Below are 60,948 nucleotides of genomic sequence, written 5' to 3'. Positions count from 1 at the left end.
AATTATGGAATAATTGGAATATAATTTAATAATTTGAAAAACTTAAAATTAGTTTAAAAGCTGCAGATAAAAACAATCTAAAATTACGTTCTTAACATCCAATAACTACGACGCGCGAAAAAATCGTTGATCAGATACTTTTTCAGAAAAGAGAAGGGAAGACAAGAAAAGGAAAATCTTTAAATTTGTATTTTATTATGTAAAAAAGAAATAAAAAGGCCCAGAAAATGTTTTTTGAATTTTCTTTTTTTTTCTTTTAAAATTAGCATTATTTTAAAATAAAGTGTACACTAAACGAAAACGCGAAAAATAAATGAAAATTTTTACCTAAAAATATATTTTTTTTCCAGCACATTAGATAATTTAAGTCATCTATGCTGTGCTATAGAAAAGAACATATTTACCATGAATTATTTTCCCTAGATTTTAGGTTATTTTTTTCAATACAAAACTGTAGCAGTATTTAGCATGCAAAATGTTTCTTTATAGTTGGAGATTGTTTGTTCAAAAATATTATTTTCAACTATTGAAATTGATTGATTTTTGTAGAACACTTCTAAATGTTTCTATAAAATTGTCTATAAATTTCTAAAGAAAACTTTTCTAAAAGCTATTTCGAATATAAAATCTATAGATTTCTAGAAAACTCTATAGAGCTCTATAAAAACTTCAGTTCAAGCTACATTGCTGTGATACTCCCTAGCTCTCACATTGTGGGGACCACACGGACAATACTAATCTGGGAGCAGATATAACTAAATGTTTTATGAGATACTAGAAATCTTGTAATTCCGAAGCCGAGAGAAAAATCCTAAGGGTAATGCCGAAGAGAGGTATAGGTTAGGGCAAAGCAGGCAAAGAATTTCTGTATAGCATTCAAATTTGTTTATATATTTTTCGCTGAAAACGACAAAAAGACTATATAATATATTACAACATTTTAAATTAAAAGAAATAGAGTAAGTCCGGCGATCTTGCCCCGTCTGATAAATTGCCCCAGTAACTGTAATTCACGATTGTAACAACAGAGTGCGCCTGTGTCAACTTTTTCCAAGGGGATTTGTGTATAAAGAAGTTACACGCATATATTAAAGCCATTTTCAGCGATTTTTCAAAGGTCATTACAGCTTCAGAGCAAAGTGAAAGGTAAGAGTGACATTTTATAACGTTTGATCTAAGATTTTGCTTTTAAGAACTTTTGTTTAATTAACTAGCGTTCAAATATTATGTTCAATTATCGGTTTATACAGTAAAAGAGTATCATAAAGAAGGCTGTTACTATTAATTGCAGCCATATTGACTTGCTGTTTGAACAAGAGGTGGTGGGGCAATTAACCTTTCCAAAAAGGTAATATGCCCCACCTGAATGAAGACCTGAATGACGTCGACTGTAGATTGGATAAAATGTATAGACTGCTTAGGATGGTTGCATGAAACGTGCACAATGTATAATCAGAGATGTAATGGCTGTGGCAAGATTGAAAAGCAAAAGTTATTAAAAACCACAAGTAATGTGCTTATTATGTAAAATATTTTAACCTATATTTGCAGTTCAGAATTAAATTGATTTTGATTTTTCATTTAGTTGCCCACATTATAATTTGTATTTATTTCAACTAATTTAGTCAATTAATACACTTTCTTACTAATAGCAGCAAGTTTTGCAATGCTGGTCAAGTGGGGCATTTTACCTGGTATAGTGGGGCGAATTGTCTGACTGTCAAGGTACTATGCCCCAAAGCTGCAGTTTTTTTTTTCTTTTTTTTGCAATAAAAACTTTTATTCGTAGTTTTTGGCGACGATAAATTTTACACTGCATCTGGACCTACATTAAGAGAGGCGGGAGGTATTATCTTTTAATTTTTGTTAACATATTTTTTTTAAAAAAAGTTTCTGCTTAGGTGGGGCAAGATCGCCGGACTTACTCTATATCGCCATATGAATAAATACAGGTGACCACAGAGAAACATCTACATTCCAGCAAGTTCTATATGCATTTTCTTTTCCAGAAAAATTACTTGAAAATCGTGTGATTCGGAGGAAGGTATCTGTGTTCTTTGAAACTAGTGTTTCTCAAGTACCGTGTTGTTCTGGGGTCGCCTGTATTTCAGCGATGCCGTTCTTATATTCATCTTGAACCCAATCTGCATACTTTTTTTCTCAACACTGTCGTTATTTTTCATTTGACTGAAACATGATGCAAATAAACACAAGGGGAAAATGTTTATCCCAATTTCCAACCTAAACCAGGAAAAAACGTAGCTTTCACTTCAACATCAATATTTTGGGCGTTTTTCTCAACTTCGACGATTCCATTTGAATTTTTTGCATTATTGTTGCTATTTGGATGAATATGAGATTCGTTTCCCGCTTCATTAATACCATTAAGGTGAGTATGTGTTTCATTTCCAACTTTACAATTGCCGTTAGGCTGAATATGTGCTTCATTTCCTACTTTACAATTACCGTTAGGCTGAATATGTGATTCCGTCTTCGCTTCAATGATACCATTAAGATGAAAATGCGATTCTTTTCCCGCTTCATCAGTACCTTCAAGATGAATACAACGTCTTTTTTTAGACCCTTCATCCTCTTCATGTTTTACAATGACTTCAGAAATTTTTCCATTGTATTCGATTTCATCAGATGGTTTGTTGCCTTCAATTTTTACATCTTCAAGCTCGTGCTTTTCCACGCCACTACCATAGTCGTGGAAGTTGTTCTGAGCGATCAAATCACTCAATTTTATCTTCTTGTCTGTACTCTTATTTGCTATTACATCCTCAAGCTCGAGCTTCACGACGCTGCTACCATAGTCGCGGAAGTTGTTTTGAGCGATCAGATCACTCAATTTTATAGGCTTCTCTTTATTTCCTTTTGCATCCTCAAGCTCGTGCTTTTCAACGATACCACCATCGTCTTTGAAGTCGTTCTGAGCCATCAAATCACCCAGTTTAAACCTTCTCTCCTTATTTTCATTAATTCTGTTAGAAACTATGCCGTCTGATACCGGTTCATCTGCATAGATCTTCGAGGCGTCATGGTTGACAGTGGCGCCGTTGTCGACGCCCAATTTGACATCGCTGTAAGGACGCAAGCTCTGAATGGGGAATGATGTCACTTTCTCGGAAACATCACTCCGTTCGACTCCGGTTCCTCTTGAAAACATCATCTTGGTCAAGGATATGAAGGGAGCTTCTACTAGCATGCTTGCAGCGAACGACAAAATGAATGTGATGCAGAGGTGGCCGAAGAACAACCAAATCTGAAAAAAGAAAAGTTACCTTTATAAGGGTATTATCGAGAAATATGATAAATCACTTTACTTAAGATAAAATTAAATCTCTCTCTCTCTCTCTCTCTCTCTCTTTATATATATATATATATATATATATATATATATATATATATATATATATATATATATCTTGATATCAAAGCACAGCCAACACCGCTGAATCCTCAGACTTGAAATTTGGCAGGCATGTCCAAATGATTACGAAAGTATCCACTAAGAAAGGATTTTTCGAAATATCAATTAGTTCAGAAGTAATTCGCAACTCCAGAGCTCGAATGCCTTGCGGTGATTAACACGACTACTAAAAAAGGTTAAACAATCCATTCCACGTATTTTCTTTAGGGTAAATTACAGTCTTCAGGCAGTTTATGGTGTAATTTAATTTCAGAAGAATACAAAATAAAGCTCCCCACAAACACGATGAAAAATTACTATTATTCACTTAGCGTCAAAGCAAGTTATAAGTTACGGCATTTGTTTGTTTTACCTTTTTCTTCCGCCATTAGACAGCAGCTGCAGCATCCCTATAGTTTACTAGCATTCCCGTACCCGGCATTGCTCGGGTAATGGAATTAGCAGGGGTTAACAGTGCTTGGTGCGCCTAGTTTCGAAAATCCCCTATAATAATTACTTATTACCTATAATTTTTTTCTAATTTTGAGAGGATCCCGGGACTTCTGGACTCCATATATATATGCCCTTGTCCTTAACCGATCTTCAACTGTTATTAACGATTTTTTTTTATAAAGTATTGATTATCTTTGCAAACACAAGCCATCCACATTTTATTGTTATACCTATGTTTAAGCAAGAACTTCTTTGTATACAACATTTTTAGTTTTTTTTTTTTTTCCTGGTGCTAAACCTATTAAGCTGCTTGATGAACTGACGTTGGAGTAAGCTACATAACATTGGCCGTGTGAAAAAAGTCTTTTCATAATCGATCCCTGCTACTTTTAATGTCTGTCCTTGTGACTTAATAACGGTTATTGCAAAGCAAACTTTTACAGGAAACTGCACTCTTCTAAATTCAAAAGAATATGCCGCCTGTGATGATGATCTTAAAAACTTCGCTTCTAGTTTTGAAAAAATGAAAGCAAAAGACAGAAACATTATTATTTGACTTGAGAAAAGCCTCGAAGAATCACGTGAGAAACAAAAACAATATCAAATTTAAAATTCGCTTTCGACCAAAAGTTGAGATGAAGTACTGAATAATGATTTGAATGGAGGAAAGAGTCCGAAAATAAGGGATTTAAATTTCAATGACAGGTTTTAATTTCACAGAAATTAACGGGTTTTAATTAATTTCTCCTGAACTAATCGATGTTTCGAAAAAACCTTTCTTATTGGATACTTTCATAACCATGTGGACATGCCTGCCAAATTTCAAGTCTGAAGCTTTAGCAGTATTGGCTGTGCGTTGTTATATATATATATATATATATATATATATATATATATATATATATATATATATATATATATATATATATATATATATATATATATATATATATATATATATATATATATATATATATACGTTATCTCAAGACATTGATTTTTTTATATTAAGATTGGAGTTGTGAATTAATTAAAACCCCTTAATTTCTGTGAAATTAAAACCTGTAATTGAAATTTAAATTCCTTATTTTCGAAGGCTTTCCTCCATTCGAATCATTATTCAGTTCTTCATCTCAACTTTTGGCGAAAGCGAATTTTAAATTTGATATTGTTTTTATTTCTCACATGATTCTTCGAGGCTTTTCCCAAGTCAAATAATAATGTTTCTGCAATAAAATGTGGATGGCCTTCGTTTGTAAAGAAAACTATTACTTTAAAAGGATCGTTAATGACAGTTAAGGATCGGATAAGGACAAGGCACATAAATAAGGAGTCTAGGGGCCAGGGGATTCTCCCAAAAGTAGAAAAAAATTATAGGTAATAAGTAATTATTATAGGGGATTTTCGTAACAAGGTGCACCAAGCACTGTTATCCCCTGCTAATTACATTACCCGAGCAATGCTGGGTGCGGGAATGCTAGCACGGGAATGCTAATAAATCTGCAACATTTTATTGACGGAGATCCATACAATTCAGAGCTGAATACAAACACGTATTTCAGGAATTAACTTCAGATATAATACTTAATTACAAATATATGAAATAGGAGAAACGGTAGTTCTTGAAGTAATGAATACATTTCATCAGTAGTTTCATCATAGTCTAATTTCTCAGATCCTTGTCCAACCCCCTTGACAATAATGTGCACATTAGATAATTTTATTAGGTTTTTTTTAATTCATTAAGATTGTCCCTACGTTTACATGTTTGCTTACCACTGAACCTTTTCGTAGTCATTAGAAGTTTACACTTGGGAAATTAGACTATTGTCCTATCTACTTCCTGTTCCCATTAAAAAGATTTTTATTTGGAACTTTCTCCTTATTTGTTTGGATTATTCACTTAATCATTGCGGTCGTTTACTCATTAGAATTTTGTCCCTAGTGATTAAGAATTTCTTTCAGTCTCATACTTTTTTTTTGTTTTAATTATTGGCGGACATAATCTTAACCTTTCAGATTCTTTTCCTACTTAACCACTCAATTTTTCTTTTGTAACCACTAAGTTTTACTCGTCAATCAGAAAGATTTCAATTTTAATCATAAGAATTCCGCCCTTAGTCATAAAGAAGTTTTTCTTTATCATGGTGAGTTTGCAATTGAGTATTTTCTTCAGACTGCAGAATACTTCACCGAAGTTATGAGGCATTTTGTTTAGCACTGGGACTTTTAACGTGGTCATAAAGATTTTTCATTCGTGTTATCAATATTTTTTTAAAAAAATATTTTTATTAGTTTTGTTACTTTATATCAAGAGTTTTAACTTTGAAAGCTGGATTTATTCTCTTAGTCACAATGATTTTTACCAAAAGGAATGTCATCAGTTATGTTCAGTATTTTGTCATTTTTATTTTACGTGCTTATTTCACACTTTAACTGCCTTTAAATCACAGCTGCGTAGATTCTCGAAAGGTGTTTGGTTATTGCTCAGCAACGATCTAACAATAAAAACATTTTGACACATTGCAGTACGTTTAGTTTGACCATACTTACTGTAATGATGGAAAAAATTGTTGCCCTGAATGCATGATCATTTATTCAGGGTGTCTGCAAATTAGTTGGGCACATTCGTAAGTTAGAGTTTCCAAAATATTAAATTATATTAACCAGTTTGGAGTCAGATTAGTAGCTTAACTTCTTAAGTTCCATTAAATCTTATCTCAGTGCTAAGGTAATAGTTTGGCAAGAACTAAATTGCCCATGAAGTCAAATCGAACATTTGCTAAAATAGTGAACTTAAACTATTTCTTTGTCTCACAGTAACATGTACTTTCATTTTCATACTGCAAATTATATTCGGTAAATCATTTTTTTTGCCCAACTAATTTACAGAAACCTTTTACAGTCTAGTTAAATTAATTTTAGATGTAGGTTGACATAGAGGTTACCAGATAAAAATGTGAAGCCTGCTGCATTGTTTGTAAACACGATATATATATCAGGATTACAGCGGGATGCACAAGGTATGCCATGAATGACAGACGACCCAATGGAACAAATCCTTCCCAAGATAGAAAACGATTGACATGACCTGGGGAGAGAAAAAAAAAAAAAATTTTTAGCACAGTAACTCATTATTTATATCATAAATGTATGGGAAAGATTGAAAACCATCGCAGTTGAAAATGTGTTAAGTCACATTTTAATTTTATTTTCCGAGTTCTTATTCTTTTACGTTGTTTGAAAAAACGAAACTCTTTCGTTTTAATATCGGTTGCACCACCAAGTAAGATTCTTATACTTAGTTGGAAGCCAGACAAACACATGAAATTACGTATGTAATCAAGCGGCAATCGCTGAGAACACGAGATTAAGGATCACAGTCCTATTTTTTTCCGTGTTCACTTGCACCACCAAGTAAGATTCTTATACTTAGTTGGCAGCCAGACAAAAACATGTAATTAGGTATGTAATCAAGCGGCAATTGCTGAGAACACGAGATTAAGGACCACTGTCCTATGTACTTCCGTAATCACTTGCACCACCAAGTAAGATTCTTATACTTAGTTGGCAGCCAGACAAAAACATGAAATTAAGCATGTAATCAAGCGGCAATTGCTGACAACACGAGATTAAGGACCACTGTCTTATGTACTTCCGTGTTCACTTGCACCACCAAGTAAAATTCTTATACTTAGTTGGCAGCCAGACAATAACATGAAATTAGTAACGTAATCAAGCGGCAATTGCTGACAACACGAGATTAAGGCATGAAATTAGGTGTGTAATGAAGCGGCAATTGCTGACAACGCGAGATTAAGGGTTACAATCCTATTTACTTCCGTGTTCTTTTGCATCACCAAGTAAGATTCTTATACTAAGTTGGCATCCAGACAAAAACATGAAATTAGGTATGTAATCAAGCGGTAATTGCTGACAACATGAGACTAAGGACCACAGTCCTATGTACTTCCGTGTTCACTTGCACCACCAAGTAAGATTCTCATATTTAGTTGGCAGCCAGACAAAAACATGAAATTAGGTATGTAATCAAGCGGCAATTGCTGACAACACGAGATTAAGGACCACTGTCTTATGTACTTCCGTGTTCACTTGCACCACCAAGTAAAATTCTTATACTTAGTTGTCAGCCAGACAATAACATGAAATTAGTAACGTAATCAAGCGGCAATTGCTGACAACACGAGATTAAGGCATGAAATTAGGTGTGTAATCAAGCGGCAATTGCTGACAACGCGAGATTAAGGATTACTGTCCTATGTACTTCCGTGTTTACTTGCACTAGCAAGTAAGATTACACACACACATACACACACACATGAAATAAATTATACAAACAAACGGCAATTAAAATGCTGATTTTACCACATTAAGAAATACAATTCCATGTCGTACCTCCATATCCAGTTGCACAAGCAAAAATCACCCACGCCACAGACAGTGCCCAAGCGCTTTTGCTGAGAGAAGCGTAGAAAACAGTTTCTGCCACAGTGGGTTTTCTACCTCGGTTCCAATCAACCGATCCATAAATTATAGAGAAAGAGGACGTAAAAGCCAGAGCCCAGCATAAAACTTGAATTTTCTGAAATGAAATCGTATCAGCATTATTACAGCACTGAACGAAAACACTGTACTGAAAAACAAATGTAGGAAATCACAATTTATAATGTTTGCATGTTTCTCTCTTTCTCTCTCTCTCTTAATATGATATTAATACTTAGTATAATGGATTAAATTAGTTATACTCAAAATCAAAAATAAAAAAATAATGATAATGACATTAATTGTGCTTTAAATGAATTGTTTTTGAATACTGCAGCTGAACTATTCGCTGAAAGGCGGCTTGTTTTACGGCCTAATAACTGATTGGTGACTGCTTCAAAAAAAAAAAAAAAAAAAAAGGTTTGCTTCAGTATGTAATTGTATATTACATGTTTATAACAAGACTTGGCTGCCCGTACTGTGCTACAATTGGGTTGTTTCCCATTTTACAAAAAAAAAAAAAAAAATTCTAAAAGAGCATGGTCAAAAACTTGGGGTAAGTTGCTTTTTTTCTTAATTTTGACTCATTTTCGCTCTTTAAAAAATATTCTTAACGACATTCAACCGTTGTTTTCATTTTCGCTGTGACGTTTTCTGTGTCCATGTTATTTGTTTTGCTTATTTTACCAATTTCAGTGACAAAAAATAGTACTTTTGATTGAAGGAAACATCCCCATTGTAACCACTCACACAATTTTACCAGGCGGACTTTTTTTGAAATCGAGTAAACGGTACCTTCAGGCGTTATATTACAATTGTACAGTTTTTAGTTTTTTATTTGTCAGATATTTGAAAAGTCCGTCTATTTAAAATATAATTTCAACATTTTTTTTGTTTTTGTTTTTTGTGAAGATGTATATTTAGTTTTTGCTTACTTACCTTCGATAGTTTAAAGGTGGGTTTCACTGCCAAAATGTATCCCAATAGCAATCCTATAATATACGGTCCAATATGAGGGTAGGGTCTGAAGAAGTAATAATTAAAATATTCTCTTGTTTTCCTATAATGAGGAAAAGATATGTTGAGTAAAATGGCATAGTTGAGGAAAATAAAGTTACTTTCAATTTATGCTCCCAAGCACAAAAAGTGGGAAAATTTATGTTCCACACTAATATTTTTGTTCCGTTTAATATCGGTAAAAAACTTTCTTCTAGACATTTTTTCACCACTAAAAGTTCAATAATATAACTCTGTCAAAATGTTACTTTTTCCAAATGAAATAAAATTTTTCACTGAAATATCATTGGTATGTCCTGTCCCATGGCTGCACTTTTCATGTTCTAAAAAAATTGAGATAAAAACTTATTTTAACAAAATGAACGTAAAAAGTATGTTCTATCCTTAAATATAAAGCACTGTAGCCCTGTGTAAACACAATTGACATTGTGTTTATAGTAAATTCCGGGTTACCAAAAAAAAATTTGGCCGCTAGTATTTCTTTGCATAATATAAAAACTCAATACGTTTAAAAGCAAACTCAACATTTACATTCAACACTTCATTTTTCTTCCTAGCGGCTATCTGAGTTTTTCGAATGTCCACAATAATTTTCAAGTTTTAATTCAAAACGTTTTCCAAATAGTCGAAGTAGTAGTCATCAATATTTTCGCTTTTTCTACAAATACGTGTCACAATCAAAAGCTTTGCTATGTCCCTTACAGCACTTTCGGAAAAAAAAAACCGTCCGTATTTTACAAGATTTAAATAAGAAGCGACGTAAAAATTCCTCGTCAGTAACATAGTGCGATGCTAAGCCAAATGTAACGTGAAAATGCAGCATTTCCTCCTCAGGAAGGAGTGAGTGGAAGGAGGAGGTCAGACTCATCGCTCAAGGATCATAATAAGCAAGTTTTAAAGTTAAGCCGTTTTAATGTATAAAGTTTCCTTCCTTTTCACAGTTTTATTTTTAGGGAATTTTCTTCATGAATGCTGTCTTTCTATTCTCTCAGTAAACGGCATAGATGGTTAAAAACGAAATTGCAAATAATTACGTCACAAAAGAAGGCATTACGTGCACGAAAAATAAATTCAAACTACTCGAGCCTCTATTTGACGAAACTTGGATTAACAAAACGCAGACAATATGCGAGCACGCAGCAGTTTTAACTATCACGAAAAACTTTAAGATCGGACAGACTGTTTCATCCTCACAAGGACTTTCTCTCAAACTAAACAAATCCTATTTGCCTTGAGCACATCGTGTCAACTGAAGGCCACGTGTAATTTCCATGTGCTCACGGTGAATCCTTGCAGATGACCAAACATTCAAATTGAGTTTTAAACTTCGTAACAATATTTGAATCATGCTCTTAAAATATCTTATCTTATGTAATTCAAAACCGAGCGTATGTATGTATATGTATCTCTGTGTGTATATATCTATGTCCAAGTTAATTCTCCCGAACGACAGTGAATTGGGCCATCGAACCAGGCATCGATGAATTCGTCATCTTCCCATCTTTATGTTTGGCTATTTAACATATTCCTCCGATAATAATGAACGAAGATATCAATTAAAAACTATTAATTATGGGGCAGTTCTCAAAAGGTAGGAGCAAACACAGACCTCAACTTTGAAGCTTCAACACCAAATAACTTTCATTTTAATTAACTCAAAAATTTTTGAGTTAAATTATAATACTGTATAGAGACAAGAATTGACATAAATTATGAAAAAAATGCTCTTCAAATGCCTTAAAAAAATATTTTCTTTGCTAAAAGGTACAATTTTGGACATACCAAAACGTTAACTTAGCAAATGTACCATTAAATTTTTTTTTTTTTAATTATTTCCATACGTTTCAAAAAAAAAAAAAAAAAATGAAGGCCATGAATCTCAAACTGAATATATTTTTGATAATATTTTCAACAAATTAAAAATTTAAAGACAGAATATTTATGTTGTAAAAAATTTTAGAAAAAATGGAAGTTGGAAGTTTGATGTATGTCCAAAAGTTACGATCTTGACAATGCTATTATTTGAGAACTAAATATATGATTTATATGTTTTAAAGGTATTTTTCGATCCTCAGAATCAATTTGTAATTGTTTAAAAGTGTTTTTATAAGCTTTTATGCAGTATCTTAGAAAAAAAATAATTTTTCTTAAACATACATGTGAGATGTCAAATAGCATTACGATCTTGACGTCGATAGTTCTGACCGCTTAAGTAGGGTAATAAGGCCGGTTCTGCCCCAAGAGGCGGCTCTGCGGCTATGAGCCGCCTCCCAATCCCTCCGCTTCCCTGATGCCGCCTCCACCGCCTCCCAACTGACCTCCCCCACCGCCTCCCAACTGACCTCCCCCCCCTCCCCCAGCCGTTCCCTCCCTCGCCGCGTGAGTTGAGTTGTCCGTGAAAGATTACGAGGTTTCTGGTTGTCATGACAACCAGAGTTTTGGGATGGCAACACTTCGTAGAAGTTTTCGGATGGCAACACTTGTTTTTCGTAACCTTTTACGAGTTTTGGGATGGCAACACTCAACGTTTCGGATGTGAATATTTTTACGCGAACTTTGAAGATTTTATTTTTGCTGGCGCCATCTATTGAGAGGTTGATTTTTTATTTCCGAACTTTGAATAATTTCGACGAATGGTTGTCAAGACAACCAAAGTTTCGCGAATTTAATTATTTTTATTTTTTACAGAGTGTCGCGGTTGGGAATCGAACACGCGTCCACCAAAAAGCATTGACGCTTTAATTGACGCGCGCATGCCAATTAAGTCACCAATGCTTTCGAGCTAGAGGAAGTTAAAATGAAACTCAATATAATTTTCACATGAGGTAAATGTACATGGCGCCATCTATCGTGACTTTGAGTTTTTTTTTTTTTTTTCTGGACTTTGAATAATTTCGACGAATGGTTGTCAAGACAACCAAAGTTTCGCGAATTTAATTATTTTTATTTTTACAGAGTGAAATAGGATCTTTAAGATTGAAAATAAACTTTTGTTTTAAGTTGATGGTCCCACCAACCAGCCCGGTGTATCAAATACACCCCATCAACTTTTTTTTTTTTTTTTTTCATCAGCCGATGCATACCAATGCAGCTAATTTGGAATAAGTACCAAAATAAAATTTTGATTATTTTTTCGTGATTTCGATTTTTTTTTTTTAGTATATTTTAGAGTTTGATCATTTTCTCGCTTGTTTTTACTTTATCGTTTTTTTTTTTTTCCCCGATATTTTTAAACTTAGAAATTTTTCACAAGTAGTGACAGGAATCGAACCTTCAAATTTTTCAAAACGTTATCATGTCTTCAATTTTTGCAATCATGTCAAACTTGCAATCAATTTACTCGTAGTAGTAATTAACACTTATCATTAACAAATTTTCTCAGATTTTAAAAAAATCAACTTAATTAATTTTTTCCAGTAAGCAAATTGCGCACTCAAGTTACATTCCAACACTGCATATATGTTTCAAGAGTTTCATTGAATTTATCACATTCCATTTAATTAACTCTAATAATTACTTTTTCATTAATACTTAACTTAATCATTTTATCATACATTTATTCCAGTTACAAAATTATGCTTAAAAGTTATTTATTTTTCTTAGCACAAGAGATTTTAACATGTTCCTACTAAAATGCTTTTCACTCTAGTTTGAGTTTACTAAAATAGCAACTCATTTACGATTTAGATTCATTTAATCGTCTTTGATTCTTTTTTCATTGTTAATATTTTAAATTATCACATACGTTATTATTTTTATACATTTATCCATTTAATTTTCGAAAATCTACAATCAATTTACTTTTCGTATTAATTAACACTTATCACTATCAAATATTTTCATGAATTTTAAAAAATTATCTTCTTAAATAATTTTTTACTGTAACCAAATTTTCCACTCAAGTTATATTTTATCACTACATATGCTTTTCATGAGTTTCACTTAATTTATCGCATTTCATTTAATTAACTCTAATAATTATTTTTTATCATCGATATTTAAGTTAATCATATTTTCCTTTCTTTATTTTTTTTTTCATGCAAACACTCTTGATGGAATAAAACAAAATTTTCAACTTTCATGAATTAAATCCCCTCTGAATATTTTATTTTACTTTACCATACTTTACTATTTTACTTACTGCGTTTTACTATTTATCATTCATTACAGCTTTTCCAAAATATTACTTTACAACCAACCAATTTCATTAACAGAATTTTCATTACAATTTATAAATTTCACTTTTATTTAATTATTTTTACCTACGGTAAAATAAAACACATAACACAAAAATGTTAAACATCAATGAAGTACCCAAGAAATGTTAAAATTATAAGTCGAGTATCAAAACTTCATGTCAGCAAATTTTAAAAATAGACTTACCGAAAAATAACTTCTACTGAAATTCATTTCAAAACTTGGAATCAATTTACTCTTAGCATTAATAAACACTTATCATTAAGAAATTTTCATGGATTTTAAAAATCAACTTATTTAATTTTTTTTCCAGTAAGCAAATTTCGCACTCAAGTTACATTTCATCACTTTATATGCTTTTCAAGAGTTTCATTTAATTTATCACATTTTATTTAATCAACTCTATTAATTATTTTTTTTGATTAGTATTTAACTTAGTCATTTTATCGCATAGTGTTTTTACTTTATTATTTTTTTTTCATACAAGCACTCTTGTTAGAATAAAACAAAATTTTCAACCTTCATGAATTAGAATCACTTTGGCTATTTCATTTTCCCAATAATATTTTACTTTAACAACTAATTTCTTTAACAAAATCGATATCATTTATTTTAGTCTTTATCCTTTTCGAACGATACATTCAAATGGACAGCTATACGTTAAATTAAGAAACTTAATCTAAATTTTGACAAATTAAGTTATAGCTAAATACTGACTAAAATTAAGTACAAAAGACTAACCTTTTTGGGGTGAAATCCCTCAAGTACCAGCTATCGCGAAGTTATTTAAAAACAGTGAATGAAATTGTAATAAGTGGATTGTTAATTATAACTCAATCTCACAAAATTACAATTACATGCATGTTTTATTTGAAATCGCTGCATACGGCTGGCTGCCCATCGTCGATTTGCAGAACGCATGCCGTGATATCGCAAATCAACTCGGCTGTTGAAAGAAACTACCGTAATCCCACAGCACTTCGGATCGTCCACACACACACACATCGAGGCGAATTCAGAAAATGACTTTATCAATATTGCTATCTACCCCTTTACCGATAACAGATAACAAACCCCACGTGCTAGTATTATTCACCACCTGGCCTACGTCTTTCAAGTGATGTCACTGTTTCTGACCAATTAAAATTAGTTCACGTTTCTCAAATATCAAGCACATAGATCGGCAATAGCCTGATGTCAGGTTTTCCAAACAAAATTTTAGATTTTAATTCGTAGTTTCGAATTAATTTCTTTTTCATTTCAAACTTATAAAAAAAAAATTTCCAGCTTGTAAGAATATATCTTTCAAAAACAGATTTTTGATTCAAAACAGTATTTTTTCAAACTTGTAATATTTTTCTACTTAGAAAATGAAATCAAAAATTTTTGTTTTCTTTAATCATATAAAATGTTTTTAAGAAATAATTTCTCAAACTTGTAATATTTTTCCACTAATTAAAAAAAAAATCAATTTTTTTTTTCAATCATATAAAAATAAATTTTTAATCTTACAACAGTAAATTTTTCCGCAAAAATATTTTTTTTCAAATCAAAATAATAATAATATTTTTGTAACATATTGTTTTTTTTTCCTTTCAATCTTTTTTTTTTTTTCAAAAATTTTCAAACTTACAAAATAAAATTTTTTCAACTGAATCTTCAAACGAAATGCTTTAATTAAATTTAAAACTCAATATCACTTTACTCTTAGTATTAATAACCAATAGCACTTAACCATTTACTCTTTGCACTCTAAGTATTAATTAACACACACGCATTAGAAATAATAATAATAATGTTTAAGATACTTACAAATCATTTACTCAAGCTTTCAAATATCCATCTAGCATGTTATTGTTCATTCGTGTGAGGGAACTTGTAATAAAACTTTACTTATCAACCGAAATTATAAGCGAAAATATCGCATTTTTTAGCACTTAATATAATCCTACAATTAACAAATTGGTTTTAACTTTGAATTTAAGAAAAATAAAAACTATTACACACTTAGTAACATATCTATGCAAATTGACATGATCAATTACACGTGATTGATCATGTCATGCGTGAGATGCGAAAACGTCATCGGCATTCGATGTGATGTGAAAACCTGCTACCATCTTAAAATTACTCGTAGTAGGTCAGGATGAATTTGGAAGTCAAAGTGTTGGCATTTTCTAAAAATCTGAATACTGTGTAAAACAACTCAATTCTGCTCAAAAGTTCATGTGATATTCTATGACGTCAGTAGCAAGAGATTTATGTACACTTCTCATTGGTTAAAGTGAATATTCATTGGTTTATAGTGGATGTTTGGAGAATCATTTTCAGGGTGATTCTGAGCTTTGAAAGAGATCGTGAAATTTTATTCTATGTACTTAGGATTTTTCTTCACCAGCTAGTGTTAAAACCTAGTTTGATTTATTTTTTAAGTTCACAGGAAGTTGTTTTAGTATTGTGACTCCTAATCCTATGAGAGTTAAGAATGACTAACGCTGGTGAAAATCATTCTGAAACTTTGAAGCCTGAAGATGAACAGATGGGATGCAACGAACATGAAAATGAACATTGAGGCTTCTCCACAGCCTGATGATATGATACACTTGGGTGATTGTATTTTCACTTTAGGTGAATACTTTTCGGAAACGTACACGCGTGCATATTAGAAGATATACGTGTGGGAAAGATGGTATTTTTCGACCAACTATGGATGGTATTTCCTTAGAACCAGATGTGTGGAGATCACTTATTTCAAGCCTATGTAAAAATGTAAATCAAAAATTAATCGAAGACCGTGATTTCGCTTTTGTTATAAAAAAGGAGAGTCGAGTGCGAATGGTAACATCTGTGTTAGTGTGCAAAGATTGTTCAAACTGAAACGAGAAGTGTTCCAGTTGATGCCTGATAGAGTTCTACTTTTGGAAAGCCAGATTGACAAATTGTGCTACGCATCCCCTTGTATCTCACGTAGTGTCAAAGACAAACTTATGACTTATACTCTAAAAGAGTACATCCTTTCGGAAATTGAGAAAAAATATCCCTGTGATTGTCGATGTGATAAAATCAGCACATATACATCACAAGAAGTTCGTAAACTGGCTGATTCTCTACGTAAGTGACTATTTGATGAGCTCATATGCAACATAAACTACCTTTCTAAAAAAAGAATGTGTGGATTGTAAAAAATGGATTCATTTTTTACATGAGAGTGCATGAATGTGAATCATTAACAAGGGGTCGAAAGTTCGACACTTTTTTTCGAACGGGCTCTTTTTAATGTTAATTGGGAAAACTTGACTCGTGACTTCGTTACTTTGAATGTTGATAGTCCATGTTTAAAATGTCATGTGTCTGATTTATTTGATGCAATCGATGTTAAAAATACGCTTGAAAGTTTTGAAGAGTTTTACTTAAAGTTGAAAGTTTTTTTAATTGTCTTTTACTGTGTGTGTGAATAAATTGTGTTTATCATTTTAAAAGAGACTTGTGTTTTGATTGAGTTGTTGAATATGGTTGATGGATTATACTTTGAAATCACTCTTACATATATTTTTTATATGCACTTTATTGTAAGTAATCTTTATACTATCGGTGTTGTCTTCATCTTATTGTATGGTTTTGTAATTAAGACTGAATGAAAATATAATTTTTGTAATATTTCTATAGTTTAATGCATGCGAAGGACTTCAAATAATGCTAAGTGGAAAGTCAAAATTAGAACCGTAAAGCTTAAACATGACAATGGTTTGAAAACAATACACAGTTATATTCACATACACAAACTCGTACGTATCAATACACTTACATTAAAGAGAAATATTAAAGACTTATAAATTCTCATATGAGATAAGAACGCTCTTTCTTAACTTAGTTGGTCACATGATCGATAAAAGATCCTCACCTATTTGTGATTTGTCATGAAATAATATACATCGATAGATATGTTACTAAGTGTGTAATAGTTTTTATTTTTCTTAAATTCAAAGTTAAAACCAATTTGTTAATTGTAGGATTATATTAAGTGCTAAAAAATGCGATATTTTCGCTTATAATTTCGGTTGATAAGTAAAGTTTTATTACAAGTTCCCTCACACGAATGAACAATAACATGCTAGATGGATATTTGAAAGCTTGAGTAAATGATTTGTAAGTATCTTAAACATTATTATTATTATTTCTAATGCGTGTGTGTTAATTAATACTTAGAGTGCAAAGAGTAAATGGTTAAGTGCTATTGGTTATTAATACTAAGAGTAAAGTGATATTGAGTTTTAAATTTAATTAAAGCATTTCGTTTGAAGATTCAGTTGAAAAAATTTTATTTTGTAAGTTTGAAAATTTTTGAAAAAAAAAAAAGATTGAAAGGAAAAAAAAACAATATGTTACAAAAATATTATTATTATTTTGATTTGAAAAAAAATATTTTTGCGGAAAAATTTACTGTTGTAAGATTAAAAATTTATTTTTATATGATTGAAAAAAAAATTGATTTTTTTTTTAATTAGTGGAAAAATATTACAAGTTTGAGAAATTATTTCTTAAAAACATTTTATATGATTAAAGAAAACAAAAATTTTTGATTTCATTTTCTAAGTAGAAAAATATTACAAGTTTGAAAAAATACTGTTTTGAATCAAAAATCTGTTTTTGAAAGAAATATTCTTACAAGCTGGAAATTTTTTTTTTATAAGTTTGAAATGAAAAAGAAATTAATTCGAAACTACGAATTAAAATCTAAAATTTTGTTTGGAAAACCTGACATCAGGCTATTGCCGATCTATGTGCTTGATATTTGAGAAACGTGAACTAATTTTAATTGGTCAGAAACAGTGACATCACTTGAAAGACGTAGGCCAGGTGGTGAATAATACTAGCACGTGGGGTTTGTTATCTGTTATCGGTAAAGGGGTAGATAGCAATATTGATAAAGTCATTTTCTCAATTCGCCTCGATGTGTGTGTGTGTGGACGATCCGAAGTGCTGTGGGATTACGGTAGTTTCTTTCAACAGCCGAGTTGATTTGCGATATCACGGCATGCGTTCTGCAAATCGACGATGGGCAGCCAGCCGTATGCAGCGATTTCAAATAAAACATGCATGTAATTGTAATTTTGTGAGATTGAGTTATAATTAACAATCCACTTATTACAATTTCATTCACTGTTTTTAAATAACTTCGCGATAGCTGGTACTTGAGGGATTTCACCCCAAAAAGGTTAGTCTTTTGTACTTAATTTTAGTCAGTATTTAGCTATAACTTAATTTGTCAAAATTTAGATTAAGTTTCTTAATTTAACGTATAGCTGTCCATTTGAATGTATCGTTCGAAAAGGATAAAGACTAAAATAAATGATATCGATTTTGTTAAAGAAATTAGTTGTTAAAGTAAAATATTATTGTGAAAATGAAATAGCCAAAGTGATTCTAATTCATGAAGGTTGAAAATTTTGTTTTATTCTAACAAGAGTGCTTGTATGAAAAAAAAAATAATAAAGTAAAAACACTATGCGATAAAATGACTAAGTTAAATACTAATCAAAAAAATAATTAATAGAGTTGATTAAATAAAATGTGATAAATTAAATGAAACTCTTGAAAAGCATATAAAGTGATGAAATGTAACTTGAGTGCGAAATTTGGTTACTGGAAAAAAATTAAATAAGTTGATTTTTAAAATCCATGAAAATTTCTTAATGATAAGTGTTTATTAATGCTAAGAGTAAATTGATTCCAAGTTTTGAAATGAATTTCAGTAGAAGTTATTTTTCGGTAAGTCTATTTTTAAAATTTGCTGACATGAAGTTTTGATACTCGACTTATAATTTTAACATTTCTTGGGTACTTCATTGATGTTTAACATTTTTGTGGTTATGTGTTTTATTTTACCGTAGGTAAAAATAATTAAATAAAAGTGAAATTTATAAATTGTAATGAAAATTCTGTTAATGAAATTGGTTGGTTGTAAAGTAATATTTTGGAAAAGCTGTAATGAATGATAAATAGTAAAACGCAGTAAGTAAAATAGTAAAGTATGGTAAAGTAAAATAAAATATTCAGAGGGGATTTAATTCATGAAAGTTGAAAATTTTGTTTTATTCCATCAAGAGTGTTTGCATGAAAAAAAAAAATAAAGAAAGGAAAATATGATTAACTTAAATATCGATGATAAAAAATAATTATTAGAGTTAATTAAATGAAATGCGATAAATTAAGTGAAACTCATGAAAAGCATATGTAGTGATAAAATATAACTTGAGTGGGAAATTTGGTTACAGTGAAAAATTATTTAAGAAGATAATTTTTTAAAATTCATGAAAATATTTGATAGTGATAAGTGTTAATTAATACGAAAAGTAAATTGATTGTAGATTTTCGAAAATTAAATGGATAAATGTATAAAAATAATAACGTATGTGATAATTTAAAATATTAACAATGAAAAAAGAATCAAAGACGATTAAATGAATCTAAATCGTAAATGAGTTGCTATTTTAGTAAACTCAAACTAGAGTGAAAAGCATTTTAGTAGGAACATGTTAAAATCTCTTGTGCTAAGAAAAATAAATAACTTTTAAGCATAATTTTGTAACTGGAATAAATGTATGATAAAATGATTAAGTTAAGTATTAATGAAAAAGTAATTATTAGAGTTAATTAAATGGAATGTGATAAATTCAATGAAACTCTTGAAACATATATGCAGTGTTGGAATGTAACTTGAGTGCGCAATTTGCTTACTGGAAAAAATTAATTAAGTTGATTTTTTAAAATCTGAGAAAATTTGTTAATGATAAGTGTTAATTACTACTACGAGTAAATTGATTGCAAGTTTGACATGATTGCAAAAATTGAAGACATGATAACGTTTTGAAAAATTTGAAGGTTCGATTCCTGTCACTACTTGTGAAAAATTTCTAAGTTTAAAAATATCGGGGAAAAAAAAAACGATAAAGTAAAAACAAGCGAGAAAATGATCAAACTCTAAAATATACTAAAAAAAAAATCGAAATCACGAAAAAATAATCTAAGTCTGAAATGCTTGAAATTAGTTAAAGACTAAAAAGTTAAGAAAATAGTTAAAGACTGAAAATAATTGAAAAACGCTAAAATAGTGAAAAAAAAAAATCAAAGTGCTAAATGACAGGAAAAAACGTTAAAGTTCAAAAATGTGTGAAAGAATATTTAAGTTAATTATTTCTTTGAAAATTTAACAAGTAAGAAAAAATATTTTGTTGTATGAAAGTCAAAAAAAATTAGTTAAGAAAATTATTTCTTCGAAATTTTTACAAGTTAGAAAAAATATTTGTAAATTTGACAAAGAAAAATGAAATTAGTTAAGAAAATTTAACAAGTTAGAAAAAATAAAAATGATAAAGTTTGAAATGCATGAAAAAGAAAATCAAAGTTTAAAATATATTTCAAGTCCACAAAGCATTGAACCAAATCTAAAATCTCGAATGGGTTGTATTTAAATAAATCTTTACTTAAGTGAAAACTTTGTTATTATGAAAAATAATAATAATGATGATAGTTTCAATTATGAGCTGAAATTCAGTTAATGATATGCCATGATTAGTACTAAAGAGTAAATTAACTGATGGTTTTAAAATTAATTTAATTGTAATATTCGTTGTCATGGTACAGATTCACATTAAGACTGAAAGAGTAATGAAAAATATAGCATAGTGGTTAGCATACGTTTTTGCTAACTCAAAGTTTGGGTGTTCGATTCCCAACTTCAACACTCTGTAAAAATAAAAATAATTAAATTCGTAGAAATAAAAAAATAAAATAAAAATAAACCTCTCAATAGATGGCGCCATGAACGTTAAACACCGCATAAGTTAAAGCATAGCAACAGGTGTTGCCAACCGAAAACTAAAAACTCTGGTTGTCATAACAACCAAAACTTTGACGTTGCCATTCAAAAAGTGAAAAACCTCCTAGTCTTCTATGACTAGAAAAACGACAAAGTCCAAAAGCGCGGGAAAATATTCAAAAACGCGCGAAAACTATTCGTAACCTTTCGCGAGCGAAAACGAGGAAGGGCGAAAACGCGGTGGTCATCTTCTTCAAGATTCAGGCGCAACCCCAAGGTCGGAGGAAGTGGAGGAAGTGGGGAGGAAGTGGAGGAAGTGGGAGGAAGTGGGGAGGAAGTGGAGGGGCAATGGTCGGCAGGGGGTGGAGGGGCAATGCATTGCCCGATTGCCCCTCCTGACGTTGAACTGTCAATTTTTACCTACTTTTCGCATTATTTACACATTGACGTTTGAACGATAGATACAAAAAACTGAAGGTTGCAATATTGTGTTGTTCTTCTGCAGAGACAGCGAATACATTTATGCATTTAAAAAAATCATAGACGTAACTCTAATGCAGAAAAACCACGTTATAATTGGTTTGCTTATTTTGTTGAACAATTTTTTCTTTTTTTATGAAGAAACTAACTTTCATAATTTCTGTTTTAAAAAAGTATACGGTCCCCTAAAGTGGGAAAAAATAATTTTTAAGCATAGCGCGAAAACTACTGAATATTTTGAGCTCAAATTTTGGATTCCCTCATAAGAGCTCTTCTAGATTGTTTCTCTGTTAAAATTTAATATGGTTTCAGATCATATTTTTTTCAAAAAATATTACAATAATTCATAAAAAAATTTAATTTACATTTTTGTTGTTAAAAAGGATGTTTTTATTATTGGGTTGATTCATAGTTTGATATAAAAAAACGATCTTTGCCGTGCCTAATCTAGTTTTTGTGTTATGAGCAAAAATATCAAATTACGTTTTAATATTAGTAGAGGAATTTTTCAAAACTCGATTCTGAAGTAACGGCTGGATCGAATTGAACAAAATTTTGTATACAAAGTTAAAAAAGGATGCTGATCACAAACATGTGATAAAGAAGGGGGTTCTCATTGAAACATTTGAAGTTGATGTTCGTTTTAATATGAAGACGACCCCTTAACAACAATTTTTTAACATAATTATGTAGAACTCTTTATTCCTGAAACAACAACACCTTACACGTGTCTCTAGTGTCAATAGTCTTTGAATACGATCGAGTGTTTCGTTTTTTTTTCTATGACTGTACAAGAAAGCTGAAGTACAACCCATGACGAATTAAATAAAAACTTGCCGATACTGCTCTTATGTTCCCATTTCAGTAATATTGAACTCATTTTTTTTCTGTAGGAAAAGAAATAAAATATGATGATGTATGTGAACGAAAAGGTTCATGACGTATATGGTGTTACACTTTCTATCACCATGTTCAATATCCTAAGGAAAATTAAAATGAAGCATAAATTTTTACCAAAATTTAACAACAGTAAAAGTTGGATAGAACACGACATTAGTCTAAAATAATGAGAAAAGCCATTAAAAATACTTACTGTTTAATTTAGACTTAAAACAATCTACTAAATAAGTTAAATCCCATCAAAATATCCATTCAGATAACGTTATCATAACTAAAATTAGAATTCTAACTTACTGAATAAGTGATTACGATAATTAATAAATTTTAAATTTAAGATAGAACAATAAAACATGAAGGAAGTAACTTACTGCGAACACATTCCAAAAACGAATCCAAAAGGTATGGATAACTAATTTTTAAATATATAAATTAAAAGAGTTAAAAGTGACAAACATTTCGCGATGTAAAATTTTATAAAATGTTTCGAAGATCTAAAAATTGAAAAAACACAATATGTTGCCAATTTTCAGAAAAAAATCATCTTTGAGAAAATTTAAAATATTGTTCTATAGAATTTAAAAAAAAAAAAGATTTAATGGACAAATAAATTACAATTTTGTAAAGGTGAATTCTGAAATGGGTGATTGGCCAAACGAAATACAAGTCAGCTTTGGTGTAGGGTTACCAAAATTGCTCCGTCGCCAAAGTAATGCAGCGGGTTGCCAGAATGAAATATTTATCGCCGCGACCCGGCTACCGTAATTCTACCAACATCAGCATATCCTGAGCCAAATGATGCACAATAAACAATTAAAAATACCTATCCTTCCAACTGTCTGCCTACCCGACGAAAATGAAGAACAACTATCAATTTTTCGACTCAAAATTCCCTGAAACATTTCAACAAAACTATATACAGTAGGCATATTGAAAGCTAAAAGATAAAAATTAGAAAACACAACCAGATTTGCAGCAAAATACAGCAAGTCAGAAATCTGCTTGATCACTTCTCAAAGAAATGGCAAATGAATGAAATGCCACGGAAATATGAGATGCATGTTCGAGGCGCCTGGGGACTCCGCCCCTTATCCTCAGGTGTGAACTGCTAATGGAGAAATTCCCTGAGGAGAGACGTTGGCTGCTATTGGGAAGAATGGTAGCCGTTTGTTGATCCTGTTGGTTCCAAGGGAGAACAATGTCGGAGGGAAAGTGCACAGGAAAGAGGGGTTGAAAAGGTACATGATATGAGAGAGAGAGGGGGGGAAAAACAGACAGATTAGCCCAAGTTGCTAAAAACTTGGACTATGGAGGATAATTTATTTAAAATATTTTCCTGACTTTTTAAGATAGGGAGGATTGACTTAAGTGCAGTTATGAGTTTATTAATGTTAATGAATTTATTTATTTCTTGAATGACTGAAAAAAGGTGTAAGAAATTTTGATCTGGGATATTAGTGAGATTGGGGTCAGTTTCAGTGGCTGGAATACCTTGTGCAGTATGGGGGTACGAACGGCGCGAGTCCACACAAGCAGTATCCCGGTTGAAAAAGCGTCGTTTGTCTAGGGTGATCCTGGGCTTCGGGAAGGCCTTGCAGCCCCTGAAAGAGGCTGCATGATTCTCCCCACAGTTTGCACAACAAGATTTATCCTTAACGTGCCTGTTAGGGCAATCTGCCTTAGTGTGCGCTTGACCGCACACCACACATCTGACTTGCCTGAAGCAATTCTCCGCCAGGTGGTTAAACCCCTGGCAGGCGTAACATTGCAGAGTAGATTTCCTGATATATTTTTCGACTGAAATTTTGGTATTCATTACGCTTCCCAGGTCCGAAAAAGTGGCCGAATCTTTAGAGTGGGGGAATAGAACCTGGAAAAGGGGGGGGGGTTATCCTTCCTTTTTAGGTGAGCTACCTTGATTATTTTGAAATTGAGTGAAGTAAGTTCTTCAAGCAAGTCAGAGGTGTGGGTTGACGAGGGCAGTCCTCTAATGACAAATTTAAGAACCTTTTGTCCATTTGGCCTACCAATGTAAAATTGGGTATTATTGGCTTTTAGGTGCATAATCACTAAGTTACGTGCTGTGGGATCATCCACGAAAATAGCACTTTCATTACGATTCCTATTCCTAATTTGGAAGTTTTCACAGTTTTGGTTTAGTTGCCTGACGAAAACAGCATAGTTTTGTGGTGTTTGCACCACAATGGGGGGAGAGCCTGACTAGGAGATTGGTTATCCTCCGCCTGTTTTTCCAGGGGTGAAAATTGATTACTGACCTCAATTTGAGGAGATGCAGTAGGGGGAGGACTTTTACAGGTCCGTTTAGCTGGGGAAAAATCTAGCCGTGCTTCATTAAATATTTGAAGGTATTGGGCCATACCGGCTGAATAAAATGTTGTGTCACCCAGGATTTCCACCAAGCGTTCAGCAACTTCAGCTTGGTCGACGTCCTGTTCGGCCATTCTCTTGAGTTGTATCTCCACATTTCTAAAGGCTTCAAAGCCATTACTACGCCGAATAAATTCGTCCGTTAGTCCAAACTGGGCTGTCTTAAGGATGCAAGTTACATTGCTGTAAGGGAGTGGCGAGTCATACCTGAATGCATCTTCCATTTCTTCCTCATTCTCAGACGGAACTTGATCCGCCCAAGAGGTACTAGCTAAAGGCTTAGTTAGCGTTTGTTCGGGAGCCGATGAGGGGATAAGTGAAGGCGCTGGGTTCGGCAGGCCAGGATTACTCCCGGCCGCCTCTGCGCTGGCAGACACCGCGTTCCTCTTCTTTACTCCTTTGACGGGTTTTCCTCTTTTAACCATCGCTCTTTGCGAGACGTCCTCTCCTACGATATCCAGGGCGGGAAATCAAATGATGGACTTCAATGAAAATGTATGGAAATGATCAGAAACAAATGTTGCTAACTCTCAGTGAATTTATCCATGAATGTATATTATTGCTGAATTTCATGCAGAAAATTACTTAACTGATTCACATAACTTCAAATGTTAACGTAACGATTTCTCCATTACTCACAAAATGGCGTTACGAATTCTTGACTCTCAATAAGTAAATTCGATTTCAAAATCGGAACTGTAATGGCTGTGAATTCAATTTTCAATATCATGAATGAAATGGCAATAAAACATATATGGGTAGAATTACGGTAACCGGGTCTCGTTGGCGTATTTTTTCAAAAACAGCCAAATTTGGCACCTACGAAAACAACCCGGTTATCATATCCTGAGACTGCAGTTTCGTTCCTATTAGAACTCCTCAGTCAGGAATAGTGAATAATCGGGATTGCATGTAACCTTTTCGTTATTTGCAAACATTAACAACAGTTTAAAAGATCATGATACCTTACAAAAACAACAAACAAAATTCCACTGCTTATCTTTTTTAATGTAAAGATATAAGCGTTCAACAATATGAAATATTTTACAATGAGTATGTTACGAAGGACATGAGATTCCCCTTTCCTACTTTTTCAAGTTCACTTCCCTTGGATTTAATGCGTCTTCGTGTTCACAAACAGAAGAATTTGTTTTGCACATTCCAAACCAAATTCCTCGGACGTGAAATGTTTCAAAAATGACGTCACAACCTTTCATTTGCGCTAGAATGATTTAAATTCCTATCCTTCCTTGAAACCCTGCATTTTTCTTAGCATCGTCTCACATATGACCGTCCGAAATTTAATTTCGCTTTTGGCGAATGCTCTTAAGTGCTATTTCGCGGAATTCTGCGTACAAATCCCATTTCTCCATCCTTCGGGACGAACTCCCCGTGTACTTAGTGCATTGGCGGCTGAAGATTTTTCCAAGAATTCCAATAATCCTGTTGCTGCGATCAAACAAAAAGCTCCCCGGGCCGCTAGTATTCCGAGTAAAAAACATCTCAAGCTGCAGAACCTTTTATTATTTTTATAGTGTGCTTCGGGTTTCATTCCCGCTTCATCGGCTGTTGATTCCGTGTATGGAGGGAGGCATTATAAGTAATTCCAGTGGTGAGTAAACACATAGATCCTGGAACGCGCACAGATGCTCAAACACGGGCGTTTTCTGTGTGAAATAAAGTAACCATTGTGTTTATGATCTTGCAGCTTCGCTCTCTTTTTTCTTTCTCTCCCTCTCTTCTAATTGCAACTGTAAGCTTGTCAAATCTTCTTTAAAATAATGACAGGCGATTTTTATTTTTCCTTTTTTTTTTTTTTTTGAGCAATCACGAATTGCTTATTGTTTTCGCTTGACCGTTGAATGACGTCCGCGTCCTTCGGTTTTATTTTCTATGCATATCATGCAAGCTCCCATGTACCTCGGAATCAAATTATTCATAAACGATATTCTCTACTTTACACAATCCTTTTTACACGAAAACAGTAGCCAGCACACAACATCCAGCCCCTAGCATTCATTTAAATTTTGGCGTCTAGAATTCAGACTATGATTGCGATAAAAGCCATTAGTAGAAACAAGAAACCCAACGAGTGGGGTCATATCGCAATTCGTAATTGCGAAAAACATAATTTGAATTAAAGATATCAAAATTCTGATTCTTTTTCAAGTGTCTCTTTTCATTACAACCAAGCTTATCGAAGCCTCCTTAAAATAACGGCAGGGTTATTATTATTATTATTATTACTTGTTAAATTTCATGAAAAAGACCGGCTTATTTTTTAAGTTCTTTTTACTTCCTTTTACAAACGAGCTGATGAGTGCATCACATGACTTCCTTTCCTTCTTTTTGTAAAAGGAAGTATTGTATTCGCGAAAAAAATTTCACTCAAAAATCGACCTTAATTTCCATCTTACTCACCCCCGAATGAATGTTGAGTTTTTTTTTTTCGACTCGACGTCACGTGGATAGAACGTATAGACCCCCTGAGAACGTATAGACCCCCGAAATATCCATTTAGACAATTCCCGAGTTAACTACAACGAGTTTTCTCGTGACGGATGTGCGTATGTATGTCACATTACTCACGAACGGTATGTCCTAGAAAGTTGAAATTTGGTACGTAGACTCCTAGTGGGGTCTGATTGTGCACCTCACCTTTTGGTTGCATTCGGGTGTTTCTAAAGGAGTCTTTTGCCCCTATTTGGGGGAAAATCATTGTTAATTTCGATGTAAACTCAAGTGGTGTTATAATTTGGCGGACACTTGGCGATATATCGCCAGTATTTTGGTCGCCAAGTTTTGTTGCCAACTTGGCGACAAATTTGGCGATTTTTTTTTTTAAATCTGTTTTAATTTGTCCACTGTTGGTGATATTTAGAGAGTAAACTATTGAATCACATTAAAAATGCCAATAATGGGGAAATGACATTAAATTGGAGTAAAAGGAAGTCATACGATGCACACATCAGCTCGTTTAATGTAAAGATATAAGCGTTTAACCCCCCCAAAAGGAAATATTCTTCCTAAATCTTTAAAGACCCCATTGCCGCTTTCAAACTTGCATTTCAAGCGTCTGATACAATGTGTGAGCTCTCATTCCATAGAAAGCGAAATTTTAAGCGAATAACCATTTACGATCATTTCCATTTTTGCAACTGCGGGAATTGTTTTCAGTCTTGCTAAAAGTAATATCTCTGTGAACAAAAAAAAATAAAAAATCATCGAAAATAAATACGCTAAAAACGTTAAGTAAGCACTTAGTACCTCTTTTAAATCATTGCTGTCATACCGAGAAGTAATTTCTGATTGTTAACACCATAAAATAAAACCATCTGAAGAAATTCAAGTTTTACGTGTAAACGATCAGCATGCAAATACGTTCATATTAGTACGTAGTGATTTCATCAGAGATTTCTTTATTTTTGTTACATTTAGTTTCTCAACTTGAAAAATCAAAGGTAAATTGAATTCGCTTACCTTCTAGTTGAACTACCGCTATTCTTTTGTTCCCCGACTGCTAGTTGAATATCCTGATTGAGCTTCCGTTCCATATCAAACGTTAATTCAACAAATAAACTTACAAAGATAAATAGAGAAATTTTAAATAAATTTAAACGCGCATAGTATGATACATTTAATGTACATAAAAATATTATACAGACGGTCCCATTTCCTTCGCGTTCATTGCGTCAACAGGAAACTAAGTTACAGTTGAAACTACAGAAAACAAAGTTACAGACCTACGACTCAATGTAAACAAAGTACTACATTGCAAACAAAGGAAATCTTCCAATTAGAGACACCCAAAGAAAAGGGGCGGAGCATCGGATGGCTCAAACTATCGCCTTGGTAACTAGAACTGTTTATTAATCTTTTTCTTTCTCTGATCATAACCGTTAAAAAAAATAATAATAGTAAAACTCTTTTTTAATTTTTAAATGATGAAAATATAGCAAAATATGCAGAAATATATCATAAAGCCTAATTTTTTTAAATAGAACTTTATTAATTTTCTTATTTTAAAATTAAGTTTCCAGAATAGACAAGTGAGAGGTAACTTTTTTCAAGATGTTAACATAATCTGTATTGGAAGATCAAGCGCATAAAACGAAAAGGTTCATGACATAAATGATGTTACACTTTTTATGTTTGATTTCCTTAGGAACCTAAAGATGAAACATACATTTCTAGCAAATTTAACAACATTAAAAGTTGGATAGAAAACGACATTAGTCTGAAATAGTTCGTCAATAAATAGAAAAAACCCTTAAGCAGATTTAATGTTCAATTAAAACTTAAAACGATCAACTAAATAAGTTAAATCACATCAAAAGATCCATCCAGAAAACGTTAGAACTAAAATTTTAATTCACACTTACTGAATAAGTTATCACGATAAGTAATGAATTTTAAATTGAAGATGGAACAATAAAACACGAAGGAAATTACTTACTGCAAACACATTCCAAAAAAGTATCCAGAGATATGAATAACTAGTTTTTAAATCTGCAACTTAAAATAGTTAAAAGTGACTAACATTCCGCGATGTAAAATTTTATAAAATGTTTCTAAGATCTAAAAATTGAAGAAACACAATATATGTTGCCAGTTTTCAGAAAAATATCACCTTTGAGTAAAATAAAAATATTGTTCTATGGAATTAAAATAAAAATATTTAGTAGACAAATAAATTACAATTTTTGTGTTGTGAACTCTGAAATGGTTGATTGGCCAAACGAATAGTGAATAAGCTTTGGTGTAGTGTTGCCGAAATTGCTCCGTCGCCAAGGTAAGGTAGCAGGTTACCAGAATGAAATATTTATCGCCGCGACCTGGTTACCTTAATTCTACCCATATATGATATCCAAAAATTGTAGCCACAAAACTTTTTAAAAAAATTAAAACTCAAAAAATGGTACAAAATACAAGAAAATACTAAATTTGGCAACAACAAAAACCTAAAAGCTGAAAACACCTAAATTGGAAACACCAAAATAAGAAACTGCAACCCTAAAAAGTCCGTAGGGAGTGCCAGATTTGGCGCGTAATTTTTGGGGGGTATATCAAAGTTATACCGTGTTTAGTCATTTTAGTTGAAGAATGTGTTTATTTTACATCGTTAGGGGGGGGGGGGTGAGTGATTTTCGCTTATTTAGAGAACTGTTTTTACCTTTATCATTTTTCTAAACGATATCCTTTCGATTGTTTTATTCTTTTTCTTATGGGGGATGTTGCGGTGGGATTTTCCATTTGTTCTAGATGGGTAGTTAGTTTTTTACACTTTATATCTGAGGACACTTTTTATCCTTTGAGTATGGCTGAAGGAACAAACCATCAAGTACGGGAGAAAAAATAGTTAATAAAACAACTGCTCAGTAGGCATTAGATAAAACAAGTTGTAATAACAAAACGGTTCAACCACTAGATAGTTTATTGAAATTTTTTAACTTTTCAATTTACAAAGTTGGAACAGAACAACGTCTGTTGGGTCCTCTAGTATGAACAATAAATAGCAGTCGATTGAAAATTGAATTTTAATGTTCGCATATATTTACTAATTATCCTTATAAGATAATCAAAAATATTTTCGATAACTTTGATACGGCGCCCACGCTTTCCTTTTTAGTCGGAAATTTAAATGATAATTTCAATGTATCGTAATACAATAGGTGTTGGAACTCCAATTTAGTTTTTTCTTCTGAAGTTTCAGGGTATAATTTATAATTTTGGCAACAAGAGAAATTATGAATACTTGATTATTACGTTCTTAAGAGCTGGCAACATATTTTGAAGGTGTTAAGTGACAATAGCCAATTTTTGTGATAAGTGTTTGAGGATTTTTCGGGCATTTTATGTGGACCTCATGTGTGGCTTGAACATCAAAATTCATTTGTGTTTTCAGGAAAAAAATATGTTTTTTGAGTCTCAACAACTGGCGTGAATCAGGACTGAGAATACAAATTAAGGTTTGTTTGAGTTCTACATTTGAGCATATACAAATTGTTGTCATGGATGCTTTAAGATTGAAACGCAAGATTTTGCGAATGTTTTTTACGAATCATACAAAAGTTATAAATGAGGAAATTAAGAAAACGGAAATTGATGCAGGTCGGTTACTAGAAGTGAATTCACAATTGTGCGATAAATATGAGCGTTTGGAAGCCAATCAGGAAAAAATTAACGATTTATTGCTTGGCGAAACAGAAAAAAATGCCAACAGCGAAAAAGACTTCATAAAAGAATTTGACGAAGCTGAAATTTACCGAGAGCAATATTTGTCTTTGATGGCAAAGATAAATATTGCTCTCCATGTTACTAGATAAAGATAGATGTTGTCCATTATGAAGACATGTGTGCTTTTTTTAAGATCTGCAAAAACGAATGGTTGGAACTACTTTGATATACCCCCCCCCCCCCAAGTCGGAAATTTGGCGACTTTTTTTCCTCGCCAAGCAAAATACCTGTTTTTGGCGTTGGCGCAAAATACCTGGTTTTCAACAACACTATATACAGTAGGCATATTGAAAGCTAAAAGATAAAAATAATTAATGGAAAAAATATAATTGGAAAATACATCCAGATTTGCGGCAAAATACAGCAAGTTAGAATTTGCTTGATCACTTCACAAAGAAATGGCGAATGAATGAAATGGCGCTAAAGCGCTAAAACATATATGAAATCCAAAAATTGTTGCCACAAAACGTTCAACTCACTTGAAAATCACTCAAAAAATTGTACAAAATACACTACTGGCCATTAAAATTGCTACACCAGGAGGAAATGCAGATAACAAAATGATATTTATTGGACACATATATTATGTTAGAAATAAAAAATGATTAAATTTTCAAGAAATTTGGGTGGATAGATCCTGAGAAATCAGTACCCAGAACAACCACCTCTGGCAGTAATAACAGCAGTTATACGCCTGGGCATTGAGTCAAACAGAGATTGGATTGCATGTACAGGTACAGATGCCCATGCAGCTTCAACACGATGCCACAGTTCATCAACCGTAGTGACTGGCGTTTGGTGACGAGCCAGTCGCTCGGCAACCATTGACCAGACGTTTTCGATTGGTGAAAGATCTGGAGAACGTGCTGGCCAGGGCAACAGCCGAACATGTTCCGTATTAAGGAAGGTCCGTACAATACGGGCAACATGCGGTCGGGCATTATCCTGCTGAAACGTAGGGTTTCGCAGGGCTCGAATAAAGGGTAGAGCCACGGGTCGTAAAACATCAAAAATGTAACGTGCACTGTTCAAAGTGCCGTCAATGCGAACAAGAGGTGACCGAGACGTGTATCCAATGGCGCCCCATACCATCACGCCAGGTGCCAGGGGCCAGTATGACGATGACGAATGCACGCTGCCAGTGTGCGTTCACCACGATGCCGCCAAACACGGATGCGACCATCATGATGCTGTACACAGAACCTGGATTCATCTGAAAAGATGACGTCTCGCCATTCGTGCGCCCAGGCTCGTCGTTGATCACACCATTGAAGGCGCTCCTGTCTATGACGCAGCGTCAAGGGAAGCCGCAGCCATGGTCTCCGAGCTGAGAGTCCATGCTGCTGCAAACGTCTTCGAACTGTTCGTGCAGACACTTGTTGTCTTCCAAACGAGCCCGTTTCTTGACTCACGGCTCGTGACGTGGTTGCACGATCCATTAAAGCCATGCGGATAATATGCCTGTCTTCTCGGCTGCTAGTGATAGGTGGCCTTTGAGATCCCGCACGGCGTTCCGTATTACCGTCCTGAACCCATCGATTCCATATTCTGCTAACAGTCATTGGATCTCGACCGACGCGAGCAGCAATACTGCGATAAGATAAACCGCAATCCCGGTAGGCTACAATTCGACCTTTATCAAAGTCAGAAACGTGCTGGTACGCATTTCTCCTTCTTACACGAGGCATCACAACAATTTTCCAACACGCAGCAACGTTCAAACTGAATTAGCACGTGGGAAAATGTCTGTACAATTTCCTTATTTAAACACATTGTAGGTGTCGCTGCGGGCGCGTGCGCTGTCTAAATGCGCTGAAAAGCTAATCATTTGCATATCACATCATCTTCTTCCTGTCGTTTAAATTTCATGTCTGTACTATGTCGCCTTCTTGGTGTAGCAATTTTAATGGCCAGTAGTGTACAAGAAAATACTAAATTTGGCAACAGCAAAAACCTAAATTGGCAACACCAAAATAAGAAACAGCAACCCTAAAATAGCCGTAGGGAGTGCCAGATTTGGCGCGTATTTTTTTTTTGGGGGGGGGGGGTATATCAAAGTTATACCGAATGGTTTTTGACTTGAATGATTTGTGAAAGGTACAGGTCTAAGTTCTTGAATTTTACTTTTTAGAGATTTTACAAATTCAGACTGTGGTTCACTGGCTGTATTCTCAAAAAAATCGTAAGGCAAACGGATATTTTCTCCGTAAAGAAGTTCAACTGGCGTAGAGTTGAAGGCTGTATGCGAAGTTGTGCGTAAACCAAGCAGAATGATCGGAAGTGATTTTGTCCAGCTTTGATTCTCATGGCACATAATGGCAGCTTTTAATGTGCGGTGCCAGCGTTCCGCCGCGCATTCGCTTGCGGATGGTAAGCTACTGTGCGTTGCCTTTTGTAACCTATGAGCTTTGAGAGTTCCCAAAACAAATTTGACTCGAATTGACATCCTTGATCGGTTATGATTATAGACGGAGATCCAAAACGAGCTATCCAAGTTTTTACTAGCGCATCTGCAACTGTTCCGGCTTCTATGTCAGGTATTGGGGTGGCTTCTGGCCAGCGTGAGAAACGGTCGATGATAGTAAGGCAATAGCGATAGTATTCTGACGTTGGTAAGGGTCCTATGATGTTAAGATTTATTTCACTGACTTACTGTATGATATTGTTGATGCGGGCTCCGTACATGTCTGGAAACTTTTGACTTTTGGCATTTGATGCAACATTTGGCCCAATTTCTTGAATCTTTCCTAATCGATGGCCAAATAAATTTTGAGGATATTAGTTTGATTGTAGATTTAATACCTGGATGTGCCATGTCATGAACGTGATGAAACACTTGTTTTCTAAATTCGACTGGTATGTATGGTCGGTTTGCTTCTTGGGAAACATCACAATATAAAAAGCGCGCGGATCCAACAATAGGTAGCTTTACTAGTTTTAGAGATGACTTCGGAGATGAGAGCATATCTTTTAGTTCTTCATCACATTCTTGAGCTTGAGCAATTGCTTCATAATTAATTTGTGAACTTAAATGCAATTCGTCTATTCTTGATAATGTATCTGCAATAAAATTATCTTTTCCTGAAATATGTTGGATGTCTGTGATGAACTGTGCAATGAATTCTAGATGTCTTTGCTGACGTGGAGATGCTTTTTCCAGCTTTTGACGAAAAGCGAATTTTAGAAGTTTATGGTCTGTGAATATGGTGAATGCTCGGCCCTCCAACAAGTATGGGAAGTGTTTGACGGAAGAATAAGCACTTAAGAGTTCTCTGTCATAGTTGGAATAATTTTTCTGTGTTGGCGTTAGACGTGCTGAAAAAAATCCAATAGGCTGCCACAGGCCATTACTGAGCTGTTGTAGGACACCTCCAACTCCTTTATCAGAAGCATCCGTCATTAGAGCAAGTTTTGCCGTCAATGATGGATGAGCTAGGGTAGCTGCTGTACGTAGTTGCTCTTTATTCTTTTCAAATGCGTGTGAAGCTTCATCTGTCCACTCTATTTTTCGGTTATCATTTTTCTTACTGTTGACGAAATAGTTGTTAAGAATTGCCTGGTTATGAGCAGCATGGGGAATAAAACGTCTTTAGAAGTTGATCATACCTAAGAATCTTCGAAGCTGCTTCGCCGTTTTTGGTCGTTCCATATCCGTTATAGCCTTAACTCTGTCATCAGTTGGTTTAATGCCTTTGGCTGAGATGATGTGACCTAAAAACTTAACCTCTGGTTGGGTAAAAATGCATTTACTGAGTTTAAGTGTCAGTCCTTATTCGTGTAATCTTCGGAAAATAATCTCTAGATGTTGGATGTGTTCCTTCCGATTGTGCGACGCTATGAGGATGTCATTAATGTAGGGGAAACAAAACTCAAGACCACGAAGCACAGAGTGGATAAATCTTTGGAAAGTCTGAGCTGCATTTCTGAGTCCAAACGTCATGAATGAGAATTCATATAGGCCAAATGGTGTACAGATAGCAGTTTTTTGAATATCCGACTCTTCCATCGGTAACTGATGGTATGCCCGATGAAGGTCTAAGGTAGAAAATGCTGTGCGTCCCTCAAGCTGATGAGTGAAATCATGAAGATAAGGTATGGGGTATCGATCAGCTTGCGTGGCGGCATTTAGAGCACGATAATCGCCACATGGTCTCCATGAGCCGTCTTTCTTTTTTACCAGATGCAAGGGGCTGGACCATGAGCTATTTGAAGAGCGACAAATGCCTTGCTCAAGCATATACTCGAATTCAGCCTTTGCAATTTTCAATTTATCGGAAGGTAATCTACGAACTTTGGAAACGACAGGTGGGCCTTTTGTAACTATTGAGTGAGTAACGTTATGTTTTACTTCAACTTGATTTAAACTGAAATTCTTTGATGTTATGCTTTTGAACTTTTCTAAAAGTGCAAGAATGTCGGAATCAAGATTTTTTGAATTGAGTGGAGTCAATGATGAAGATGGTCCTTTCATGATTTTAGCTGGTGCATGAATGGCAGTTAAGGGACCAATCAATCGTTTCTGCCTTATATCCACCAAAAGACCATAATACCGCAGGAAGTCTGCTCCAATTAAGGGCCTGGTAACACCCGCGACTATAAATTTCCACTCAAATTTTCTTCTTAGACCAAGATCTAACTTTACTAATTCGGTGCCATAGGTTTTAATTGGCGTTGAATTGGCAGCAAAAAGTTGAAATTCAGAAGGAGTTCACGAACTTAGATACAGGAATTACAGAAATGTCGGCTCCTGTGTCGATCAAATAATTTCTATGAGTCGATTTATCAAAAAGAAAGAGGCGGCAATTTATCCGGCCGTAGTCTTCGGCCTCCTCGAGGGACCGATCATTTAGTTTTTCGATGGCAAGGAAATGTTTTGGTTTCAAAATTAGCATGGTTGTTTGCATTTCTCAGGAAAACACTTTGCTCCAAACCGAAAATGATAAAAGCAGTACTTGCCTAATTCTTTGAAGCTTCTCCGCGATTTACTACGGCTATGACTGCGTTCTCTGCCATAATTGCCACTGTGCGATCTTGGTTGACGAGTAGACATGCTGGCAATTTGCAGCTCTAAAGCAGCAACTTTATTTTTTAGCTCATCAACTACTTTATTTTCGCTCACCACCGCTAATTCTTGACGGGAATTCAATTCTACAATCTTGTCAGCCATTGCCGCTAATTTGTCAAGGCTCTCGGCACTCACCTCTAAAATGTGTTTCACCGCATCTGGCATTTTGTCCAGCCAAAGCGACCGTAACATCTGATCAGAGAGTTCAACACCCATGGACTTCAATTTTAAAAGCAGCTGCGTGGGCCTCATATCTCCAAGCTCTAAACCGGTTAATAAACGTTTTATACGGAGATTTTCACTTTCTTTGAAAGTATTTAGCAGTCTTTCTTTTGCAGCAGAGTATTTATTCGAAGATGAAGAATCTTTTATAATGTCCCAAATACTGTCCATGTAGCGTGGTTCCAGTTAAGCAACAAGGTAATTAAATTTAGGGTCCTCGCATTTTATGCCGCTGATAGTAAATTGGGCCTCAATTTGACAAAACCACATTTCTGGGCGATCTACCCAAAACGGTGGAATTTTTACTCACTCTGGATGCTTCCACATTTGCTGGCGCATTGTTGGATCCATCGGTATTTGGCATCTTTTTAATTACACTTGGTTAATGCAAAATAATTCAATTGGTCCAAAAAATGTTCCGGGTCACCAGTTGTGGGGTGCACTATGGTAATCTCCCCACATATATATTAACGAAATTAACTCAACGACATTCATTAGCGAGAGAGAACAAAAACTAACTTTATTTTCAAAAACATGGACGCCAGCACTAGCGATTCGAATCCCATAACCGTTGCCACTAACTATGAAAACGAAAAGTAATATATATATAAATTACGGTTACGGCGCGACGCCACTCCGTGTCTAGATGTTCTAGATAAAGATAGAGCATTTGTTGAATAGAATCGATTCTGATGAACCGTCAGCTAAGTCGCCAAATAACCGGAAGTATCGTTTGCCTAAACTGGAGTTTCAAAAATTCGATGGTGATATTAAATCCTTTTTTTGGGGGGGGGGGGGATTTTGGAGTCAATTTTCCAGAATCCATGAAGATAAAGACATGCCATCTGAAGACAAATTTCAGTACCTGATTCAGGCGATCATCCCTGGATCACGAGCTGCAAGTCTAATTCAGAGCTTTCCTCCTACGGCTCTAAATTACCCTAAAGCGATTGAGTTACTCAAGGAACGGTTTGGAAGAGAAGACTTGCTAGTTCAAGTCTACGTCAGGGAATTACTTAAGATGTTTATGAAAAGTGTTGAGTGGAAGGAAATGTACGGACTTCACAAATTTATACGATCAACTAGGATCCCACTTGCGATGTTTAGAGACATTGGGTTGATCCAAAGAAAAGTTTGCAGATTTTTTGTCACTACTTGTGGAATCTTGTCTTCCCGAGGAAGTTTTAAAGTTTTGGGAAAGACATAAAGTATTCAGTATACAAAATGCAGGTGAAGAAATTTCTAAAAGTAGTCAGAGAGGTCTCTAGAGAAGCTTATGATTTTTTTAAGACGGGAAGTGAATGGCGAAGAAATGATAAATTTGGACAGATCAGGATTTGGAACGCAAGTAAAACCCAAAAGGGAAACGGCGAGTTCTATAGATTGTGAAGTTCCTTCAGCTTCTGCCCTTACTTCCACACAAGGAAGATTTGAATGTGTTTTTTGTGGTACCTCTCACACAAGTCAAGATTGCGGTAAGGCAAGAACAATGAATGTGGAGTAAAAGAAAGCAGCAGTCATACGCAAGAGACTTTGTCTGGTGTGCTTGAAAGCCGGCCATATGGCTAGGCAGTGTCGCAGTAACATGCGCTGTATCATTTGCTCCAATAGACATTTTCCAATTTTATGCCCTGAACTTCCAAATGCAAATAAAAAGACTTCTCCTAAGACAGAGTTTAAAGAGAAGAAAACGTCTGTGCACTTTACGGTTCCATCTCCTACGGGAACAATTTATTTAAAGACGCTTTTTATACGACTGGAAAACAAGGGACGAAGCCAATACGTTCGTGCCTTAGTGGATGATGGTTCGCACCGTTCTTACATAGAAGAGGGATTGGGTAGAGAGCTTAAGCTTAGTCCTGTAGGAAAAGAGGTATTATCATAAGGATTGTTCGGAGGAGAACTAACTCCTGAGACAGAACATTACCGTTACTGCATTCAAGTGGAAAGACTTGATAGAAGGTTCTCATGTCAAGTATCAGTATCACTTTCCCATTGTTCGGTTCTCATATTATTAGATCTTAAGGCAAGTTGAATAGTTTTCCAGATTATTCCATTGTAGCGCTCCACCTGTCCATTTCCCGCAGGGTTATAAGGAGTAGTTCGACTCGTGGCTATACCATGAGATGTTAGGAACAGTTTTAACTCGTGAGCCATAAAAGATGATCCTCTATCGGAGTGAGTGAATGATGGCATTCCAAAAATGGAGAAAATATTCTTCAAATTCTGTATTACGGTAGATGCGGAAATATCACTGCAAGGAATAGCGAATGGAAATCTGGAGAATTCATCCACAATTGTTAAGATGTAACGATTTCTTGAAACACTAGGAAGAGGTCCTTTAAAATCAAGGTTCAATCTTTCAAATGGGGACGTAGCTTTTACAAGAGTTCCCGAATTTTTAACAAATCTGGGTTTTAACTCATTGCAAATCAAGCAAGAATTCGTTATTTCTCTTACATCCTCTAAAGAAACGGGAAGATTCTTGCAGCGAACCCAGTGATACATTCGTGTCACCCCTGGATGACAAAGAGAGTTGTGCATATCACATAAATCTATGCTAGGAGTTAAAGCACCAGCTATACGTGATAAAGTATCAGCAATTACGTTTTGTTTCCCAGGACGATATATAGTGTCAAACTTGAAACTGGCGAGTTCAAGTCTCCGGCGAATTAATTTCTCATTTTTAATTTTGCTACTGTGTCGTTGATCAAACACAAATGAGACTGCTTGTTGATCGGTAAAAACTTCAAAATGTTTTCCCATCAAGAGATGTCGCCAATGGCGAAGAGAGAAAAAGGCAACAGGTCGACCAGCTTGACTTAGAGTGGCACCTATGGCAAAGTCCGAAGCATTTGTTTCAACCCTGAAAGGTATGTCGTCCTTTATTGCGGCCAACGTAGCATTGGCTACATCATTTTTAAGTGAATTAAATGCCAATATCGCTTCACCTGAGAGAGGAAATTGTTTCCTCCCTAGCAGAGGGCGTATCTTTGCTGAAAAACCATTTATCCATCTACAATAATGGGCGAACATACCCAAAGCACGCTGCAACGCAGAAGAGTCTTCGGGAGGAGGCATTTCCATTAACGGTTTCAGACGATCTGGATCCGGTTTAATTTGGCCGTCACTAACAATATATCCCAGTAATTGTACCGAATTTGTCGAAAACGTACATTTTTCTTCATTTAAAGTCAAATTATATTTCTTCGCCACAGTCAAAAATTTCTCTAAGTTATTATCATGTTCTTTCTTATCTTTTCCACATATAGTCACATCATCAATAAATGGATACGTCAAACTAAGTTCTTCATCCTCAACAATCTTATTGATCATTCTTTGGAAGCAAGCTACACCATTGGTCACTCCAAATGGACCTCTCAAAAATTGGTACAATTTCCCACATCGTTCGAAAGCGGTGTAATGCCTTTCGCTAGCAAGAATTGGAATTTGGTGGTAAGCACTTCGCAAATCAATTTTACTAAATACTTTTTTTTTAGAAATTTTTAAAATTATTTCTTCGATCTTAGGAAGAGGCTAAGCGTCTAGTAATGTATATTTATTAATTGTTTGCGAGTAGAGTCTACAACCATCCTGGGCTTGTGATTGTCTCCTTTAATAACAAAAGCCTGAGCTCTATGGTGAATTGCTCGGTTCAATAATCCCTTCTTCGAGAAGTTTCTGGATTTCCATCTGCATGAAATGATAGTCCTCCTTAGTTTGTCGTCTTGATTTAGTTGTTACTGGTTTGCAAGCTGGGTTTAAATTGGAAAACAAAGAAACTGGTGAAACTTGCGCTACAGCCAAAGAGCAGATTGTTTATGGAGGCATGTTACCCTCAAACTCTATTTCTACTGATGAATGTCCTTTCAGGATATCATGACCTATTAATATATCACTACAAAGATCTTTCATGATTAGCAATTCCACGTCTGGATAAGTGAAGCGATCAATTTTTAAGTTTACTTTACAACAACCCATTACTTCAGCGACCATTGAAGAATTGGCCATAGATATTTTTCTAGAATATGGTTCGATCTTCGCATTGCATTTAGATACATATTTCTCATTAAGGAAACTCATGGAGCTCCCTGTGTCGATTAATGCATTTAGTCGAATATCGTTCACCGATGCCTTAACTATTGATTTTTGAAGGCAGTGAATTGCTCCCGAAATCGATGCAAATTATCGTGTCTTATCTTTAAGTAATAAAATTAATACAGAGCCTACAATAAATTTCAATTTGTCCTCTGCTTCAATTCCCTCTTTCCACGATATAAACTCCGCATAATTAGAAAATGTTAGCGTCTCTTTTAAAATTTTTATGCTGCGTTCGTTTTCATAGTGATTAAAAAGAGCAATTTTCGGTAGAGAAATAGAACACAATGAACATGCATGAGATATCGACTCAAATGCAACTGAACTATGTTTCACTCTTTGATGCGCCTTAAGATGATTTTGCATAAGAAAAGTTCTTGGAGCACATCTTGCATTTGAAATTCAAAGCTCGATTAGGTAGCTGGCTTTGAAAATCATCAGCTAATGAAGTTCATAGAATGCCGCTTTAAATTCCATTTACATGGAAACCTCTTATTGCATTTTGAACACTGAACTTACTGCTAAGGAACAATTTTCAGACTCAATATTTTCAACTGCAAGTTCACATGCATTTTGCATGTCGTGTAGAACAGGCAAATTTGGCCATGAAAAGGGCCTTTGTTTGATAGACTCCGAATCCATAAATAATTAACCTCAAGCAGTTATCAAAACTCAATCTTTATTGAGGCCTAAAAACTGAATCAGAGAAAGCTTTTTGATTTCTAATTATTATCTGTTGCCATCTCATATTTATTAACAAGTTTAATATGTTTGTAATTAAATTTAGCAAGATTTTTGAAATCAGCAGAGTCTGCGCGCAAGCGCAGTTGAAATGGCAAATTTGTGATAACTGGGATTTAACGTCGAGTGTAAATTTCACGTATTGTTCCCATTAAATGATTAAATATGAAACCCATTGTTGCAAAAATTTGTTGCTTTACAACAGCAATATTAATAGTAATCAAAATGAAAATTTTGAATCAAGTCTTCTCTGAAGCAAGCATGAAATTCATTACTTTCTTAGGATTTGTATCTCATCTATGCCGATAATCAATACAGGGACTAAGTAAAAAGACAATTGATTTTGGCAACAGTTAGAAAATAGAAAGTGTTTATTGTTTAAAATTACACAGGCCTGCAAATTCAGGTCTTGAAAAAATGATTACACTGTTAAAAATTCAGGAAGATTTTCTGGTAATTGTTACTGCAAAATGGCGGACTTAACGCATCGCTGATTTTTACGGTAATTTATACCGGAAAAATAAGCGATCCCAGCTCCAATTGGTTGCTGTGGCCTATCGAGGAAACCGTAAAATTTTACAGTAACATTTGATTTTTACGGTAATAGTTACTGGCAACATGGATGCCAGTAACAATTACCGTAAATTTTCCGGAAAATGTTTAACAGTGTATAACGGTAATGAGTGTCTTTTATTCTATTGGGTGCGCTGATTTCAAATATGATTTCCATTTTTCTCAATCACATAAGAGATTTTCGCCAATTGGACTTTGAACATATAGGCAGAAAAAACTATTTTTCCCTATTCTGAGAGAAAGTCTTTTCAAAATATGTTTAAATTTATTACTTACACTTACGAACGAGTTTATGCATCAAACATGCAATTGGAAATCAATTACTAAATATATATATTAATTTCATAGAAATAAGAACATAGTAATAATTAATCGTAACGATTCAATTATAACGGAAGGCAATCTTTTCAACTGCCGCTGTTTTTGCAGCCAAAGACTTCGTAATAATGTTTTTCGACTTTCATTTCACCATGTAACCAAAATATCGCAATTAGAAAAATCTTAAAACCTATGTTAAACTGTAAAATAATCCGATAACTAAATTAGGCAAATCTATAAACAGCACAAAAACTTCCATTAGTTTGTCTTTGTTCACAATTTCAAACACTGACCAAGTTTTGCTACTTATTTCGGAAGAAAATATTTAGCATCATTTTATGAAAACCAAAAATATCTCAGTATTTGGTGGCAATATTTCTTCGACGAAAATTAGTAACAGACAGTTTTACAAAGTTGGGAGGGGAAGCATTATCTAAGGTATCCCAAAACGGTTACCACAAATTTGGTACCATTTTAAATCGCACCAAGAACCCACAATAATTGAAATTTCCCAAAACAACTGAAGCAAGTATAGTGGGATTACGGGCGGCTACATTTTTTAAAACCGTTTGTGTTGCAATAGCCATATAGAAACAGCTTTAAACTATGTTCAAAAAAAAATGATATATCTTTATAAACAAGTGAAATTTCATGAAATTTTTTTGCATGAATGTCGTGTTTTCGTTTCTAACTGAATACTATTTCGGATTTTATACTTACTGCTATTTTACTTTCATGAGTGAATCACATCAAAGCGGGGTTTTGAGTTCTTTCAGTTAAAACAGAAAACGAATGAAAGTAGCGATTGTATCTCACAATTATTACTGATCCAGGCAACGCCGGCCCCCTCCGTGTCCGGTTACCTTGTCGTGGTGGGGGGGGGGGGCTTGCGGTGTGGTGAGTTCGGGGCGAGCTCTTGGGAGGGGTCGTGAACCCCCAGTTGCTCAAACAGAATATCGGCGGGAAGGGACTTTTTGTTCCCTTCCTTCCCTCATCACACTTACCAAATTCGGACGAAAACCCCTAAGCCAAGGTGTGTCAACCGTGCCGATGGCTGCGTGGTACCGGGGGTAGTCGGTGCCTCAAACGGGAGTCTTCAGGGATAGCAGGCGAACCCTGTCGTACGCAGCCTTACCTCTGTGTAGGGGGGTGTAGAGAAACCTACGTTCTAGGCTCCTTCCCGCCTATTATTCCAATAGAGGGCGCTGCAAGCGCTTATTGAATTAAGTAAGTAGATTATGGAAAAATTTAGTGGCAACACTGACAGTGGAAGAGATGGAATAGAATTCGAAAACACGAGCGCAAGCTCCGTGGAAGCGAGTAATTCGTTGTTTAGAATAAATGATTTGGTTTAATCACCAATATGTAAATATGTACATAGTCTTCAATAAACATGTTAAGTTTTCATCGAGTCGTGATAATATGAATCTACCACTGAACCACCGGATTGACATAGAATTGCACTTTTTTCCCACAGGGGGCTACACAGGAACTAGACCCCACTTTTCTCCCTAGTTCCCAGGTTTATTTATGGAAGATAATATAAATAAATCTTCTCCCCCCTGCGGGGAGCGTCAGAACGTATTGTCGAACACAGCTAAGTTTTTTCTCATTAAACGCAACGATCCGAACCTCAATTTAAGTAAAGTTTCCCCCTTTTTGATCAATAAAACGCTCACTCATCTAATAGGAGAATATCAATCTGTTAAAAAACTACGCACCGGTGAACTTCTAGTTGAAATTAAAGATTCAAAACAAATTAAATCTATAATGGCTATCACACAAATTGGTTCATATCTTGTTACAACTTCAGAACATAAAACCCTTAATTTTTCACGGGGAATTATTTCCGAACCTGACCTTCTCTTTACGCCCGAGGAGGAAATCTTGGAGGGAATGAAGGATCAAAACGTAAGTTTAGTAAAAAGGATCACCATAAAACGGAACGGCGAAATGATAAACACCAAACATGTAATTCTGACATTCAATACACCCGACCTCCCGCAACGTGTTAAGGCCGGCTATCTCTCTTGCCCAGTTCGCCCCTATATTCCAAATCCGCACCGGTGTTTCAAATGCCAGCGGTTTGGACATTCGAAGTTTGCGTGCCGTGGTACTGACACCTGTGCCAGGTGCGCAGAGCCCGGTCACGACAGTAATGCATGTAAAAAGACCTACAAATGCGTAAACTGCAAAGGTGACCATCCTTTATACTCCAGATCATGCTCAAAATGGCTCACAGAAAAAGAAATTCAGATAATTAAAACAACACAAAAAATATCTTATCCAGATGCAAGAAAACTAGTTGAATCCCGTACTCCAACAACAGGTATTTCATATGCTTCAGCCGTTAAAAAGGTACTGAAGTCTGTGAGCACACAAACAGATACGTGAGCACACAAACAGATACCCAAACAAATGCTTCTACTAATGCCAAAACTGTAAACACAACCAAATCAAATAAACAAAATAATAGCCCCAAATCTTCTTTTCGGAAAACTAATCAAAATCAACAACAAATACAAAAAACAGATACTGCATCTGTTACTGTTACTGAAAACAAACCATCCAGTCAGAATTCGAAAAAACTTATTGAAAAAAAGAAAATCATCCAAACGTGCGCTAAAATTGGGGTAGCCTCTAAACAGAGGCCCCCAAAATTTCATAATTTAAAAAAAAGAGGACTTTTTACTTTCTAGCAAGAAAGTAAAATTAACCAAGTCCCAAATTGAAAAACTAACACAACCTCTCCCCCCCCCCCAAGAGGAGGACGAGGATGTCGAGTTTGAAGATCTTCCGCCATCCGACGATGAAGGGTGGACGGACAATCCTCCTTTTTGAGTTACTTTTCTTCTTCTGGCCGTTTCTCCTTCCTTCTCTCTTCATGGCCCTGAGCATTCTCTCTTGGAATTGTCAGAGTTACTCGCATAATGTCACGGACATCAAAGATCTTGTCGAACATCATCAACCGGCCATATTTTGTCTGCAAGAAACATCCCTATCGCCCGTTGATAAACCGAAGTTGAAAGGTTTTGACATATACCGCAAGGACTGCTTGTCAGGTGACCGTCGTTGTGGAGGAGTGGCACTGCTTATCTCGAATGATTATGCATCTAACCAGCTCAATACCAACACAACCCTGCAAGCAGTAGCTGCGCGCGTTCACCTTCACTCGCTGTTTACAATTTGCTCCGTATATATTCCACCTTCTTACGACTTGAGAGCCGTAGAATTACAAACACTTGTAGCTCAACTTCCTCCTCCATTTGTCACCTTGGGGGATTTCAATGGTCATAATCCTCTCTGGGGGAGTCCAGACTCTAACAGTAGAGGTCTAATAATGGAAAAGTGTATAGAAGACAATGATCTATGCGTTCTTAACAACGGTGAAAATACCTATTTTCACCTTCCTACTCAATCTTACCATGCCATCGACCTTGCAATATGTTCACCTTCCTTTTTGCCATGTTGGGATTTCCAAGTGCAGGCTGGTCTCTACACCAGTGGCCATTTTCCGATCCGGATAACTTTTAATGGATGCTGCAGGATCAGCAAGGCCGACTTCGCATTGATCGAGCTGATTGGGCAGCATTTACCCAATTGGCAGAAATAACATCGGAAGACATGATTGATATTGATATTGATTTGGCGGTAAAGCGAGTAACCGACATTATCTTAAACGCAGCGAACACTGCTATACCAAGAACCACTAAAGGCAGGATCAAATTCCCTAAGCCTTGGTGGAATTTTGACTGTCAGGAGGCTCATAAGAAACAAAAAAAGGCATGGAACACATTTCGTCGCTATTCAACCACACAAAATCTTCTAGCACTTAAACGAGCTCGTGCTGAAGCTCCAAGGATTCGACGGAGGAGCCAGCGGGAGTCGTGGTAGGCCTATGTCAGCACATCCACCCCATCCAAGACTGTATGGAGTAAAATTAATAAGATCGCTAGCAACTACAATACATCTTGTGCTCCCATTCTAGAAGAAAACGGCAATATTTTATCTGATCACAAAGAGGTGGCTAACTGCATGGGGACGCACTTGGCAGAAGTCTCCAATGCAAATAACTATAGCACAAAATTTTTAACTATCAAATCATGCAAGGAACAAAGAGTTCTGAATTTTAATTCTAACATTTTTAATCAATATAACACAAAATTCTCCTTTCAAGAACTAAATATTGCTTTGCAAAAATCAAAAAACACATCACCAGGCCCAGATGAAATTCACAATAGTATGTTAAAAAACTTAAGCAGGTTCTCATTAGAAAATATTTTGCAACTTTTTAATAGAATTTTTTCTGAAGACAAATTCCCAAAATCCTTGAGTCAAGCAATAGTAATTCCTATCCTTAAGCCAAACAAACAACCTGAAAAACGTGAGAGCTATAGACCTATAGCTCTCACAAGCTGCCTATGTAAATTAATGGAGCGGATGGTCAACGCCAGGCTCATGTACCTTTCGAGTCGCACCATCTGCTATCTTCATATCAAAGTGAATTCAGGCATGGCAGATGCACAACAGACAACCTATTGCTTCTCAAAACATCCGTAAGAGAAGCATTTCTTAAGCGAAAACATTTTGTGAGCGTATTTTTCGATATTGAAAAAGCATATGACCGTACCTGGAGATATGAGATCCTCAAAATCCTGCATGAGTATGGGTTGCGAGGTAACCTCCCCATCTTTCTCTCCAATTTTCTGAAACATCGTTCATTTCGTGTACGTGTCAAGTCTGTTCTGTCGGATACCTTCACTCAAGAAGAAGGAGTACCCCAGGGAAGTGTACTAAGCGTGACTCTATTTATAATAGCAATCAATATCTTGATTGATCAATTGCCCCCCGCTGTAAAAGGTACCATGTTTGTTGATGACTTTCAAATATCTTTCTCGTCGTCGAACATGAGTATCGTGGAAAGACAACTCTAAATTGCAATCAATAAAGTATCACAATGGGCGGAGGAAAATGGCTTCACTTTCTCTGCTCAAAAGACATTCTGTATCCATTTCTGCCGAAAAAGAGGTCTTCATTCTGACACAAATCTTCTCCTTAACAATCAACCAATAGCTGTAAAAGACCAAGGAAAATTTCTTGGTCTAACACTTGATAAAAAACTTAAATTTATACCGCACTTACAAGAGCTAAGGAAAAAATGTCTATTGAAATTAAATATACTTAAAGTCTTAGCAAACACTTCTTGGGGTGCTGATACAGAGTCTTTGTTGAAAATTTACAGGGCTCTTATACGCTCAAAACTTGATTATGGATGTAAAATTTATGGTTCTGCCGCGAAAAGCTATCTAAAAGCTCTGGATCCAATGCATAATCAGGCACTGCGCATCTGCACAGGAGCCTTCCGGACCTCACCTATCAACAGTCTATATATTCTTGCGTCTGAACAATCTCTAAACAATAGACGTCTTAAACTTTTAAATTTTTACTTTAAAACAAAACCTTGTATCAATCACCCACTACATCTCCATATTTTTAATCCATCTAATGTTGTATTATTTCTACATCGACCTTCGATGACCCCAACATTTGGGATCCGAATGCGTCGGGTACTGTCAGACCTGCAGCTATCAGATTTCAAAACCGCCAACACAATAAAACTAATTGAACCATGGTGCTAAGTAATACCCTCTATAATCAGTGACTTCTCAAAATTCCCCAAACAAACTACTGCAGATACAGTCTGTCAACAAATATTTTATGACATAAAAAGCAAATACTCTGAATACAATTCCATTTTCACCGAAGGGTCGAAAACAAGCGATCACGTCGGCTCTTCTACAATAATTAACGATCAAGTTACCGCAGAAAAACTAAACCCATCTTGCTCAGTGTTTACCTCAGAAATAAAAGCTATATTTAAATCTCTCCAATCAATAGCCCAGTCTAATCAACAAAAATGGATAGTATACACTGACTCCACGAGTTCAGTGGAAGCCATCGCTCACTGCAGCAATAATAGCCAACCCATAGTCAATCAATCATATCATTTATACAAAAATCTTATCCAAAATAATTTTCACGTACTCTTTTGTTGGATCCCTGGTCACGTGGGCATTGCCGGTAATGAAGTAGCCGATTTGGCTGCCAGAGCTGCAAGTATCCAAACCGATGACAGTGTTCCTTTCGAGGATATTAAAAAAGCCATTTGTGAATGTCTTAACACACATTGGCAGCAGAAACTGGAATCTTGAAACGCAAAACAAATTGCATTCAATCCAGCCCTCGACTGCAGGTTTCGAATCATTGCAGCTTACCAGGAGAGAACAAGTTCTATTAGCGCGACTACACACTGGTCATACCAGATTCACCCACAAGTACCTCTTATGTCGTGAACCAGTTCCAACTTGCATGTCATGTAATGTAAATCAGACAGTGTTACACATTTTAAGTAACTGCCCTAAATTTAATCAAATTCGTTTTAAGTATTTTAATAATTTTAATCCATCTTTGAAGGAGTTGCTGGGGGACCCACCTCATCGCAATTTGTACTCCTTCCTCCAGGAGATTGGTTTCTCCTTTTTAATTTAGTGTTTGTGTCGTCAAACTGTGATTTTGTCCTCTTCTAGTTAACCAAGGTTATTGTCAACCTATTTTTTTTATCCATTTAAATGTTTTTAAAATAAGTAGTAAAAAACATGTATATATTAAAGTACTGAAGTTTAATACTTTTTACCTCAAAACAAGTTTACCTTTACAATATCATGACTTCATATAAATAATGTTGCATAAAGAAAACATTTGGCGCTGTATAGTCCTCAAGGGCTCTTGTGCCATTAAAATTAAATAAACCAACCAGGCAACGCCATGTATTTTTGCTAGTTTAAAATAAAATTCTATGTGGAAACTTTGTTTTAAGATTTCGACAGCAGCCAAAAAGTTCCATTTTAAAAACAATTACCTAGTATTAGAATTTTATTTGCTCACCCATATGTAAAATGGCAACAGGAAAGAAATAAAAATTTCTGAATAAAGTAATGTTATTAACGTTTTAGTTAATATTTCAGCTAATTTAAGTCGTACAATTACGAGATTGCTCTTATTGTTTTCTTAGGAAAATTTCAAATCGATCTGTCCTTCTTTCAGCGCTCAACTCGCAGCGATTCTCGAGAAAATCTATCTTCAGATGGACGAAACAGATTTTAATACTATGATACTTACCAAGGGAAATACTAAAACGACAGGCACAAGCACGCTTTGCAGCAATGTGAAGAGAATTGATACAATATTATTTGAATTTTGCTCAACCCCATTAGCTTGCTTTCAACTTCAGTATGTAGAACGCTGGTTATTCGGGGTCAAAGACATCTTTAGCAATTTTAATGCTAAATAAGAGTCTTAATTTTGCCAGGTGAGGGTTTCATAATTATATCACGTGAAAATGAATAGTTCTTTTGTATGTTAATAAATATTTTTACATTGTTTTTTGATAAAATATGATTTGATGTTTATTTAGGTTTATGATTATGTGGTACAAAACATTGTGCCAGGTTATTCAAAAAGAATGTTGGATATGTTTAAGAAAAAGTAGAAAAAAGGCAAGCCAGGGAAGTTATAACTGTTTTCAGCTATTAATGCTAAAATGAAACAGATAGGTACCGAGAATTGACTGCGTGGGCCGAATAAAAGACAATTTAATTAGTTATGCATACGACAACAATAATGCAATTAGTTTTACCTATAAGTTTTCTATGCGCCATTGGAATTCAATAGCGTATATCCTCCCAAACCTACATTCTTTACATCTCTTCTGAGAACCTATCTCTCCGTTAATTAAGTGATATAATTCAAAAATAGGCATTTTAGAGTTAAGATGACGAAAAGGCAATCGAAACCTTTTTATTCAAGTATTTTTTAAAGAATCCATTATAATTGAAAGTATAACGGAAAAAAATATTTTATTCATATTCGCTGTTCTGATTAACACGCTGTTTTATTACAAAACTTTTAAATTGCTCTTACCGACAAAATGCAATTTTTAAATGTCACTTTTCTATCAACGGAGCAATATGTGTTGTTTGATTCCTTCAGATTCTTTGTCCGTAGCAGCTATGTAACTACTCCTATGAAAGTTGTAGCGGACAGGAAAACCTTCCATCGTGTTAAAACATACAGCGAAGCCTTGTTGTATTTAGTGGTTGCAAGAAGAAAAATAATAACTTTAACTTTTAATTTAGAATTCCATAAATAGTAATTAAACAAAGATAGCGGAATAGGAGATTATGAGTTAAAAAGGCGCTGCATATTCTGGTGATTTAGTATTGTAAATAAATTGTATTTACAGTGGCTCCCAAAAGTGTTCGTACACCTACGACTTTCAATGAAATAGGTCCCTATCTATTGGTTAAAATTAATCCTTCGGAATAGGTATTTTAATTATAAGATCTATGATCAATTTATAACAAAACTACATGATTTTTTTTTTAATTCAAAAACCAAAAAGTGACGGAAATTTTATCTCACAAAAGTCTTCGTACACTTTAAAAAATGTCTATACATATATTATTGAATAATATAACTTTTTATTAAGTTATTATTTAGTAGAATATCATGCAGCATCAACAACACCTTTTAAACGTCTAGAAATAGATTTCATTTTTTTTTTTTTTTTTTTTTTGCGTAATTTCTGAGCAAGTGTTCAACCACACTTCGATTCTTACGGCTTTGAAACGAAAATGGAGCTAGAAACAGTATTTTCGTAATCTAGCCTCCAGATATCTCTAAATAAGTTACATTAAGTTCAAATTTGGAGATTGAGGGGGTATTTTCTAAACTTTAGAACAATTTTCGAGGCAATAGACGCAAACGTTGAAAATCGTGTGCTTCTTATCGTTATCCTGATAAAAACAAAGTTGTTTCCAATAACCAAATTTTTGGGTAAGAATTTAAAATTAGTTTTTAAAATAATTAAATTAACAACATGATTCATTATTTCATCAAAAGTTCCAAACTACCATGTCCTGATGCTGATATGCACCCTCACACAAGAACACCTTCACCGTTCTGATTAACTGAGCCAACTAAGTTCTTAAGATTAAGTTGATAATTTTTTCTTCTATTTACAATTATACAACTATTTCACCAAAAATGTTGAATTCATTTTTATCTCTAAGTAAGACGTAATTCCAAAACGTTTTGAGCTTATTTATCATTGATTTTGCTACTGGAAGCGTAACCTTTCTGTTTCTCGCACGAACAAGAAAATTTCTGCGGGAAGGGATCCCATTTAATCCAGCTAATCATAGAACTTGGTAAACAATTTTAGGTGAAAATTAAATGTAAAATTTTTCATTTGTAGAAACTTTTACAGCACTCAAATGTGTATTTTTCATAATTTTTTAAATTTTAAATCTCCGATCACGCTTTGTCAACTTTGCCGGTTGACCTTTTCTTACCTTGCTTCCGGTCCGATTCTTTTCTTTAAAGCATTTTATCAAGCACTTTACTATAGAAGGAAATAAATTAACTAATTAAGAGAAATTTCAAACCAATTTACTGCTACTGTGAGGAAAAAATTCAAATTTCGAATGGTGTTTGTTGTTTTTTACGAATACCAGTTATTTTAAAGTAATAAGCACAATATTTCGGAATAAATAAACAAAAAATGAAAGCCAAATGACTTTTAAGGGTCAGCACAATGCAAAAAATAATAAAAGAACGACATATGATAATTTTAATCATGAGTATATTCGAAAATATTTGAGTGTACGATGACTTTTGTGGCGTGTTATTTCTCTCTCTTCGTTTTTTGACCCATTTCAAAAAGAAGATACGTCAACATATTGAAAAAACTAATGGGTTGTATTTACAATGACATAGGAATGATGTGAAAAAGTATTGGATTTCATATTCAAATTCAGTTTCGCGTTATTTTGGTTTTACTAAAAAATTTCAAGTGCACGAACATTTTTGAGAGCCACTGTAGTTATGTTTTATATTTCTGCAGTTCAATGATTTTGAATTTTAAACAACCTTCTGATTAATTTTTTGATGTTCGATAATGATAATATTACACATCACTAACATAAACCACAGTGAAGTTTCAGGAGTACAATGGGGTCGTTTCCAAAGTTTTAAAAGTATTTTTTTCTGAAAGAGCATGCTTAAAAACATAGGATCTGACTATTTTTTGATAAATTTGTGTACGTTTAATATTTTTAAAAAATTACTTAAATCGGAGCGCTTTCATTGTTTACGGCTTCTGCCGATGACATCACACATGATGAAATGCTATTCCGTGTTGCCATTCACAGTTCAAAATATTTAATTCGTATCTTTACTCACGTGTATTGGCAACGATATGGTTGATAGCAAGTACAGAGCGCAATGTTTATTTCGCTGCTTGATTATCATAACGTGGAAACTTAGTAGAAAGGTGCGGCAAAGTGCATCATTTGTGACATCGTCGAGACCACGCCTTGTTTGAAAAATCGGACATTAAAAAAAATTAATTTAAAAAAAACTGTTTGGAAAATAAAAGTATTTCCTGGGTTCGTGTTATTATTATTATTTTTTTTTTCGCTCATTCTATGCATTTCAATGACTAAAAGAAGTACTTTTGACTGAAGGAAACCACCCCACTACTCTTTCCTACATTCTTGCTGCTTAACTTAATGGAAAACTGCTGTCAAGCCGGAGTAAACAAGTTAAATTCAAAAATATAAAAATAAATACTCGTTAGTTGAGTAGAGTCCTTTTGTATTTATGCTGGTTGGACCAATGTTAGCTTAAACATTTTTTACCGCACAAAATTAGCTCTTGAGCTCATGACTTTCACACATGCAACTATCAGATCTAGAGTCAAAAACTTCATATTCTATGAACCCAAAAGAAAGAAAACACGATTTTGTTTGTAACTGCGACAAAAGAAGCAACCGCTCCACTGATTAAGCATTTAGAATGCTTTCTTTGCACGTTCAGTTTCCAAGAAATGGCTGCTAGATATGGACGAACGGCCGCTTTCAGAAGCATTTTGTTCATCGTTGTCGAGAAATTTATGCTAGGTTGGAAAACAGGCAAAGGGGTAGTGAAAATGTCTTTTGTCATTTCTTTTACGTCTCCTCCCTTCGGATTTCAGTTTACTCGGAGATTTCTCGAAGCTGTCAACCTCAATGTGTGACGTTCTCTTGGAATAATACCATTTTACTTGTAAAACTAATTTTTATGAGAGACATGAACTGATGGAATTTTACTACCTTTCTACAACATTTGAGTTTTGAAGGGAAAGGTATGATCCTTAAGTAATTATTTGAAGCAATTTCATTTTTTTTTCCTATTGCGTTAGAATTTGCTACTGTTCATTTCAACTACTATATTATAATTTTCAATCGTTTTTATAAACTCAAATAATTTTATGCCCTGTATGCATCCAAATTAGTTCTATAAACATGAATTTTCTATATCTAATGCAAACTTCCAGTTTGTAAATTGTTTTGAATATCATAGGTGGAATTTTCTATTTTGAATGTAAAAAGCTAGTGATGGGGCGAAAAGGAGAACGTTGTCTTTTCCAATTTTTTAGTTGCGTGTTTCGTATTTTATGACTGTTTTGAAAGTTACTTTCCTTGTCATAATGCCTGCAAATTACTTCCGCTCTTTCATTGTTGCCAAAAACAATGGAAAATAATTGTAAATATGCCTGTCGATTACCCCCCCCCCCCCCCGCTTTTTAAACGTCTTGCTAAAAATACAGAAAAGTAAAAATAATTATTCAGTTAATTTTGTTAATAAATCTTAAACACTAATTTCAAAATTATGCCTAAGCAAGCGTATATTTGCCGATTTTGTGTATTTTAAACGTTTCATAATGCAAGTTTTCGAAGTTTTCTTTGATTCAAGTCAAGTAAGTCATCAATTGAAAAACGTTTTTAAAGGAATTTTTCTTTAAAAATTTTTACTATATACTGGTTCAAATTTGCGTTTAAATACGAGAGTACAAACTTCCAATACTTACAGCAGATTAACGGTAAGTATATTCTCTCTTTATGCGCAATACATTTATATTGAAACGAACGTCAATACCTTCTGGTAAATATGTTTTAAATTTCAAAACGTTTTACCTCAAATAAATTTCGAAAAAAAAAATAAATAAATAAAATGTGAAAATATTTTTTTAAAATTTATTGTTATTTTTTAAAAGACTTTCTATGAGTCATCCTACAAAAAAAAAAAAAAAAAAGACGCCATCTTTAGGTCCAGGCTGGTTAGTTTCAAAAATATTTATTTTTAAACACTTTTTTATGAGATTTAAAAAAATATAACAAATTTTGAAAATGATCAATACAAATTAATGATGTTATAAAAAATTTTAAATTTTTTTTCACTGAACGGAGGGATATTTGTTTGTCTCCATTACATGTCTCAACACATTTCTTTCCATATACTTCTTCATTTATTTACTCAATACAAAAAATATAACAGATTTAATAGTGAAATTTAAATCATTTGATGTTTTTTAATAGGGTGAAATAATTATGTTGTAAAATAAAAAACATATATAGCATTCATAATCTTTTGAATCACTTTCACAGTATTTCTTGTATGCTCCGTTCAGGATTTAATTAGGTAATAGAATTTCCTATAGACGCAGTACTGGCAGCTCATTACAGAGGTTTAAAAAAACAAGTTAGCCCTTTTCAACTCTGGATCTTCAAAGTGAAGCTAGAGAATTTAGTGTGAAAGAATTTCAGCATTATTCTCTTTGAAATCAAATAGATCCTTAAATTTGTGTATCCTCCGTTCTTGAGTTAAAAAAGAAAGAACTGTTTGTGTACCAAAATTTTTTTACAGTTAAAATTTAACCACTTTTTTTTTCAAGTAAATTCTAAATAACATGTTGCGTTAACCCTAAATCAACACAATGATCATAGCAAAATATAAGTATTTGTGTCTTCCGTTTCTGTTTCCTCCGTTACAGTATAGATGTAATGGAGAATATACAATCAGAAATGGAGCATACAACTTTCTTTAAAAATCCATTTTAAGAAAGATGTGTACATTTTAATCAGTTCAAATCGTGTTCCTCATACAAGATGCAATGTTTATTTAAATGAAAAGTTTAAAAATAACATTTAAAATATATATTTACTCTATCCGTTACCCTCCGTTCACATTCAAAATTTTAACTACAAAAGAAAGTTGCAAAATAACCAATAAAGAATGTGACTAACTATATGAGAGTAAAACGGTGCCTAAAAGGAACAATATAAAGTAACTTTTAAAAAAATTGAAGATTTTTTTTTTTTCATGAATTCCAACTTCAAAAACCTACGTTTTTTGTATAATGACCCCTATAAGCTTGGTTCGTAGTTAAAAATATGAAATAAAATCTCTTATATAATTAAAAACTGAGCGTATCTATGTATGTCCAAGCTTCTTCTCCCGAACGACAGTGAACTGACCATCGAACCAGGTATCGATGGATTCGTAATCCTCCCGTCTTCATGTTTGGCTATTTAACATAATCCTTGCTGTTACGAAAACTTGATGCAACATGAAGCTGTATCGATTCTTAACTGTAATTTTTTTTTTTCAGACTACATTGGAATAGTTTTTTTCTTTTTTTTTCCAGAAAAAAAAATCGTATACTGAAATGTAGATACTTGTAATGACAGTTTTTGACCCTTTGTACAAATAAAAAAATTTCAACCGCAAATTGAAATTACGCTTTTCATTTAGTTAAACTATGAATGTTTATTAGAATACGAAGTGAAACATTAAAATGACTAACAAATTGATGGGTAAATATCCCTTTTTTCCTTCTTTCGGCAAAAAACAAATAGATAGTCACATTTTTACTACATTCGAAATGCTACGCTAAAAAAACGAACTTAGTTCAACTGATTTTGTATTTTAACCGTTCGGTTAAATGATGAACACGTGCTGCCATCTAAGCCATAACGGTTCAAGCAGCCTGCAATAACAAAGTGTATAAATTTTGGAAAATAAAAACACTTCTCTTCAATATCTTATGTTATATATTATTTCTGTGGATTATTTTTCTGTCGGTATGCGAGATCTTTCTTATTTCTTGACTATTAATCGAAGGGTGTTCTTTCTTGTTTTTTAAGCTTTGACTTCGTTCAGAGCACTAAGCATAATGTAAGCATGCAAGCCATAACGGTTAACGTAGCTTGCTATGCGAAATTGTATCAATTTTCAAAAATAAATACACTTATTTTCAGTCTAATTTATTATTTCTCTAGAATGTTTGTTTCAATTACTACGCGAGATCTTCCTCATTCCTTAATAAAATTCCATTTTTTAAGGATAATTTTAAAGCGTATCATGCTGGCTAATGACAAAACATAGACGCATGGTCTTTTTTTTTTCTTTTGGCATAAAGCTTTTTTGCTGTTTTTTATTACACATTGCTTCAATGAATAGCATTCGAAAACGAAGGCACAACTGCTCGGTTGGTCGGAGTGTCGTGCTGTTAATCAGAATGGCGCCAGTTCAAATCCGTGCCAATAAATAGTTCTTTAATATTTTTTTTTCGTCAGATGCTCACATAGACAGGACTGTATTTGCCACAACCCGTTTTTCACATGCACAATTATTGTTTTTTCACGAGTCACTCAATCACTTTTAATTATATTTATGTTTGCATTGAAAATACGTACAACCAAAAGGTGAGCGATGATCACATTATCACAACGTTGGATTTAACGAGGTTTTGTTGCTGATGTCTTTAAATTACATGCCTTCCTTTTTGCGTTTACTGTTTTCCGTTTACTTTAATTCGTCTTCATAATGATCTTTCTTTGAAATTTTTAAAGAGCGAAATGCCACATGAAACAATTCGAAGCACAGTGCGGAGTTCTGCTCGGGTCGACTAGTAATGTTTTTGCAAATGTATCATTTTGGCAAAGCAGGAAAAATGCAGTTAATGTCGTCTTATTGACCTGTGCGACCATTCTTTTCCTAAAATTGCTTTCAGTGAGGTAAATCCGCTCGCCATTGTGCAGATGTACCGCAAGATGAGTGACTGTTGGGTGTCCCTCATGCATAGGCAAACCCAAGATCCGCCATGCTGCTTCGTTGTTTTAACATATCGACCCGGCTCGAAATGTTTGCACCTCATCTTTCGGGTCAATATTAACATTCCCTTGCTATTGGATGTTAATAATAACCCGATTGCTCCCTTGGTTTATATATTTGCAAATATATTCTATCGCCTGTACCGTATTGCAGAACTTTACATTTATATGGCAGTTAAAAATTTTAGAGAGAGGACTAGAACATGGAACAATCCAGTTATTGTCAACCAATCTTTCCTGTATTCCACATCGGATATTTTGATTTATCGTGCGACCGCCATCTTCTGGTGCTCTACGTCTGTACAGAGGATAGCCTTTGTTGTTTGATTAAGTGTCTTTTAAAAGCGGCCTTGGATACTTTTTGGTACATTTTCCTTCCTTCATGCGTGGTGATGACGGATTTAGCGTACCACCGTGGGGCTGTGAATCATATTTTTAGACTCAGTATTCATAAGCTTCCGATCAGTTTCCTTGTTTGATATCTCCGCACTTATGACTTTTATTTTAAATACTCTGGCTGTTAAGTCATGTCTGTCCAATGAATTTTGACCTGAAATGAGCTCTCTAGTGATTTCTAGCCAGGCAGGATTACATGTCATTTTAATAAACAGATCAGGCCTCCCGCAGTTACGCACGAATGGGAACGCATCCTGCGTGTATTTATGAAGATATCTCGGGCTATTTACAAATAATGATGGGATAATTACTGTTTGACCCAAATTATTTGGATCTAAATCGGCATGATTCCTTATCGCGTCTTGTAAATGTATATAATTTTCTGCTGGCAGTTTCGTTTGGTTCTAAGCAATAAACCTTAAGCGTACCACTTTTACGTACATGTCCACCAAAAAATGATGGAGGAGAACTCTACATCGAAGCAATAAATTAAAATTGTTGCAACGTACCATCCTATGATACGCATAAAAGTCTTTGCAGGACACTTTTTTGTTTGGTATGGGTTGTTTTGTAACTGGGTTTGTATGAGAAATATCAAAATCGTATCCCTTTTGTTCTTTCCAAAAAATTATCGGGTATTCCAGAGCATCATCAAAATTATAAGTTTCCAGAACTCCAGTTAGCCCACCATCGTACGCATGAATAACGATGTCCCGAGATGCAGTTTGTTCATTACTAACTACTACGGCAGCTATTTCATTTGTGGTCGGGGAATTGAATCGTCTTTCGTGTTCACCACGTAGTAAACGATCTGGGTTTATCACAATCTTGTAATTATCACTAGTCACTCCATCTTTAGCCATTTGAAATTCATGCACTATAATGTTGTGATCATGTTAGAACTTGTCTTTTTTAAACCGTATTTCTTTCCACACCTTGTACGAACTCCGAATGCCTATTAACTTGTGCTTCCTCATCGCCCATGAAGTAAACTTGCAAAAATTTGGTTGCGTATTGGTAGCAGAAAGCAAAGAGCCAATTGTGTGGTATATTTGCTTTTGGATTGGTGAAAGTCGGGAAAAATCCTGGCATCGAAGCAATCAGCCCCCAAAAGATGTCATAGGAAGTATGTACTGCATCTTGGTGCTTCTCCAAAAACCTGACATTTTCCAATCACATTTTTTTACAAAATTAAAATGCTGAAAAAAATCTGTAACTTACTCTTTGCAAGGAACTTATTAAGATAAAAATAGAGGAACGTTTTTTAACAATGTTATACCCTCAAAAGAGGGATCAAATTTTCATACAGTAAGAGGTTGACAAGCAGCACCAGGAGAGTTACAAAATGAATTTCTTCATGTGTTATCTAAAATGTAACTATAGTAATAAAGAAATAACTGAAGCCTAAATCGAAAAGTATGGCTATTAAATGACGAAACAAAATTTATTTAAAACTTCCCTTAACGGACACCCCCAATTTTTTCGAGTACAAGTCCCACATAGGTTTTTTCATATTATTCACTCTTAATAGCTTACATTTCGAATAACGGATATTCATTTCAAAGAAAAAAAAAAGATTGCTACATTAAAATTCTTCTTTTAAGTTCGCCATACACAGTATGATAAAATTTACTAAAAGAAAAGTTACCTTCTCATTACCTGCGAATTGTTTTATAGTTCAGGATATACAAACATAAAACAAAAAAGGAATCAGCAATATTAAAAGCATATATTTTACTTTTAATTTATAAGCAACTTCGAAATTTATAGCAACTTCACTAACCTATTCGAGCAACATTTAGATAAACAAATGTCTAACCAATAAATCTCTTTTGGAACGATTCGTCTGAACAACAAAAAAAGTATTAAATAAATAAAATTATTCCACTGATACATTTTTTATTTATGGTTTGCCAAATTTTTCTTTTTTTCAGTCTTATTTTCCAACTAAAGTATTGGAAATAAATCCTTCTATTTTACGGGATGCATTTCCAGTGCTTGAGAAATAATTCAAGGAAAGTGACTTTTTTAGGACAGGACTATGACATTTTCCATACAATTTGCGTGTTGCGTAAGACCAGGATTTTAATTAAGGTAACTAATGTTATTTTTCGATTTTAACCTCTTAATTCAACTACACACTATGAGTTAAATATTTTTTTTCTTTTATTTAACACAGAAATTTTGTCCAGGAGAATGACAGCAAAAATGTTTCATACCCATTTTTGAACCTCAAAGTTTTAGTAAGAACAGCAGACAAATCACATGAACTTAATACTCAAGGAATCTAACAAAATGGTGATAATAAACAGTGTTGTATCACAGCAAATCAAAAATTCCTTTTTTTTAAATCTATAATAATTGAACTCATTCCTAGGACAGGAGAATGACATGAAACCTGGGGACAAAGGTGAAAACGATGTACGTTGATGATTTAAATAATGTAATTTATTTAAAGGAATGATATTTTACACCTTTGAGTATGCTTAATTTTATACTACAAATTGAATTTGTGGAATGTAAATATAAAATTTTTAAATAATTTAAGTTCATTTGAAAAACGGCTGGTTACACGCCAAAAGTGTGACTTTCTGGTTATTTGAAATTTTTTGTATAAAAATCTAAATGAGTTATTGTTTCAATAAGAATAGAATAACATCAGATAAATTATTAAAAAAATAAAAACACTTTCCGAATTAAACAATTTTTGTGCTAGGCTACTGAGACATACTATTGTTAGAATTTTGGAAAGTCACCCATCTCCTTATGTTTTTTAGAAAACGGCGAGACTCATCTGTTTCATTAGAGATAAGTTCTTTAAGAGATTCAACTGGCTCGTCTATTGAAGGAAAGGCTACTTTTCCTCCCGAACAACACATGCCTGCAACTTCCTCTTTCCGTTTAAGAGCACTGCAAAATCTGCATTCATTGCTTCTATTTTTATAAACTTGTGGTTTTCGTAATCAAGAGTCTCATCGCACTCAAACGCAGCTTTATCGAGTACTCCCCACGTGTTTCTCGGGAGTATTAGAAGTCGCTGTTGTGCGCTTTCAGCAACAGCGCGTCTGCGAGATTC

The 60,948-nt window shown here is 34.3% G+C and overlaps 1 protein-coding gene across 1 annotated transcript; it reads right to left on the bottom strand.

Moving 5' to 3' along the window:
- Positions 1-283: 283 nt before the first annotated feature.
- LOC129219995 (uncharacterized) lies at positions 284-36,861 on the bottom strand. The gene is made up of 6 exons (XM_054854323.1): positions 36,390-36,861; positions 32,607-33,024; positions 9,308-9,428; positions 8,282-8,468; positions 6,814-6,956; positions 284-3,265 (listed from the first exon to the last, which is right to left on the bottom strand). The coding sequence occupies exons 1-6, from the start codon at positions 36,859-36,861 to the stop codon at positions 2,225-2,227; spliced, it is 2,382 nt and encodes a 793-aa protein (XP_054710298.1). The 3' UTR covers positions 284-2,224.
- Positions 36,862-60,948: the final 24,087 nt, after the last annotated feature.

Source organism: Uloborus diversus, chromosome 1 (assembly GCF_026930045.1).
Source record: "Uloborus diversus isolate 005 chromosome 1, Udiv.v.3.1, whole genome shotgun sequence".
Taxonomy (NCBI): domain Eukaryota; kingdom Metazoa; phylum Arthropoda; class Arachnida; order Araneae; family Uloboridae; genus Uloborus; species Uloborus diversus.
This window is presented reverse-complemented; position numbering and strand designations above follow the sequence as displayed.

Excerpts from the sequence above, each read along its gene's own strand:
- LOC129219995 (XM_054854323.1), bottom strand. The coding sequence starts at position 36,861 with ATGGACAGTATTTGGGACATTATAAAAGATTCTTCATCTTCGAATAAA. Across the intron at positions 33,025-36,389 it reads AGAACGCAGTCATAGCCGTA|CCTACCGGGATTGCGGTTTA; the intron begins GTAAATCGCGGA and ends GTCGAATTGTAG. Across the intron at positions 6,957-8,281 it reads TTGTGCAACTGGATATGGAG|GTCATGTCAATCGTTTTCTA; the intron begins GTACGACATGGA and ends TTCTCTCCCCAG.